This window comes from Gymnoscopelus braueri (assembly GCF_963280865.1).
Source record: "Gymnoscopelus braueri genome assembly, chromosome: 14".
In the NCBI taxonomy this organism is placed as follows: Eukaryota; Metazoa; Chordata; class Actinopteri; order Myctophiformes; family Myctophidae; genus Gymnoscopelus; species Gymnoscopelus braueri.
Window position 1 is genome coordinate 5,984,102 of NC_137619.1, and position 72,089 is coordinate 6,056,190.

Here is a 72,089-nt window from a genome sequence, read left to right on the forward strand (position 1 = left end):
CTATAATTGAATTATCATTAATTAATTATTCATCTGATTAGAGTATTACTGTATGACTGGATTCTTAATTATTGTAATCATTACTACACATTGTTATGATTATGTCTGAATGCAGTGTCCTAGCAGGGAATGTAAACAAGGAAGATAAGGAGCCATCTGCTTTAGTGTTTACTGGGAGAGGAGAATACTGCACCGGGGTTGTCTGGTTACATTTGTATCCTTGGGGTTAACTTTTCATCCTCCTGGAACTCTCTATTTAGTTTTCACCAACACTGGGTCAGACTCCTGTTGCCTTCCCATGCAACCGGACGCTGTCCGTTTTCTTTTAGCACCTCACCCAGGAAATATTAGAAATGTTATAATATAATATTTTATGTCCACAACACGTCCCTTATTTGGAATAAGACGCGTCCTTTATTGAACTGATAAGGAACACACTTTGTAAAATCTCAGTAAATTCCTGTTTTTTTTGTTTGTTTAAACGATATCTAAGACAAAATGTACTTAAAGGAGAATTTTGGACTAAAGTTTTCTTACCTTTTCTATGACGTTATGATATCTTAGGATGAATGGTACAGTAGAACATTTTCATAACTCCACCCCTGAGCCGCCACAGCTTAAAAGGTGCGCGGATAGGCCTTAGGTTAGATCACATATTTTAATAGCTTTTTTTTTTTTTTTTTTTTTTAGATCTGACGTTCATAATGACAGAACACTGTCCCAAAAAAAAAAACAGAAGTCTCGCTAGACGAGATTGAAATATCGAGATTTCAATCTCGTCTAGCGAGACGTTCACTATGAACGTCAGATCTCACCAAAAAAATTAAATGAAAAAGCTATTAAAATATGTGATCTAACCTAAGGCCTATCCGCGCACCTTTTAAGCTGTGGCGGCTCAGGGGTGGAGTTATGACATTTTTCTACTGTACCATTCATCCTAAGATATAACGTCATAGAAAAGGTAAGAAAACTTTAGTCCAAAATTCTCCTTTAATATCAATGTATTTTTAACGATTCAGGACAAAATGTAGACATTTAGAAAGCTGAGCTTGTAGATCAACTATTTTAGCTCCTTTTGAGATGTTTACATTATTGAATATGTTCTAGTAGTACATTAGTTATTTTAATTATCGCTACTGGTCTTTGTCAGTATTTTTTCTGTATAAGTTATGTCATATCTTTCCTGTTCAATGTTTGCTAACAATGCCTAAAATGATATGCTCCAATGCTCAATGGCAATTCATTGTCAACTAAAATGTCATGATCGTCATGGCCATAGGTGTAACACGTTCTGTAATGCTGTAACAACACTAATACAGCAATATTTTAATTGTTTCATTCCAGACCAGTCTAGACTGCAGGTGAAGATGAACTCTCCAGACCAGTCTATGGAGTCCAGACTGCAGGTGGAGATGAACTCTCCAGACCAGTCTATGGAGTCCAGACTGCAGGTGGAGATGAACTCTCCAGACCAGTCTATGGAGTCCAGACTGCAGGTGGAGATGAACTCTCCAGACCAGTCTATGGAGTCCAGACTGCAGGTGAAGATCAACTCTCCAGACCCAGCCAGTACTATTTCTGTTCAACAGAAGGAACCTGCAGACCACCAGGACCTCAGTGAGTTTCATGCTCTCTCTCTCTCTCAGATAATTCCAGTCAGTGGTCACCACAGCGGATCATCAGTTTCCATCTCTTCCTGCCCTTTGCATCTTCCTCTATGGCTGCTGCCACCTGCATGTCCTCTCTCACGCATCCATAAACCTCCTCTTTGGCCTCCTTCTTCTTCTCCTCTTCTCTGCTGGCAGCTCCATCTTCAGCATCCTTCTCACAATATACCCGTCCTAAACCATGTCAACCTGGCCTCTCTTACTATCCCTAAACCTTCCAACCTGGGCTGTCCCTCTAATGTAGTCATTCCTGATCCTGTCCCTCTAATGTAGTCATTCCTGATCCTGTCCCTCTAATGTAGTCATTCCTGATCCTGTCCATCCTCGTCACTCCTAAGGAGAATCGTAGCATCTTCAATTCTGCGCCACCATCCTGTCTTTTCATCAGAGCCACCGCTTCCAAGCCGTATAAGCATGGTTGATCTCACTGCCGTCTGGTACCCCTTCCTTTTCACTCTTACTGGTACCCTTAGGTCACTAACAACTTCCTTTTCACTCTTACTTGTACTCTTACTAATAACTGTGTTTCTCCACCCGTTCCACCCTGCCAGCACTCTCTTCTTCACCTCTCTTCTGCACTCTCCATTACTTTGGACAATTGAGCCCAAGCAAGGTTTCCATTAGCCGGTATATATCGGCCATTGACCAATAACATGTTTAAATCACCCTTCGCTAAATCCCACCCCAACATCCTCTCTCTCTTCCTCTGCTTGCACCCCAGCTTCATCCTACAGAGCACCACCTAGTGCTGCCGTGCTATCCTTTCCCATGCTATCACCTTGCACTCTCTGATCTCTTTCAGACTAGCTTTCCTACATAAAATATAGTCCACCTGGTTGCACCTACCTCCACTCTTATACGTTACCCTGTGTTGTCTATCTCATCAGATAACTGTCCTGCCCTGCCTTTAGTGAAACCAAGATGTTACTGCTGTGACCAGTGTGGAAAGAAATTCACTGAAGTGTCTAATCTCAAAACACACCAAATAATTCACATCGGAGAAAAACCTTACTGCTGTGACCAATGTGGGAAAAAGTTCACTCAATGTTCTCACCTTGTGAGACACAAGAGAATTCACACTGGAGAGAAGCCTTACTGCTGTGAACAGTGTGGGAAAGGCTTCAATCACATGTCTTCTCTTATAAGTCACAAGAGAATTCACACTGGAGAGAAGCCTTACTGCTGTGACCAATGTGGAAAAAGCTTCGCTCACACATCTGGTCTTAAACAACACAAGAGAAAACACACTGGAGAAAAACCTTACTGCTGTGACCAATGTGGGAAAAAGGTCACTAGTATGCCTAGCCTTGTGGACCACAAGAGAATTCACACTGGAGAGAAGCCTTACGTGTGTGGCCAGTGTGGGAAAAACTTCAGTAAAATGTCTTCTCTTATAAGTCACAAGAGAATTCACACTGGAGAGAAGCCTTACTGCTGTGACCAATGTGGAAAAAGCTTCGCTCACACATCTGGTCTTAAACAACACAAGAGAAAACACACTGGAGAAAAACCTTACTGCTGTGACCAATGTGGGAAAAAGGTCACTAGTATGCCTAGCCTTGTGAGACACAAGAGAATTCACACTGGAGAGAAGCCTTACTGCTGCGACCAATGCGGGAAAAAGGTCACTAGTATGCCTAGCCTTGTGGACCACAAGAGAATTCACACTGGAGAGAAGCCTTACGTGTGTGGCCAGTGTGGGAAAAACTTCAGTAAAATGTCTACTCTGAGTCAACACAATAAAATTCACACAGAAGCGAATAAATTTGGTTGTGACATTTGTGGGAAGGGTTTTACTTTTAATTTTAATTTGAAAAGACATCAGCGCATCCATGCTGGAGAGAGAAGCCTTCAGACAAACAAGGGTATATACACTGCAGAGAAGCTTTACTGCTGTGACCAATGTGGGTCAAGTTTCCCTGACATGTCTGGTCTTAAAATACACATGAGAATTCACACTGGAGAGAAGCCTTACTGCTGTGACCAGTGTGGGAGAAGCTTCACTCAAATTTCTACTTTTAAATCACACAAGAGAATTCACACAGGGGAGAAGCCTTACTGCTGTGACCAATGTGGGAAAAAGTTCACTCAAAGTTCTCACCTTGTGAGACACAAGAGAATTCACACTGGACAGAAAATTCACACTGGAGAGAATCCTTACTGCTGTGACCAATGTGGGAGAAGCTTCACTCAAAAGTCAACACTTGAGACACACAAGAGAATTCACACTGGAGAGAAGCCTTACTGGTGTGGCCAGTGTGGGGAAAAGTTCACTAGAATGGATACTCTCAAACTACACAATATAATTCACACTGGAGTGAAGCCTTGCTGCTGTGACCAGTGTGGAAAGAGTTTCACTAGCGTGTCTTCTCTAAAAAAACACAAGAGAATTCACACTGGAGAGAAGCCTTACTGCTGTGAACAGTGTGGGAAAAGCTTCACTCACATGTCTTCTCTTATAAGTCACAAGAGAATTCACACTGGAGAGAAGCCTTACTGCTGTGACCAGTGTGGAAAGAAATTCACTGACATGTCTACTCTTAAAAAACACGAGAGAATACATGCTGGAAAAAGTGGAGTGAAAAAAAAACACCAGAACGTCCATGCTGGAGAGGGAAGACATTCTGCTGTGACCCATCCAGGACCATCTGGAGAGAGAAGCCGTTCTGCTGTGACCCATCCAGGACCATCTGGAGAGAGAAGCCGTTCTGCTGTGACCCGTCCAGGACCATCAGGAGAGAAAAGCCTTTCTGCTGTGAACCATCCAGGACCATCTCTGTCAAACAGGGGGAACCTGAACACCACCAGGACCTCAGTAAGTTTAATTCCCTTTGTTTGTTTCTCTCAGGTCCAGGCTGCTAAAAGTTCCACTATTAGACTAGGGATGGGTATCAGTAATGGGAAAATACAATCCAAGGGAGAGTGTATTTCACACACCGGATCCTCAGCAATACACCTTCCAAGTGTGAAGTCCATCATATTTGTGGTTCCCAAATATGAGAAGTAAATACCAAATATACAGACTACATTCATACCAACATGCACACTGAGCGTTACAGACTCTCATTCATACCAACATGCACACTGAGCGTTACAGACTCTCATTCATACCAACATGCATACTGAGCGCTACAGACTCTCATTCATACCAACATGCACATTGAGCGTTACAGACTCTCATTCATACCAACATGCACACTGAGCGTTACAGACTCTCATTCATACCAACATGCACACTGAGCGTTACAGACTCTCATTCATACCAACATGCACACTGAGCGTTACAGACTCTCATTCATACCAACATGCACACTGAGCGTTACAGACTCTCATTCATACCAACATGCATACTGAGCGCTACAGACTCTCATTCATACCAACATGCACATTGAGCGTTACAGACTCTCATTCATACCAACATGCACACTGAGCGTTACAGACTCTCATTCATACCAACATGCACACTGAGCGTTACAGACTCTCATTCATACCAACATGCACACTGAGCGTTACAGACTCTCATTCATACCAACATGCATACTGAGCGCTACAGACTCTCATTCATACCAACATGCACATTGAGCGTTACAGACTCTCATTCATACCAACATGCACACTGAGCGTTACAGACTCTCATTCATACCAACATGCACACTGAGCGTTACAGACTCTCATTCATACCAACATGCACACTGAGCGTTACAGACTCTCATTCATACCAACATGCACACTGAGCGTTACAGACTCTCATTCATACCAACATGCATACTGAGCGTTACAGACTCTCATTTATACCAACATGCATACTGAGCGTTACAGACTCTCATTCATACCAACATGCATACTGAGCGTTACAGACTCTCATTTATACCAACATGCACACTGAGCGTTACAGACTCTCATTTATACCAACATGCACACTGAGCGTTACAGACTCTCATTCATACCAACATGCACACTGAGCGTTACAGACTCTCATTCATACCAACATGCACACTGAGCGTTACAGACTCTCATTTATACAAACATGCACACTGAGCGTTACAGACTCTCATTCATACCAACATGCATACTGAGTGCTACAGACTCTCATTCATACCAACAAGCACACTGAGTGCTACAGACTCTCATTCATACCAACATGCATACTGAGCGCTACAGACTCTCATTCATACCAACTGCCATCAGACTGTACAGTGCTTAAAGAACTCTCTTTTTGGTCCCGTGTCTGCCCTGGTCTAATGTGTTTATATGTTTGTTGTGTTTCTGTTTGTCTGTTGATTACTTTTATTGTAACACTGTGCTGCTGTAACACCACAATGTCCCTTTGGGATTAATAAAGTATATCTCATCATTTCCACTCTCACACAGGCTCTGTTAAGCAGCTCTGAGTCCTCTGATGAGTGATGTCCAACTAGCAGAGTCCTCTGGACCTCCAGGAGGATCAGCCTGTGTGATCTGATGTCTCAACTTGAATACAGAACCGTCCCTTGTTTGAAAATCACATAATGATTCCCCCCCCCCCAAAAAAATGGATGCTGGTGGTTAGTTTAATATACAAAATCAAATAAGGTATTAAACAGCAATTAGACTTTTCAAATAAGTGTTCAAGTGGTTAATATAATAAAACTGTACATATATAGCTACATGTTACCATAGTTACCATAGTTTGAGCTTTTATTTAGAGCTGCTGAGTTGTTGTAGAATTAACCTGCTTGAATTACCCGCTTCTATATTAGGCTTGGTGTGACTTTGTAACTAGTTCTGCATTAATCATCATTTTATATTTGGAAGATCTTATTAACTATGCATACACATTTTTACGTTTCATTGTGTGCCTTATTAATTCCTTTTGTGAAATATGTTTTAACAACGTTCTCCATGATTTAACGCACATTCTGCACATCAGACTTCATTGTACAAAGTAGAAAGGTTACACTCTGTGGAGCGCATATCTCCCAGTGGTGGAAAAAGTACTCACATTTCTTACTTAAGTAAAAGTATCAATACTGCATTGTAGAAATACTCTGTTACAAGTAAAAGTCCGGAATTCAAAATTGACTTGAGTAAAAGTACAAAAGTATTGGTATCAAAATGTAATTAAAGAACCAAAAGTAAAAGTACTAAAATGTTTGAAAATAGCAGATCTACAAGCTCACAAGGCGTCGCGATGCGACGCGTTGTGAGCTTGTAGATCGGCTATTTTCAAATAGCCTATGTATAAAATAGGGCTAAAGTGGTTAATGTATGTTTTATAATGTAATCATTTATATCTGCAAAGTAACTAGTCACTAAAGTTTTCAAATAATGGTAGTGGAGTAAAAGTACAATATTTGCCTCTGAGATGTAATGGAGTAGAAGTAAAAGTATAGACAATTGGAAATACTCCAGTAAGAGTGCCTCAAAATTGTACTTAAGTAGGCCTACAGTACTTGAGTACATGTACTTAGTTACTTTACACCACTGATATCTCTGCCAGGCTGGGTGGCCTAACCAGGGCTGTCATGACAGACTGTTGTAATACATAGGGTTCAACTTTTCTCATTTGTGGTGTCAGAAGTGAGCCGTGTCAACATGGGATTCACAAGTAGAGGTTGTCACAATATGGTGTTTGTTTTTGTTTTTTGTTTGTCTTTTTTGAGAAGATGCTAAATGTAGTTTTGCAGAAATGGCTGTTGATTATTTTCTGCCTTGTAATTTTACTCTCTCATTGTAATTTATTGTCTCCGCCAGGCCGAAAGGCATGGCGAGAGAGTATGTTTTCCACCCCGTCCGTCCGTCCGTGTGTCCGTGTGTGTGTGTGTCCGTCCGTCCGTCCGTCTGTGACCAGCTAATCTCTGCCACCGTTGGCTTGATCACAGCGCCACTGTGCACACACACTCCCTGGATGCCAATTCAGAACCTTTGCCCCAAATTGTTCTCATGGGCCTTTTATAGCGCCACCAGGAGGCCAATTTGTGCAAAACATATTTTTTGACAGTACTCCTACAGATTTTGTCCAAGAATCCTGCAAATCGGTACACAGTATCTCTATAGTCTGACTGTAATAGTCATTAAACAAAGCTGGTCTTTCAGATTTCTCATATTCCATCCTGATTGGCTAAAAATGTCTTCCAAAGTTTGCAGGAGTGCTCCGTTTTGAACAAAATGCCTCAAATCATAAACACAGCATGCAATTTCCGTGAAATTTTGCATGCACATTTCCATTAGGCCGAGGAAGAACTACCATTTTATTTTTTTTAAATCAGCCTCATGGTGGCGCTATAACAGGCCGATTCGTGTTTTTACCTATAATTGCACAGATCTGTGTAAAACTTTGTATGCACACTCCCTAGAGGTCAAGAAAAAACCTTTGCCCTGCATTTTTCACATCTGCCTTTTATAGCGCCACCAGGAGGCCGACTTATGTAAAACATATTTTTTTATAATACTACTCCTTCCAATTTTATCAAAATTTCACACAAATCGGTACACATGATCTCTATAGTCATGTGATCACGACGGATGTGTTTGATTTTTCATATTCCATACTGATTGGCTAAGATTGACATCTAAAGTTTGCATTATTGGCTTGTTTTGAACAAAATTCCACAAATCATGAACGCACCGTCCAATTGCGCTCAAACTTTGCACGCACATTCACACTATGTTGAGGAACAAATGCCACCCTTTTAACATTGGCCTGTTATAGCGCCACCAACAGGTCTAATTTAGCGAAACACATGTTTTTAACAAAATGCCTCAAATCATGAATGCAGTCAGTGTCTGATTGTCGTGCAAGGCCTAAGAAGAAATGGCACCCTTTTCACGTTGGCCTATTATAGCGCCACCAGGAGGCCACAATAGCCTACCTGACCTGGCGGAGACCTGTGCTCCGAGGAGCACTTTTTCTAGTTCTCTTTTATTTTTACTTAGTTTTATTACGTAGAATTAACCTGTAGTTGAATTGTTACAAATGTTTATTCATAAAAAAATCACACATGAAAGAACATGATAATTAATTATCTGATGTGATTATGGAGCAGATTGTTTTGTCTCTCTCTCTCTCTCTCTCTCTCTCTCTCTCTCTCTCTCTCTCTCTCTCTCTCTCTCTCTCTCTTATTCCTTGTTTTACTGTGTTTTTGAACAGCTTTCTGTAAACCAGTATTATAATAAACACCCTCAAAGAGAAGAAGGAGCCTCTCTGCATTCTTACCAGTGGTGGAAAAAGTACTCAAATGTTTTACTTAAAGATCTGGTCCCATGTTTTTGCACTTTTTCTATTTTTCATGTGTCTATGAGGTTGATATGACTTCATTAAGCCCCCTGGTGGTGTCTTTATGGTGTTTTATGTCTTCTCTGACTATTTTTTGTTTGAGTTTATTTTGAGTTTCTTCCTGGAAGCTGAAACCTTGAGGGTCAAACGTGCCAATAGAAAAACAGCCATTTAATGACGCAGTAGAAATATATCCTCCCCCTCATTATCATAACACAACAAGTATGGGCTTGGCTAAGAAAAAGCACATGTAGCAACATAGCAACAGAGGGGGGAGGGGGGGGCGTCGGGCAAAGTAAACAAACAGAGAGTCACAGAGGGACAAAGAGAGAGATAACAGAACAAAACTCTATTGCAGCAGATGATTGAAAGATCAGTACTTCCATATAGCATGGCGTTCACGTTGGTAAAAAGGTTAATATGAGCGATCCAAAAACGTAATCCATTCATTAATGTCCCAAACAGTAGCAACAAGTAGCCAGTGATTCACTATCAGACTTCCTGTAATGGCTTTTCAAAATAAGACTCACTGAATAGTAGAAAGCAAAAAAGAATCCATTCTGTTCTCAATAATAAATAAATAAATGCATTTGCGCAACTCAGAGCAAAATGATTGATAGTAAGGAACCAAATACTCTTACATTGCCTACATATCTGTAACTCAGACTGTGCAAATGAACTAAATGGACACATAGGGTCCATTTGGTTCCATTTATTTCCAACTAAAAATATAAAATTAATATAAATATAATTAATGTGATCGCCTTAGCGATCCCACAAATAGTGAGGATAACTTGATATAGCTTTAGCGAATATGCAGGTACATATATCTAGGAAATTGGATCAAAACTAAATAACAGTTCAACTTGAGCTTGAGTCTAACTCTTCAGTCCACGTGGCAACAATAGTGTGTTTAGTTTATGTCTCCAAAATGCTTCATGTTAGGTGGGGCCAGAACATAAATCGCATCGCTTGCTGTGTTCTAGAAAATGTGTTTGCTAAAGGAGCGATGTCTTGTATCCTAATAGTCTTTGTGTGTTCTGAAATTGTTGTGCTTCCCACATGTAGTAGACTTGGTGTCTGATGAAATGTCAGACGCCAAGACACGTTGTGAGCTTGTAGATCTGCTACTTAGCTATGAATACAAGTGTGTTGAGAAACACATTGTAGAAGTACATCTGTATACAAACTAGTTGAATGAATGAATGTTAGAACATTAAAACACAAAATACAAAAAATAATACACAATAGTAATACACTATAATAGGAATTAATAATAATTCCAATTCAATGACAGTAATTGTTCATAAAGGAGTATGAAGGAAGCCTCTGCTTATCTGATCCTACCCCTATTTATTACCATTTCAAAATCAACTTAAATCAGGTCTCTATCTAGATTTAAAATAACAAAAAAATAACTACTTCTGGTGTTCACCTTCAGAGCGTATTACAATATCCTTTCAATATGTTGTTTTTATATATGTTTTAAACTTGAGTAATGTACTGCAGTTTTTCAGTTCTTCACTACTGATGTTCCATAATTCACCTTTAACTGTAATTCATATTTACTTTCCCTCCATTCAAACAACTTCTGGATACTGTTTGGCAATTGACTGTTTTTTACTTTGTACATGAGTTGGATGGTTTTGAAATCAACCAGATCCTTATATTTCAGTGTGTTCAGTTTGATAAAGAGTGGGTTTGTTAGTTATCTATAATCAGCTTTGTTTACTATCCTTATTGCTTCTTTTTTTTTTAAGAATGACAAATGGTGTGTTTGTTTTGTATGTATTGCCTCACACTTCCACACAGTAAGTAATGTATGGGAGGATGAAGGAACAGTACAAGGTATATAATGATGACTGATTTATACAATCTCTGATATTTTTGATTTGATATACTTTATATGTGTCTTCCAGCATAATTCATTATCTATAATCACTCCAAGAAATTATCTTTCCATTTCTATATTATTGATCATTTACGCAAGTTAATAAGGATATGAGAATAGAACATAAGAACAATACAATAAAATAGATAATTTAATGACAATGCAGATTAGAATCAATAACCGCAGTAAAAGGCTGTGACAAACACAAAGGTATTCCGTTATTATTTCAAAAAAACATTAATACAGATGTGACAGGATTTAAGGTTAGGCAGGGTTACAGCCAGGTGTGTTAATGCGTCAATATTACCATGTATGTCCTCATGTGCATCTTTTGTTATTCTTTTTTTAATTTAGAGTAGCCAATAATTTGTACCCCCTTTTTCTCCCCAATGTAGTCATTAAGCCAATTGATTCGTCCTCACACACATTTCTGTGTTGTCACTGCTGTTGTATCCTGACTCACCTGCCAGTGAGGAGCCTCCACCGGGAGGATGTAGAGCCTTCGTCCTACTCCTCCCGCCCAACACTCCCCGCTGACAGGCTCCGCCCCCAACCCGGAGGAGTACATGCAATGACCAATATCAACCTCCCCGTCTGGCTTCCCTCCCCCGAACACGGGCCAATTGTGTTCGCATAGATGCCCGACAAAGCCGGTTGCACCACAATGGATTCGAACCCACAACCTCCGAGGTGGTGGGCAGGGACTTTAGCACTGCGCCACCCGAACGATCCTTATGCGCATCTTCAGCAAACATTTTTGATTGAAGGGTTTCTCACAATCTGGATAAGGGCCTTTACCCCATATGTGTGTTTTCAGATCTCCACATCGAGTAAAGCTTTTGCTACAAACTGAACAAGTAAAGGGTTTGTCCCCTGTATGAGTCCTCATGTGTCTTTTCAGATTTTGAGATTGGGCATAGCTTTTACTACAAACTGAACAAGCAAAGGGTTTGTCCCCTGTATGAGTCCTCATGTGTCTTTTCAGATTTTGAGATTGGGCATAGCTTTTACTACAAACTGAACAAGCAAAGGGTTTGTCCCCTGTATGAGTCCTCATGTGTCTTTGCAGATTTTGAGATTGGGCATAGCTTTTACTACAAACTGAACAAGCAAAGGGTTTGTCCCCTGTATGTATCCTCATGTGTAATTTAAAATTTTGATGATGACAAAAGCTTTTACTACAAACTGAACAAGCAAAGGGCTTGTCCCCTGTATGAGTCCTCATGTGGCTTTTCAAGTTGTAAGATCTGGCAAAGCTTTTGCGACAAACTGAACAAAGAAAGGGTTTGTCCCCTTTATGCATCTTCATGTGAGATTTCAGATTGAACAACTGAACACGCAAATGGCTTTTCCCCTGTATGAGTCCTCATGTGTATTTTCAGATATTCAGTACGACTAAAGCTTTTATTACAAACTGAGCAAGCAAAGGGTTTGTCCCCTGTATGTGTCCTCATGTGAGATTTCAGATATCGATTATGACTAAAGCTTTTGCTACAAACTGAACAAGCAAATGGCTTTTCCTCTGTATGACTTCTCATGTGTCCTTTGAGATTGTCAGTACGGCTAAAGCTTTTGCTACAAACTGAGCAAGCAAAGGGTTTTTCCCCATTATGTGTCATCATGTGTCTTTTCAGCTTTTTAGACTGAGTATAGCTTTTGCTACAAACTGAACAAGCAAAGGGCTTGTCCCCTGTATGAGTCCTCATGTGTCTTTTCAGATCAGCATTGGAAACAGAGTCTTTGCCACACTCTGTACAACAAAGGCTTTTCTTTCCTGTTTGACTCCTCATGGATGGTGTTTGTTTTGACGATTGCATTTTCTGAGACAACTTCTTGCTCAAAGACAACCTTTGTCCTTCCACACGTTGTGTCTTGTGTGGTTTCAGTGTGTTTAAAACAGACTGATCATCACTGGGCTTCCACTCATCACTGTCTTCAGTAATGTCAGATTCAGAACAGTGTGAAGGCCAGTCATCACTGTCCTCAGTAATGTCAGATTCAGAACTGTGTGAAGAGAGGAGCTGGTCATCACTAGTTGGTTGTGATGTTCCACAGTGCTCTACATCAGCTTGTGTTTTCATGTGTTCAGTTGAGGTGCTGGCTGGAGGCTCTGTCTCTCTGTTTTCATCATCTTCACTTTTCACTAATAGTAATGTCAACGATGACCCTGCAGCCTCCTCTGGTCTTTGAAGTAGCGTCTCCTCCTGTTCCTCTTTAATCTGTGGAGGTTCAAGTTTCACCTGGACCAGACTGGGACTCATCTCCTGGTGTTCCTCTTTAATCTGTGGAGGTTCTAGTTTCACCTGGACCAGACTGGGACTCATCTCCTGGTGTTCCTCTTTAATCTGTGGAGGTTCTAGTTTCACCTGGACCAGACTGGGACTCATCTCCTGGTGTTCCTCTTTAATCTGTGGAGGTTCTAGTTTCATCTGGACCAGACTGGGACTTGTCATCTCCTGCTGTTCAGGGGAAGCTTCCTCTTTACACATAGACAGGAATTGGAGATCTAGAACGAGGAGAGAGATGGTAACGTCAGTGGAGAGCAATTCAATTGTTTATCAATTGGATACGATTGATTCTCCTATAAGTATTGATTTGTTTTGTAATGATTTTGATAGTCTTTTCTTTTACAGCTTGGCAAAGCTGTAAATAAACAGACGCTGCAACCGGTCGTCACTTTCTCACTTTTCTCCCTATTGGCTAAAGGCCAGCCAATGAGGCGTCGTCAATGGCTTCCCATACTCTGAACCAAGTTGTTAAAGGTTTCATGACATTCAGTTTTACCACACATTAAAAGTCTTTGTCATGGTCCTTCAAACGTGTATAAAAGGTTTTCACTAAAAATTCCATTCCAGTGATCCATGGCAGGTGTTTTTCTCTCACATTTCTAAAGCCTTTTCAACTGCAATGAAAAAATAAATCTTTGCCTGCGGGTGTCGCTGTTGAGGGATTTTGCCTGTCAATCATCGCATCTGCACCAAATAAAAAAAAGTGAAAATTTATGTCATAGAACCTTTAAGGCCAGACGCATTTTAGTCTGCGATGTGTGTGTTATCTGCATATTTTGTATTTACATGTATTTGTACTGCTCCTATTTTATATGATTTGTTTTCCGTTCTTCTGCTAGGTGGAGAGGTGGTGTGCTTGTGCCGATTGCCCAAATGGACTGACACCTGTGGCTCTGCTAATGGCCTGACCGCTGATTGGCTCTGAGCACTAGCAGGGTTGCCAGATCTGCTTATTATAATTTCCCCCGCAAGATTTTATTTGAAAATAGCCGATCTACAAGCTCACAACGCGCCGCGATGCGACGTGTTGTGAGCTTGTAGATCTGCTATTTTCAAATAGCTGATGTACATGTTAAAGCGCTCATGTGGGCCCATAGTCGCTTCTTTTGGGCTGGTTTTCCTAGACCTGGTTGCTTGTTTCTCTCACAGAATCTGGCAACACTGTCCACTAGCCCTTCTCTATAAAGTCTCCAGTCTGCCTTGATAGCTCTGGGGAACGGCAGCTGTAAAGCAGCAGAGAATCAAGCACTCTTTTCCCCCACCAAACCATGTAGCTTTTGCATTTAGTTGTCTTGTGTTTGGTTAAGTTTAATCCCAAGTTATTTGCTATCTAGTTTGTCTTTTGCTTAATTCACCTTTGTAAAACCTTGTCACAGAGCTGTAGGGGTGAATGGTCATTTTGTTTGGTTAACTCATTCATGCTTTCCCCTCCTGTTTTCTCCTGTGTATATTTAGTTTAGGTAAGTAGGTTTAGCCATTGTCTTTTGGTTATTTCGGGGTGGCCATAGCTGAGTGGTTAGTGAGTCCGCCTAGGGAACCAGAGGCCCTGGTTGCCCCAGGTACGATTCCAGGCCACGCCAGCATATGTGTCGATGAAATGAAATTTGTCCCTGAGCAAGACTCTTAACACCTAATTGCTCACAGGCCCTCATTGGAAACAAGCCCGCAAGGACTTTCATGAACGTCCTGTTAAAAGGAATTATTTATTTTTGGTTAGGAGTTAAGTTATGGGTTTAATATAGTAGACCTTCACCCTGAAGTCATCTTGATGTGACACTTTCATGTAAAACTGCTGCTACTGAAGTAATAAAACATTTCAGTTTTTATTTCAGTTGTCGTTCTTCCATATTTACAACTTTTTACCCTAGACAAAAGGGTAACATAAATTGGGGGCTCGTTCTGAAGCTCATTTAAGTCCAGTTAGATTTAGTTTCTGCTCTGATCGGATTTGATTAAAGGATACATTGGTTTGGTTGGTTTGCTTTGGTTGGCAGGTATATATCAGTATGTTTTTAGCCATGGTTCACATGACGCTTGTACAAGCGTCATGGTGCCCTGTCCCCCTGGTCTAAAGTTTTGTTCGATTTTTTCAGATTGCCATCGCTCACATAAACATAAACGTTCAGATTTCAAATATAAAGTGCTTACCACCGAGCCACGGATGTTACAAGGCGATGTGGACCGCGATGAGTACCCGTATCTCCCGTATTGTTCAATAAAAAGCATTTTAATCCCATCGCCGTCCATTTTCTCCAAATTGTCTCCTATACTTTCAACCATGCGACACTAATGGTTGGGAGGTGTATTGCACTCTGATACATTACAAAACAAAAAAAAACAAAAAAAGAAAATGGCCGGCGATGGGATTAAAATACTTTTTATTGAACAATACGGGAGATACGGGTACTCATCGCGGTCCGCATCGCCTTGTAACATCCGTGGCTCGGTGGTAAGCACTTTATATTTGAAATCTGAACGTTTATGTTTATGTGAGAGATGGCAATGTGAAAAAATCGAACACAACTTTAGACCAGGGGGACTCGGCACCATGACTGTCATGGTATGACAGTCATGTTTCAGGGCTAAGTATGTTTTGTGTCATAAATTTGCGCAGATTTCCACCCTTAGAGAAATAGTTCATTGCACTTTTGTTGCTGGTCTCTAAATTCTTCAATATCTCCGTCGCAACATGCGCCATCATGGCGGAGGTCAAGGAATTGTGTCACAGCAGCTTGCTGATTAGGGTATCCCGGCTGACGGTAAAAACCTTGGCATGCCACGGTGAGTGCGTCTGGGAGGCAGCGACCACGGGACGGTAGGGGACACTCTCACGCCCCATGGTTCGAGCACGGATCCACTGGTGGCTCTAATTAAAGCTGAGGGGGACTTGAGTCTAAAGCTGGCCTTTAGACTCTGAGAGGTGGAGTTCCAAACTAAAACCAAGGAGGTTGAGCTGATGAGCTGAACGGACAGTAATGATGGCCTCTCAAATAGCTGAGGACAACACACACACACACCCTTCACACCCATTACAGACTAATGCCCTCAGGCCGTCGATACAGAGCCTGGACATTCACCAAAAGGGGCTCAGCTAGCTTCGTGCCTACCTCCATCAGACTGCCGAACGCCTAGGTCTGGTGGAGCCCGTACTACCCTACCGCTCCATATATAATTGCTCCATATGGATTTAAATCTATCATGCTTTTAAGTACTGTAGTTTTAACTGTAGTTAGTGTTTTTTACAGTGACCTGGGTATCTATGTATTGTGACTGTATGTTGTCTTTTAACCACTGCACAAACAAAGTTCCCATGATAAGCCACAAAACAGGAAGTGCTTTGTAACAGCCTGTTCATTGGTCAAATCTGCTTTGCTGAGTCGCAGCCTGAACAGGTCTAGGTGCTAATATTGAGTTATAGTCATAGCACCACCTACTGGCAACATGAATCATAATCAAGCACCACCTTATGTTATTGGTTACTGGAAGATACAGTATTGTCCCTAAACATGTACAAACTACTGCTACGTATGGAATGGTTTCTCTGTGGTAACAGAACTGTGGCTGAGCTGCACATACTGATGTCACTGTCAGCAGCTTTAATATCAGGAAGGTGATTGCCCTACAACAGAATGAAAAGCAAGCCAGCAAGACATATGAAAAAAAGAAGGAAAAAAAAGAAACAAAGAAACTTACTGGCGTCGAAGTGTTCTTCTTTAACTTCAACGTCATCTTCAGGTTCCTGTTTAATAGAAACGGTGCTGGTTGGTGCTGGAGAACTCATCTTCACCTGCAGGCTGGACTCCACACACTGGTCTGGAATGAAGGAATAGAATAAACACGTTGACGGTGGTCACACAGTGATACACACACAGTTTTCAACGTAGTGCAACAGTGATGATGGCATGTTTTCAACGTAGTGCACAGTGATGATGTCATGTTTTCAACATAGTGCACGGTGATGATGTCATGTTTTCAACATAGTGCACAATGATGATGTCATGTTTTCAACGTAGTGCACGGTGACCAGACATTCCGGTTTGGCTGGGATCGTCCCTGTTCCAAGCTGGGTGTCCCTAGTCCCCATAAATATCTCTAAAACACTAAAATGATCACCGGCTTCGGATGCTGTCAATGCACTGAATGGGACATTATCAGGTTTATTCAGACTATTGATTGGTATACGTAGGTGAGATACTGACCAACCCACGGGGCTCAGTAGGTGTTTTGTCGTTATTCTGTGGGATGATGAAAGTTGGGGCGTTCACCCCAAAACATGATTTACCATTCTAAAATGTGTGCCTATCGGTAAATAACTCGGACGGCACTGAGTCGACTCAAGTGGACTTTGCAACGTTCGGCACGGCAACTCGTTCGCTTTAGCTCACTCTGTGGTGCCTCTCGTGGCTCAAGTTCGCTTGAGACGGCGCGCCTCCGACGCGGTCCGAAAATATACTTTATACTACATCTACTGAGCCCCGTCGGTAGATCAGTATCTCACCTACTTAGACCATTGAGACCTGGAACGCATCTGTGTCACTTTAGATTTCTTTGGCTATTTTTGAAAAATCTTGATTTTTTTTTTCTCAAAAAACTGTTAGGATTTAGACTATTTTTAAGAATCGCCTCAGGTCATATTGGGTTAGACCAATCAATAGTCTGATTAAACGTGGTTAGGTCAGTATCTCACATACTTAGACCAATCAATAGTCTGATTAAACATGGTAATGTCCCATTCAGTGCATCGACAGCAGCCAAAATGGGTGAATGACCCAGTTTAACATTTACTACCAAACTGTCATGGTTATCATCACAGTTAAAGTAATAATACTTGTGTTGAGTGTTTATAGACCTTTTATCATGTTCTGTTTAGAGGTGTAGTCACTGACTCACTAGCTGTGATAAGTGCTAAAATAATTGTTCCTCATCCTAAGGAAATCACCAAGTGAAAATACATATTTAATGTAAAAGATGCAAAAGTAGCAATAACAGCACATCTACAAGGTCGATGCGATGAGCTTGTAGATCGGCTATTTTCTGATTTTTTTTTTGTACGTGCTTTAAGTGATTTAGGGCAGTGTATATCAACCCTGGCAAACGTCCCAATTTTGGGCCGGGGCTACTGCTGAGGTGTGCCGCGCCGTTTAAAGAAGGTTTGAAAAAATATCATTTTGGAAAAAAAACAATAACAATAATAATAATCAGGCATGCAAACAGCCCCGAGGTGAAAAGGGTGACAAAATGCTGTTTTTTTTCGGGTCAGGTGTCACACTATTGCTCTATTTGGATTCAAAACGGCTAGTGGAAGCTGAAAAGCTACAAGTTTGCATGTCTGAATAATGCAAAAACAGAAATATTTGTTTGCATTTGCTTTTTTTCTCCCCCATATATTTTCATGATAAAAAAGTGTGTATCGTATCGTATCGAAATCGTATTGAAGTTGTGTGCCCAATATCGTATCGTATCGTTTCGTGAAATCGGCACACCCCTAGTGTGTGTATATAGATATACCGTATATATATATATATATATATATATATATATATATATATATATATATATATATATATATATAATTATATATATATATATATATATATATATATATATATATATATACCGTATATCTAGGTGTGCCCTGGGATTTTTTGGCTATGCCAGGTGTGCCTTGGCACAAAAAAGGTTGATAGACACTGATTTAGGGTACCGGGTTTTTTTTTTATATGGCCACCCAGATGTAGTGAGAAAATGTATGGATCCTCATATAATCGATAGTTGCAACCCCAATTAATTAAAGATTGCAATGCAATAACATAAAAAGTAAACAAACAACTAATTTGCTCAGATACTAAACTATGCCTCATTCCTGTACATTGTAGAGTATGTAAAACACTGGGAAAGCATGGCATTATTGTTCCACTGTGACTTATACATTAACTACACGTCGAATGATGTGCTAAGCATGCTAAGCATTGTGTTAAAGGCCTACATTAGTTTATTTTACAGAAGCAGAATCTCAGCCATAATGAGAAGCAACAACAGCACAAAAACAACCATTAAAGTTCATTCACACTTAAAGAACATTGTACAATAGATGTAACATTAAGGTTCATTCACACTTAAAGAACATTGTACAATACATGTAACGTTAATGGTTTGATTTTCATCCTGAACCAACAAACCTAGCCAGCCATGCAGCTAGCACTTAGCAACACGCGCGCACGCACACACACACGCACGCACGCACGCACGCACGCACGCACGCACGCACGCACGCACGCACGCACGCACGCACGCACGCACGCACGCACGCACGCACGCACGCACGCACGCACACACACACACACACACACACACACACACACACACACACACACACACACACACACACACACACACACACACACACACACACACACACACAACTACCGCCCTATTTCTATTCTTAGCTCCATCTCGAAAGTCATGGAAAAAATAGTCTATGAACAGGTCGATAAGTATCTTGCCGAAAAAAATCTAATCTACAAATTCCAATCTGGTTTCAGAACAAACCACTCCACTGACACATGCCTTCTCTATTTGAACGACTCTATCAAACAAGATGTCGACAAGGGCAAATATTGCGGCATGGTCATGCTGGACCTCCAGAAGGCCTTTGACACCGTTAATCACCCAATTATGATCAATAAGCTCAAAGCAATAGGTTTTGATGATACGTCAGTGAACTGGATGAGATCCTACCTGGAAGGGAGGGAGCAAGTGGTGGAAGTAAACGGCACCCAGTCCCCCCCCTCCCTGTGACTTGTGGTGTCCCACAAGGAAGTATACTAGGACCTTTACTGTTCCTGATATATGTGAATTGTATTGTGAATTTGTACTTCCATGTACTGTTATGTACTGTCATGTACTATTCTCATGTCTTACTAAATAAACTACATCAATCAATCAATCCACACACACACACACACACACACACACACACACACACACACACACACACACACACACACACACACACACACACACACACACACACACACACACACACACACAGTGTGTAGTTCAAAGATAAAAGTATGTTATTCTTCGGACGGCGCTTAGTCGACTAGCAGACCATCGGCCGGTCGTCGCGGGCACTCGCGCCTGGAGGCGCTCGGGCGCGACTCCTCGGCCTCAAGGTCTGCTGAGTCGGCGCGCCTCCATCATGGTCCAAAACTATACTTTATCGGCGAAAAAAATTGTCTGCGGTTGTTTGAAAAAGTATTGTCCCAAGCGGGAGTCGAACACAGACTCCCAGAGCTGGTGGATCTGTAGTCCAATGATTAGCGAGGTGCGCCACTGAGGCCAGTGCTGAAAGTAGGTATTTGGGTTGTATTAGAATGTGACGTCCTAACTCTTCTATTGTAGAGGAAAGAAGTTCCCGCCCGCGTGCCCGCCCAATAGGCGAAGCCTCGCCCCGAAGGGGCCTTCAACTCGCCCTTTGTGCCTTCAACGGCATGGTAGAAGAGGGTTCGCATACCTTTTCGGGTCTGCTATGATCCGGTCAGGAGCGGAAGTAACCCTACGTCACCGGGCGCGTCATCTGTAGTCTCGCGTAGCCAGACAACTATTCTTCTTCTTGCTGCAAGAACTGTCTTTTTGTGTTCACTCTTTAATGTTTTCTGTTAGTAAATCCCCCTGGCTCTGATGTTATATAGATGTATTGATAACTTCTTTGTTTGTGTATGTTGTTTGTGTTTGTTCGTTTTGTATTGTATTGTATTTCATGAGAATATAAATAAAGATTTGTTAAAAAAAAATATATATATATACTTTATGGTGGGTCGCAACCGTTTGCTTTTAGGTGCATACCGCCACCTACTGTACCGGAGTATGTAGTCTGACTCCCTACACTTCTCTATTCCATTCATCCGTTATTCTAATTTATAGTGTGACTATCTTTTTTAGTGATAGCCCTGCACCCTGCCTAGACCCTGTGAAACACCCCCATCTCCTTCAAAAATTCCACTACTGCTTTTTGTGTGTCCTTCACCCCGTCTCCTGTTGTTCCTAGTACACCTTATAGGCTCCACTGTCTCCCTGCCTCAGCTACGCTATTCATTAATCTATTCCTCTCTTCCCTGTATTTCAGACAACTATTCCACAATCTCTGAATGCTATATAGAGTCTGGAACTACAACTCCCGAAATCCGAGAGAGGAAGCTGGCACTTCCGTTCTCGAAAATATATTTTAAAATATCTTTACATTTTATTATTTTATTTCCATTTCTGCTAAGCAGCAAGCTAAATATACTTAGATGATTTGTATTTATATTAGGATAAATTTGCGCGACTGTAAAGACGAAACGGAAGTAGGGAGGAGGCTTCATATCCGGTTTATATTCTAATCATGATCAGAGCTTCCGAGTCCCAGACTGTATGACCGGAAACATTTGAAAATTGTGGGAGGCAACAGTCTGGCCACGCGAGACTAGAGTGATCCTCTCTCACCAATGGGTGAGTCAGCCGCCCCGTGCAGGATCAGAACGAGGTCTTGGAGGTCTTGGAATCACAGGGTTTCACTTGTGTTTGCCCAGTGTCAGCGATTTCTTTTCGATTTCCTTACCTTTTCAAGTAGTCACAGAATATTTATCTCCAGTATGATCGATCCCCTGATGGTTGCTAATCGTTATATCGAATCGTTATCGTTCAACGACGTTATACGTCGTTGAAAATAGCATGTCTCGCCAAAAATACATGGTGAAACACAGGAGTCTGAGTGATCCTCTGGCCATATGGTTATGGCTGAGTCAGAGTCTGCCCACCCTCCGGCAGACCAGCCCACCTTTTCACTCTGAAATATATATTATATTTTAAAATATAGGACGTGGAGATCTCTGATCTGTCTGTCCATGTCCCTTTTATGCCCATATATGGAGATTCCTGTTGGTATTAGTATATGACCATATATGGGCATATTGACTGAAACCTTTATTTATTCTGGAAAAGAGCATTGAGGTTTACCCTCATTTGCAATGCTGAAGATTCAGAATGATATAAAACACAGAAACAACAAAATGAGACCATAACAGAAAACTAGTAAGTTAAAAACAATGACATAGTGAGGTAGGGAGATTTAAGAGTGGGTTATTAAATTGTCCATAGGATATTTAGGGAAATTAACGTTTAGCGTTAGTTGTAGAGTGTTCCATGAAACTGGAGCATCATAGCAGACAAAACGTATTCCAATCCTACATAGGGGGGACTCGTACTCGTACATGCGGCCAGGTTACGACCGATTGAATGAATCACTCTTGACGTTACTTTAACTGCAGAGGCTGTGGTATTTATTTAGCTCCTTAGCTTTAGCAGGGGGAAACTCTCCCCTGTCAGGTGATAAGAAGGTCAGTTGGCTCTCATGCATTGAAGGAGGCATGAGCTCGGCTCTGGGCTCCCTCGGCTGGCGGGGAGTGTAGCACCCAGGATCACTTAGATAATTGGCAACGGGTGAAAAAGGGTTACAAAATCGTGGGATAAAATTTTTAAAAAGAGATTGTGAAAAAAACATTAAGAGCATTAAGAGAGTGCAACAGAAACACATTATATAAGGACATCTGTATACAATTAAAACTAGTTGAATGAATGAATGTTTATTTAAAACATTAAAACACTAAATAAATGTAAAGACAATACACAATAATTATAATAATCATAATTCCAATACAATAACACTAATTGTTAGAAAAGGAGTATGAAGGAAGTCTCTGCTTATCTGATCCTACCCCTATTTTACCATTTCTAAATCAACTTAAATCAAGTCTCCGTCTAGATAAAAATTACAATATATTTGCCCCACACTTCCACACAGTAAGTAATGTATGGGAGTATGAAGGAAGGTAAGGTATACAAGGTAAATAAAGATGACTGATTTATACAATCTCTTACTTAATATAATACTGATAATGACTTTGATATTTTTGATTTCAAATACTTTGCATGTAATTTATTATCTATATCTCCAAGAAATTATCTTTCTAAATTATTTATCATTTACACAAGTTAATGGAAAGGACTTGAGAATAGAACATAATAAAATTAAATTGATAATTAAATCACAATGCAGATTAGAATCAATAACCACGGTAAAAGGCTGTGGCAAACAGAAAAGTCTTCCGTTTTTATTTCAAAGAACATTAATACAGATGTGACAGGATTTACGGTTAGGCAGGGTTACAGCCAGGTGTGTTAATGCGTTATTACGATGTGTCCTCATGTGCATCTTTTTTTTCTTTTAATTTAGAGTAGCCAAAAAAAAATGACACCCTTTTTCTCCCCAATTTAGTCTTTAAGCCAATCGATTCCTCCCCACACACATTTCTGTGTTGTCACTGCTGTTGTAACACTCCCCACTGAAAGGCTCCGCCCCCAACCCGGAGGAGTACATGCAATGACCAATATCAGCCTCCCCGTCCGGCTTCCCTCCCCCGAACACGGACCAATTGTGTTCACATAGATGCCCGACAAAGCCGGTTGGATTCGAACCAAAAACCTCCGTGGTGGTGGACAGTGACTTTACCACTGCGCCACCCGAGCGATCCTTATGTGCATCTTCAGGTAACATTTACGATTGAAGGGTCTCTCACAATCTGGATAAGGGATTTTCCCCCATATGTGTCTTTTCAGATCTTCAGAATGGGTAAAGCTTTTACTACAAACTGAACAAGCAAATGGTTTGTCCCCTGTATGAGTCCTCATGTGTATTTTCAGACAATCAGATCTGGTAAAGCTTTTGCTACAAACTGAACAAGCAAAGGGCTTGTCCCCTGTATGAATCCTCATGTGCACTTTCAGAGATTGAGACCTGATAAAGTTTTTACTACAAACTGAACAAGCAAAGGGCTTGTCCCCTGTATGAGTCCTCATGTGTATTTTCAGTTCATCAGATCTGGTAAAGCTTTTGCTACAAACTGAACAAGCAAAGGGCTTGTCCCCTGTATGAATCCTCATGTGCGTTCTCAGATTCCCTGTTCCATGAAAGGTGTTTCCACAAATTGAGCAAGAAAATGGTTTGTCCCGTGTATGAGTCCTCATGTGTATTTTCAGAGAATTAGATCTGGCAAAGCTTTTGCTACAAACTGAACAAGCAAAAGGCTTGTCCCCTGTATGAATCCTCATGTGCGCTTTCAGAGATTGAGACATAATAAAGCTTTTACTACAAACTGAACAAGCAAAGGGCTTGTCCCCTGTATGAATCCTCCTCATGTGTGTTTTCAGATATTCAGATCTGGCAAAGCTTTTGCTACAAACTGAACAAGCAAAGGGCTTGTCCCCTGTATGATTATGAATCATCATGTGATTTTTCAGATATATAGATTGGCTAAAGTTTTTGTTACAAACCGAACAAGAAAATGGCTTGTCCCCTGTATGATTCCTCATGTGTCTTTTCAAAATTTGAGTACGGCTAAAGCTTTTACTACAAACTGAACACGCATATGGTTTTTCCCCTGTATGAGTCAACAGGTGTCTTTTCAGATGTGTTTGTTGGTTAAAACTTTTGCTACAACCTGAACAAGCAAATGGCTTTTCCCCTGTATGAGTCAACATGTGTCTTTTCAGCTTTTGAGATTGGGTATAGCTTTTGCTACAAACTGAACAAGCAAATGGCTTTTCCCCTGTATGAATCATCATGTGTCTTTTCAGACTTTGAGGTTGGGTATAGCTTTTACTACAAACTGAACAAACAAAGGGCTTGTCCCCTTCATGAGTCATCATGTGTCTTTTCAGATCAGCATTGGAAACAGAGACTTGACCACACTCTGTACAACAAAGGCTTTTCTTTCCTGTTGGACTCCTCATGGATGGTGTTTGTTTTGCTGACAACTTCTTGTTCAAAGACAACCTTTGTCCTTCCACACATTGTGTCTTGTGTGGTTTCAGTGTATTTAAAACAGACTGATCATCACTGGGCTTCCACTCATCACTGTCTTCAGTAATGTCAGATTCAGAACAGTGTGAAGGCCAGTCATCACTGTCCTCAGTAATATCAGATTCAGAACAGTGTGAAGAGAGGAGCTGGTCATCACTAGTTGGTTGTGATGTTCCACAGTGCTCTACATCAGCTTGTGTTTTCATGTGTTCAGTTGAGGTGCTGGCTGGAGGCTCTGTCTCTCTGTTTTCCTCATCTTCACTTTTCACTAATAGTAATGTCAACGATGACCCTGCAGCCTCCTCTGGTCTTTGAAGTAGCGTCTCCTCCTGTTCCTCTTTAATCTGTGGAGGTTCTAGTTTCACCTGGACCAGACTGGGACTCATCTCCTGGTGTTCCTCTTTAATCTGTGGAGGTTCTAGTTTCACCTGGACCAGACTGGGACTCGTCATCTCCTGCTGTTCAGGGGAAGCTTCCTCTTTACACATAGAAAGGAATTGGAGATCTAGAACGAGGAGAGAGATGGTAACGTCAGCGGAGAGCAATTCAATTGTTTATCAATTGGATACGATTGATTCTCCTATAAGTATTGATTTGTTTTGTAATGATTTTGATAGTCTTTTCTTTTACAGCTTGGCAAAGCTGTAAATAAACAGACGCTGCAACCGGTCGTCACTTTCTCACTTTTCTCCCTATTGGCTAATGGCCAGCCAATGAGGCGTCGTCAATGGCTTCCCATACTCTGAACCAAGTTGTTAAAGGTTTCATGACATTCAGTTTTACCACACATTAAAAGTCTTTGTCATGGTCCTTCAAACGTGTATAAAAGGTTTTCACTAAAAATTCCATTCCAGTGATCCATGGCAGGTGTTTTTCTCTCACATTTCTAAAGCCTTTTCAACTGCAATGAAAAAAGAAATCTTTGCCTGCGGGTGTCGCTGTTGAGGGATTTTGCCTGTCAATCATCGCATCTGCACCAAATAAAAAAAAGTGAAAATGAATGTCATAGAACCTTTAAGGCCAGACGCATTTTAGTCTGCGATGTGTGTGTTATCTGCATATTTTGTATTTACATTTATTTGTACTGCTCCTATTTTATAAGATTTGTTTTCCGTTCTGCCAGGTGGAGAGGTGGTGTGCTTGTGCCGATTGCCCAAATGGACTGACACCTGTGGCTCTGCTAATGGCCTGACCGCTGATTGGCTCTGAGCACTAGCAGGGTTGCCAGATCTGCTTATTATAATTTCCCCCGCAAGATTTTATTTGAAAATAGCCGATCTACAAGCTCACAACGCGCCGCGATGCGACGTGTTGTGAGCTTGTAGATCTGCTATTTTCAAATAGCTGATGTACATGTTAAAGTGCTCATGTGGGCCCATAGTCGCTTCTTTTGGGCTGGTTTTCCTAGACCTGGTTGCTTGTTTCTCTCACAGAATCTGGCAACACTGTCCACTAGCCCTTCTCTATTAAGTCTCCAGTCTGCCTTGATAGCTCTGGGGAATGGCAGCTGTAAAGCAGTAGAGAATCAAGCACTCTTTTCCCCCACCAAACCATGTAGCTTTTGCATTTAGTTGTCTTGTGTTTGGTTAAGTTTAATCCCAAGTTATTTGCTATCTAGTTTGTCTTTTGCTTAATTCACCTTTGTAAAACCTTGTCGCAGAGCTGTAGGGGTGAATGGTCATTTTGTTTGGTTAACTCATTCATGCTTTCCCCTCCTGTTTTCTCCTGTGTATATTTAGTTTAGGTAAGTAGGTTTAGCCATTGTCTTTTGGTTATTTCGGGGTGGCCATAGCTGAGTGGTTAGTGAGTCCGCCTAGGGAACCAGAGGCCCTGGTTGCCCCAGGTACGATTCCAGGCCACGCCAGCATATGTGTCGATGAAATGAAATTTGTCCCTGAGCAAGACTCTTAACACCTAATTGCTCACAGGCCCTCATTGGAAACAAGCCCGCAAGGACTTTCATGAACGTCCTGTTAAAAGGAATTATTTATTTTTGGTTAGGAGTTAAGTTATGGGTTTAATATAGTAGACCTTCACCCTGAAGTCATCTTGATGTGACACTTTCATGTAAAACTGCTGCTACTGAAGTAATAAAACATTTCAGTTTTTATTTCAGTTGTCGTTCTTCCATATTTACAACTTTTTACCCTAGACAAAAGGGTAACATAAATTGGGGGCTCGTTCTGAAGCTCATTTAAGTCCAGTTAGATTTAGTTTCTGCTCTGATCGGATTTGATTAAAGGATACATTGGTTTGGTTGGTTTGCTTTGGTTGGCAGGTATATATCAGTATGTTTTGTGTCATAAATTTGCGCAGATTTCCACCCTTAGAGAAATAGTTCATTGCACTTTTGTTGCTGGTCTCTAAATTCTTCAATATCTCCGTCGCAACATGCGCCATCATGGCGGAGGTCAAGGAATTGTGTCACAGCAGCTTGCTGATTAGGGTATCCCGGCTGACGGTAAAAACCTTGGCATGCCACGGTGAGTGCGTCTGGGAGGCAGCGACCACGGGACGGTAGGGGACACTCTCACGCCCCATGGTTCGAGCACGGATCCACTGGTGGCTCTAATTAAAGCTGAGGGGGACTTGAGTCTAAAGCTGGCCTTTAGACTCTGAGAGGTGGAGTTCCAAACTAAAACCAAGGAGGTTGAGCTGATGAGCTGAACGGACAGTAATGATGGCCTCTCAAATAGCTGAGGACAACACACACACACACCCTTCACACCCATTACAGACTAATGCCCTCAGGCCGTCGATACAGAGCCTGGACATTCACCAAAAGGGGCTCAGCTAGCTTCGTGCCTACCTCCATCAGACTGCCGAACGCCTAGGTCTGGTGGAGCCCGTACTACCCTACCGCTCCATATATAATTGCTCCATATGGATTTAAATCTATCATGCTTTTAAGTACTGTAGTTTTAACTGTAGTTAGTGTTTTTTACAGTGACCTGGGTATCTATGTATTGTGACTGTATGTTGTCTTTTAACCACTGCACAAACAAAGTTCCCATGATAAGCCACAAAACAGGAAGTGCTTTGTAACAGCCTGTTCATTGGTCAAATCTGCTTTGCTGAGTCGCAGCCTGAACAGGTCTAGGTGCTAATATTGAGTTATAGTCATAGCACCACTTACTGGCAACATGAATCATAGTCAAGCACCACCTTATGTTATTGGTTACTGGAAGATACAGTATTGTCCCTAAACATGTACAAACTACTGCTACGTATGGAATGGTTTCTCTGTGGTAACAGAACTGTGGCTGAGCTGCACATACTGATGTCACTGTCAGCAGCTTTAATATCAGGAAGGTGATTGCCCTACAACAGAATGAAAAGCAAGCCAGCAAGACATATGAAAAAAAGAAGGAAAAAAAAGAAACAAAGAAACTTACTGGCGTCGAAGTGTTCTTCTTTAACTTCAACGTCATCTTCAGGTTCCTGTTTAATAGAAACGGTGCTGGTTGGTGCTGGAGAACTCATCTTCACCTGCAGGCTGGACTCCACACACTGGTCTGGAATGAAGGAATAGAATAAACACGTTGACGGTGGTCACACAGTGATACACACACAGTTTTCAACGTAGTGCAACAGTGATGATGGCATGTTTTCAACGTAGTGCACAGTGATGATGTCATGTTTTCAACATAGTGCACGGTGATGATGTCATGTTTTCAACATAGTGCACAATGATGATGTCATGTTTTCAACGTAGTGCACGGTGACCAGACATTCCGGTTTGGCTGGGATCGTCCCTGTTCCAAGCTGGGTGTCCCTAGTCCCCATAAATATCTCTAAAATAACTAAAATGATCACCGGCTTCGGATGCTGTCAATGCACTGAATGGGACATTATCAGGTTTATTCAGACTATTGATTGGTATACGTAGGTGAGATACTGACCAACCCACGGGGCTCAGTAGGTGTTTTGTCGTTATTCTGTGGGATGATGAAAGTTGGGGCGTTCACCCCAAAACATGATTTACCATTCTAAAATGTGTGCCTATCGGTAAATAACTCGGACGGCACTGAGTCGACTCAAGTGGACTTCGCAACGTTCGGCACGGCAACTCGTTCGCTTTAGCTCACTCTGTGGTGCCTCTCGTGGCTCAAGTTCGCTTGAGACGGCGCGCCTCCGACGCGGTCCGAAAATATACTTTATACTACATCTACTGAGCCCCGTCGGTAGATCAGTATCTCACCTACTTAGACCATTGAGACCTGGAACGCATCTGTGTCACTTTAGATTTCTTTGGCTATTTTTGAAAAATCTTGATTTGTTTTTTTCTCAAAAAACGGTTAGGATTTAGACTATTTTTAAGAATCGCCTCAGGTCATATTGGGTTAGACCAATCAATAGTCTGATTAAACGTGGTTAGGTCAGTATCTCACATACTTAGACCAATCAATAGTCTGATTAAACATGGTAATGTCCCATTCAGTGCATCGACAGCAGCCAAAATGGGTGAATGACCCAGTTTAACATTTACTACCAAACTGTCATGGTTATCATCACAGTTAAAGTAATAATACTTGTGTTGAGTGTTTATAGACCTTTTATCATGTTCTGTTTAGAGGTGTAGTCACTGACTCACTAGCTGTGATAAGTGCTAAAATAATTGTTCCTCATCCTAAGGAAATCACCAAGTGAAAATACATATTTAATGTAAAAGATGCAAAAGTAGCAATAACAGCACATCTACAAGGTCGATGCGATGAGCTTGTAGATCGGCTATTTTCTGATTTTTTTTTTGTACGTGCTTTAAGTGATTTAGGGTACCGGGTTTTTTTTTTATATGGCCACCCAGATGTAGTGAGAAAATGTATGGATCCTCATATAATCGATAGTTGCAACCCCAATTAATTAAAGATTGCAATGCAATAACATAAAAAGTAAACAAACAACTAATTTGCTCAGATACTAAACTATGCCTCATTCCTGTACATTGTAGAGTATGTAAAACACTGGGAAAGCATGGCATTATTGTTCCACTGTGACTTATACATTAACTACACGTCGAATGATGTGCTAAGCATGCTAAGCATTGTGTTAAAGGCCTACATTAGTTTATTTTACAGAAGCAGAATCTCAGCCATAATGAGAAGCAACAACAGCACAAAAACAACCATTAAAGTTCATTCACACTTAAAGAACATTGTACAATAGATGTAACATTAAGGTTCATTCACACTTAAAGAACATTGTACAATACATGTAACGTTAATGGTTTGATTTTCATCCTGAACCAACAAACCTAGCCAGCCATGCAGCTAGCACTTAGCAACACGCGCGCACGCACACACACGCGCGCACACACACACGCACACGCACGCACACACACGCGCACACACACACACACACACACACACACACACACACACACACACACACACACACACACACACACACACACACACACACACACACACACACACACACACACACAACTACCGCCCTATTTCTATTCTTAGCTCCATCTCGAAAGTCATGGAAAAAATAGTCTATGAACAGGTCGATAAGTATCTTGCCGAAAAAATCTAATCTACAAATTCCAATCTGGTTTCAGAACAAACCACTCCACTGACACATGCCTTCTCTATTTGAACGACTCTATCAAACAAGATGTCGACAAGGGCAAATATTGCGGCATGGTCATGCTGGACCTCCAGAAGGCCTTTGACACCGTTAATCACCCAATTATGATCAATAAGCTCAAAGCAATAGGTTTTGATGATACGTCAGTGAACTGGATGAGATCCTACCTGGAAGGGAGGGAGCAAGTGGTGGAAGTAAACGGCACCCAGTCCCCCCCCTCCCTGTGACTTGTGGTGTCCCACAAGGAAGTATACTAGGACCTTTACTGTTCCTGATATATGTGAATGACATCAGTCATCAGCCTGAGACTGCAAACTGTTCCTGTTCGCAGATGACTCGGCCCTGCTAGTCTCGGACAGGGACAGGCTGCAGGTTGAGAAAACTCTCAGCTCCGAACTCAACAAGATCTGCGTCTGGCTCTCTGACAACAAACTTTCATTACAACAGGGGAAAACTGAATCCATCCTCTTTGGGTCCAGTCCTAACCTTAGCAAGGCAGAGAGTTTCACGATCAAAGTGGGTGATGATGTCATCAAAAGAAAGGATGAAATTACCTACCTAGGCTCCATCTTGGAGGCAAACCTCTCTGGTAACAAAAACGCAGAAAAGGTGATCAAAAATGTCAACCAAACAACACGCTATTTGTGGAGGATTGATCGTCTAGTCAGTAAGAATACTCTGAAAATTCTTGCAGGGGCCCTCATTCAAGGTCATTATGATTATGCATGCACTTCATGGTATCACAACACCTCCAAGGCCTTAAAAACAAGGCTCCAAACATCCCAAAACAAACTTAAGAATACTTCTTGGCCTCAATCACAAAACCCATCTAACCCCTGCTCATTTTGCTAGGATTGGATGGCTTAGGGTTGAGGACAGAGTACAGCAACTTGCTATGGGCCTGGTCTTCAAGATACACCACAACATTGGGATCCCCCTGTATTTGTCAAAATACTTCCAAAATGTTAATGCAGTCCATGATCATAACACCGGAGGCAGCTCCACAAATCATGTTCAACCCAGATTTGGCTCAACTAAGGGAATGAACTCGTTCTCATGCTATTCATCAAAAATGTGGAATGCCCTACCAAAAGGAGTAAAGGTGTGTAAAACCCTACTCACTTTCAAAACTGCCCTAAAGATACACCTTCAGGAGGCTGCAATTCGAAAATGGCCCGTCTAAGTCTTAACCTACCCCCCCATCCTTCATTTTCCTCTTTTGTATATATATACATTTTTTTCTCTCTTCATACCAGTAACCTGAAAGCTGATTGTATGACATTCTGTATAGTAGTGTGTATATCTGCCTGCCTCTTATATTTCATCATGATTTGTGTGCATGGGGTTCTCATCTTAAACAAGCTTAGTGCTTAATGAGAGTTCCAGTTTAGTAGACCTTGTATTGTGAATTTGTACTTCCATGTACTGTTATGTACTGTCATGTACTATTCTCATGTCTTACTAAATAAACTACATCAATCAATCAATCCACACACACACACACACACACACACACACACACACACACACACACACACACAGTGTGTAGTTCAAAGATAAAAGTATGTTATTCTTCGGACGGCGCTTAGTCGACTAGCAGACCATCGGCCGGTCGTCGCGGGCACTCGCGCCTGGAGGCGCTCGGGCGCGACTCCTCGGCCTCAAGGTCTGCTGAGTCGGCGCGCCTCCATCATGGTCCAAAACTATACTTTATCGGCGAAAAAATTTGTCTGCGGTTGTTTGAAAAAGTATTGTCCCAAGCGGGAGTCGAACACAGACTCCCAGAGCTGGTGGATCAGTAGTCCAATGATTAGCGAGGTGCGCCACTATTGTAGAGGAAAGAAGTTCCCGCCCGCGTGCCCGCCCAATAGGCGAAGCCTCGCCCCGAAGGGGCCTTCAACTCGCCCTTTGTGCCTTCAACGGCATGGTAGAAGAGGGTTCGCATACCTTTTCGGGTCTGCTATGATCCGGTCAGGAGCGGAAGTAACCCTACGTCACCGGGCGCGTCATCTGTAGTCTCGCGTAGCCAGACAACTATTCTTCTTCTTGCTGCAAGAACTGTCTTTTTGTGTTCACTCTTTAATGTTTTCTGTTAGTAAATCCCCCTGGCTCTGATGTTATATAGATGTATTGATAACTTCTTTGTTTGTGTATGTTGTTTGTGTTTGTTCGTTTTGTATTGTATTGTATTTCATGAGAATATAAATAAAGATTTGTTAAAAAAAAATATATATATACTTTATGGTGGGTCGCAACCGTTTGCTTTTAGGTGCATACCGCCACCTACTGTACCGGAGTATGTAGTCTGACTCCCTACACTTCTCTATTCCATTCATCCGTTATTCTAATTTATAGTGTGACTATCTTTTTTAGTGATAGCCCTGCACCCTGCCTAGACCCTGTGAAACACCCCCATCTCCTTCAAAAATTCCACTACTGCTTTTTGTGTGTCCTTCACCCCGTCTCCTGTTGTTCCTAGTACACCTTATAGGCTCCACTGTCTCCCTGCCTCAGCTACGCTATTCATTAATCTATTCCTCTCTTCCCTGTATTTCAGACAACTATTCCACAATCTCTGAATGCTATATAGAGTCTGGAACTACAACTCCCGAAATCCGAGAGAGGAAGCTGGCACTTCCGTTCTCGAAAATATATTTTAAAATATCTTTACATTTTATTATTTTATTTCCATTTCTGCTAAGCAGCAAGCTAAATATACTTAGATGATTTGTATTTATATTAGGATAAATTTGCGCGACTGTAAAGACGAAACGGAAGTAGGGAGGAGGCTTCATATCCGGTTTATATTCTAATCATGATCAGAGCTTCCGAGTCCCAGACTGTATGACCGGAAACATTTGAAAATTGTGGGAGGCAACAGTCTGGCCACGCGAGACTAGAGTGATCCTCTCTCACCAATGGGTGAGTCAGCCGCCCCGTGCAGGATCAGAACGAGGTCTTGGAGGTCTTGGAATCACAGGGTTTCACTTGTGTTTGCCCAGTGTCAGCGATTTCTTTTCGATTTCCTTACCTTTTCAAGTAGTCACAGAATATTTATCTCCAGTATGATCGATCCCCTGATGGTTGCTAATCGTTATATCGAATCGTTATCGTTCAACGACGTTATACGTCGTTGAAAATAGCATGTCTCGCCAAAAATACATGGTGAAACACAGGAGTCTGAGTGATCCTCTGGCCATATGGTTATGGCTGAGTCAGAGTCTGCCCACCCTCCGGCAGACCAGCCCACCTTTTCACTCTGAAATATATATTATATTTTAAAATATAGGACGTGGAGATCTCTGATCTGTCTGTCCATGTCCCTTTTATGCCCATATATGGAGATTCCTGTTGGTATTAGTATATGACCATATATGGGCATATTGACTGAAACCTTTATTTATTCTGGAAAAGAGCATTGAGGTTTACCCTCATTTGCAATGCTGAAGATTCAGAATGATATAAAACACAGAAACAACAAAATGAGACCATAACAGAAAACTAGTAAGTTAAAAACAATGACATAGTGAGGTAGGGAGATTTAAGAGTGGGTTATTAAATTGTCCATAGGATATTTAGGGAAATTAACGTTTAGCGTTAGTTGTAGAGTGTTCCATGAAACTGGAGCATCATAGCAGACAAAACGTATTCCAATCCTACATAGGGGGGACTCGTACTCGTACATGCGGCCAGGTTACGACCGATTGAATGAATCACTCTTGACGTTACTTTAACTGCAGAGGCTGTGGTATTTATTTAGCTCCTTAGCTTTAGCAGGGGGAAACTCTCCCCTGTCAGGTGATAAGAAGGTCAGTTGGCTCTCATGCATTGAAGGAGGCATGAGCTCGGCTCTGGGCTCCCTCGGCTGGCGGGGAGTGTAGCACCCAGGATCACTTAGATAATTGGCAACGGGTGAAAAAGGGTTACAAAATCGTGGGATAAAATTTTTAAAAAGAGATTGTGAAAAAAACATTAAGAGCATTAAGAGAGTGCAACAGAAACACATTATATAAGGACATCTGTATACAATTAAAACTAGTTGAATGAATGAATGTTTATTTAAAACATTAAAACACTAAATAAATGTAAAGACAATACACAATAATTATAATAATCATAATTCCAATACAATAACACTAATTGTTAGAAAAGGAGTATGAAGGAAGTCTCTGCTTATCTGATCCTACCCCTATTTTACCATTTCTAAATCAACTTAAATCAAGTCTCCGTCTAGATAAAAATTACAATATATTTGCCCCACACTTCCACACAGTAAGTAATGTATGGGAGTATGAAGGAAGGTAAGGTATACAAGGTAAATAAAGATGACTGATTTATACAATCTCTTACTTAATATAATACTGATAATGACTTTGATATTTTTGATTTCAAATACTTTGCATGTAATTTATTATCTATATCTCCAAGAAATTATCTTTCTAAATTATTTATCATTTACACAAGTTAATGGAAAGGACTTGAGAATAGAACATAATAAAATTAAATTGATAATTAAATCACAATGCAGATTAGAATCAATAACCACGGTAAAAGGCTGTGGCAAACAGAAAAGTCTTCCGTTTTTATTTCAAAGAACATTAATACAGATGTGACAGGATTTACGGTTAGGCAGGGTTACAGCCAGGTGTGTTAATGCGTTATTACGATGTGTCCTCATGTGCATCTTTTTTTTCTTTTAATTTAGAGTAGCCAAAAAAAAATGACACCCTTTTTCTCCCCAATTTAGTCTTTAAGCCAATCGATTCCTCCCCACACACATTTCTGTGTTGTCACTGCTGTTGTAACACTCCCCACTGAAAGGCTCCGCCCCCAACCCGGAGGAGTACATGCAATGACCAATATCAGCCTCCCCGTCCGGCTTCCCTCCCCCGAACACGGACCAATTGTGTTCACATAGATGCCCGACAAAGCCGGTTGGATTCGAACCAAAAACCTCCGTGGTGGTGGACAGTGACTTTACCACTGCGCCACCCGAGCGATCCTTATGTGCATCTTCAGGTAACATTTACGATTGAAGGGTCTCTCACAATCTGGATAAGGGATTTTCCCCCATATGTGTCTTTTCAGATCTTCAGAATGGGTAAAGCTTTTACTACAAACTGAACAAGCAAATGGTTTGTCCCCTGTATGAGTCCTCATGTGTATTTTCAGACAATCAGATCTGGTAAAGCTTTTGCTACAAACTGAACAAGCAAAGGGCTTGTCCCCTGTATGAATCCTCATGTGCACTTTCAGAGATTGAGACCTGATAAAGTTTTTACTACAAACTGAACAAGCAAAGGGCTTGTCCCCTGTATGAGTCCTCATGTGTATTTTCAGTTCATCAGATCTGGTAAAGCTTTTGCTACAAACTGAACAAGCAAAGGGCTTGTCCCCTGTATGAATCCTCATGTGCGTTCTCAGATTCCCTGTTCCATGAAAGGTGTTTCCACAAATTGAGCAAGAAAATGGTTTGTCCCGTGTATGAGTCCTCATGTGTATTTTCAGAGAATTAGATCTGGCAAAGCTTTTGCTACAAACTGAACAAGCAAAAGGCTTGTCCCCTGTATGAATCCTCATGTGCGCTTTCAGAGATTGAGACATAATAAAGCTTTTACTACAAACTGAACAAGCAAAGGGCTTGTCCCCTGTATGAATCCTCCTCATGTGTGTTTTCAGATATTCAGATCTGGCAAAGCTTTTGCTACAAACTGAACAAGCAAAGGGCTTGTCCCCTGTATGATTATGAATCATCATGTGATTTTTCAGATATATAGATTGGCTAAAGTTTTTGTTACAAACCGAACAAGAAAATGGCTTGTCCCCTGTATGATTCCTCATGTGTCTTTTCAAAATTTGAGTACGGCTAAAGCTTTTACTACAAACTGAACACGCATATGGTTTTTCCCCTGTATGAGTCAACAGGTGTCTTTTCAGATGTGTTTGTTGGTTAAAACTTTTGCTACAACCTGAACAAGCAAATGGCTTTTCCCCTGTATGAGTCAACATGTGTCTTTTCAGCTTTTGAGATTGGGTATAGCTTTTGCTACAAACTGAACAAGCAAATGGCTTTTCCCCTGTATGAATCATCATGTGTCTTTTCAGACTTTGAGGTTGGGTATAGCTTTTACTACAAACTGAACAAACAAAGGGCTTGTCCCCTTCATGAGTCATCATGTGTCTTTTCAGATCAGCATTGGAAACAGAGACTTGACCACACTCTGTACAACAAAGGCTTTTCTTTCCTGTTGGACTCCTCATGGATGGTGTTTGTTTTGCTGACAACTTCTTGTTCAAAGACAACCTTTGTCCTTCCACACATTGTGTCTTGTGTGGTTTCAGTGTATTTAAAACAGACTGATCATCACTGGGCTTCCACTCATCACTGTCTTCAGTAATGTCAGATTCAGAACAGTGTGAAGGCCAGTCATCACTGTCCTCAGTAATATCAGATTCAGAACAGTGTGAAGAGAGGAGCTGGTCATCACTAGTTGGTTGTGATGTTCCACAGTGCTCTACATCAGCTTGTGTTTTCATGTGTTCAGTTGAGGTGCTGGCTGGAGGCTCTGTCTCTCTGTTTTCATCATCTTCACTTTTCACTAATAGTAATGTCAACGATGACCCTGCAGCCTCCTCTGGTCTTTGAAGTAGCGTCTCCTCCTGTTCCTCTTTAATCTGTGGAGGTTCTAGTTTCACCTGGACCAGACTGGGACTCATCTCCTGGTGTTCCTCTTTAATCTGTGGAGGTTCTAGTTTCACCTGGACCAGACTGGGACTCGTCATCTCCTGCTGTTCAGGGGAAGCTTCCTCTTTACACATAGAAAGGAATTGGAGATCTAGAACGAGGAGAGAGATGGTAACGTCAGCGGAGAGCAATTCAATTGTTTATCAATTGGATACGATTGATTCTCCTATAAGTATTGATTTGTTTTGTAATGATTTTGATAGTCTTTTCTTTTACAGCTTGGCAAAGCTGTAAATAAACAGACGCTGCAACCGGTCGTCACTTTCTCACTTTTCTCCCTATTGGCTAAAGGCCAGCCAATGAGGCGTCGTCAATGGCTTCCCATACTCTGAACCAAGTTGTTAAAGGTTTCATGACATTCAGTTTTACCACACATTAAAAGTCTTTGTCATGGTCCTTCAAACGTGTATAAAAGGTTTTCACTAAAAATTCCATTCCAGTGATCCATGGCAGGTGTTTTTCTCTCACATTTCTAAAGCCTTTTCAACTGCAATGAAAAAAGAAATCTTTGCCTGCGGGTGTCGCTGTTGAGGGATTTTGCCTGTCAATCATCGCATCTGCACCAAATAAAAAAAAGTGAAAATTTATGTCATAGAACCTTTAAGGCCAGACGCATTTTAGTCTGCGATGTGTGTTATCTGCATATTTTGTATTTACATGTATTTGTACTGCTCCTATTTTATAAGATTTGTTTTCCGTTCTGCCAGGTGGAGAGGTGGTGTGCTTGTGCCGATTGCCCAAATGGACTGACACCTGTGGCTCTGCTAATGGCCTGACCGCTGATTGGCTCTGAGCACTAGCAGGGTTGCCAGATCTGCTTATTATAATTTCCCCCGCAAGATTTTATTTGAAAATAGCCGATCTACAAGCTCACAACGCGCCGCGATGCGACGTGTTGTGAGCTTGTAGATCTGCTATTTTCAAATAGCTGACGTACATGTTAAAGTGCTCATGTGGGCCCATAGTCGCTTCTTTTGGGCTGGTTTTCCTAGACATGGTTGCTTGTTTCTCTCACAGAATCTGGCAACACTGTCCACTAGCCCTTCTCTATAAAGTCTCCAGTCTGCCTTGATAGCTCTGGGGAACGGCAGCTGTAAAGCAGTAGAGAATCAAGCACTCTTTTCCCCCACCAAACCATGTAGCTTTTGCATTTAGTTGTCTTGTGTTTGGTTAAGTTTAATCCCAAGTTATTTGCTATCTAGTTTGTCTTTTGCTTAATTCACCTTTGTAAAACCTTGTCACAGAGCTGTAGGGGTGAATGATCATTTTGTTTGGTTAACTCATTCATGCTTTCCCCTCCTGTTTTCTCCTGTGTATATTTAGTTTAGGTAAGTAGGTTTAGCCATTGTCTTTTGGTTATTTCGGGGTGGCCATAGCTGAGTGGTTAGTGAGTCCGCCTAGGGAACCAGAGGCCCTGGTTGCCCCAGGTACGATTCCAGGCCACGCCAGCATATGTGTCGATGAAATGAAATTTGTCCCTGAGCAAGACTCTTAACACCTAATTGCTCACAGGCCCTCATTGGAAACAAGCCCGCAAGGACTTTCATGAACGTCCTGTTAAAAGGAATTATTTATTTTTGGTTAGGAGTTAAGTTATGGGTTTAATATAGTAGACCTTCACCCTGAAGTCATCTTGATGTGACACTTTCATGTAAAACTGCTGCTACTGAAGTAATAAAACATTTCAGTTTTTATTTCAGTTGTCGTTCTTCCATATTTACAACTTTTTACCCTAGACAAAAGGGTAACATAAATTGGGGGCTCGTTCTGAAGCTCATTTAAGTCCAGTTAGATTTAGTTTCTGCTCTGATCGGATTTGATTAAAGGATACATTGGTTTGGTTGGTTTGCTTTGGTTGGCAGGTATATATCAGTATGTTTTGTGTCATAAATTTGCGCAGATTTCCACCCTTAGAGAAATAGTTCATTGCACTTTTGTTGCTGGTCTCTAAATTCTTCAATATCTCCGTCGCAACATGCGCGGAGGTCAAGGAATTGTGTCACAGCAGCTTGCTGATTAGGGTATCCCGGCTGACGGTAAAAACCTTGGCATGCCACGGTGAGTGCGTCTGGGAGGCAGCGACCACGGGACGGTAGGGGACACTCTCACGCCCCATGGTTCGAGCACGGATCCACTGGTGGCTCTAATTAAAGCTGAGGGGGGCTTGAGTCTAAAGCTGGCCTTTAGACTCTGAGAGGTGGAGTTCCAAACTAAAACCAAGGAGGTTGAGCTGATGAGCTGAACGGACAGTAATGATGGCCTCTCAAATAGCTGAGGACAACACACACACACACCCTTCACACCCATTACAGACTAATGCCCTCAGGCCGTCGATACAGAGCCTGGACATTCACCAAAAGGGGCTCAGCTAGCTTCGTGCCTACCTCCATCAGACTGCCGAACGCCTAGGTCTGGTGGAGCCCGTACTACCCTACCGCTCCATATATAATTGCTCCATATGGATTTAAATCTATCATGCTTTTAAGTACTGTAGTTTTAACTGTAGTTAGTGTTTTTTACAGTGACCTGGGTATCTATGTATTGTGACTGTATGTTGTCTTTTAACCACTGCACAAACAAAGTTCCCATGATAAGCCACAAAACAGGAAGTGCTTTGTAACAGCCTGTTCATTGGTCAAATCTGCTTTGCTGAGTCGCAGCCTGAACAGGTCTAGGTGCTAATATTGAGTTATAGTCATAGCACCACTTACTGGCAACATGAATCATAGTCAAGCACCACCTTATGTTATTGGTTACTGGAAGATACAGTATTGTCCCTAAACATGTACAAACTACTGCTACGTATGGAATGGTTTCTCTGTGGTAACAGAACTGTGGCTGAGCTGCACATACTGATGTCACTGTCAGCAGCTTTAATATCAGGAAGGTGATTGCCCTACAACAGAATGAAAAGCAAGCCAGCAAGACATATGAAAAAAAGAAGGAAAAAAAAGAAACAAAGAAACTTACTGGCGTCGAAGTGTTCTTCTTTAACTTCAACGTCATCTTCAGGTTCCTGTTTAATAGAAACGGTGCTGGTTGGTGCTGGAGAACTCATCTTCACCTGCAGGCTGGACTCCACACACTGGTCTGGAATGAAGGAATAGAATAAACACGTTGACGGTGGTCACACAGTGATACACACACAGTTTTCAACGTAGTGCAACAGTGATGATGGCATGTTTTCAACGTAGTGCACAGTGATGATGTCATGTTTTCAACATAGTGCACGGTGATGATGTCATGTTTTCAACATAGTGCACAATGATGATGTCATGTTTTCAACGTAGTGCACAGTGACCAGACATTCCGGTTTGGCTGGGATCGTCCCTGTTCCAAGCTGGGTGTCCCTAGTCCCCATAAATATCTCTAAAATAACTAAAATGATCACCGGCTTCGGATGCTGTCAATGCACTGAATGGGACATTATCAGGTTTATTCAGACTATTGATTGGTATACGTAGGTGAGATACTGACCAACCCACGGGGCTCAGTAGGTGTTTTGTCGTTATTCTGTGGGATGATGAAAGTTGGGGCGTTCACCCCAAAACATGATTTACCATTCTAAAATGTGTGCCTATCGGTAAATAACTCGGACGGCACTGAGTCGACTCAAGTGGACTTTGCAACGTTCGGCACGGCAACTCGTTCGCTTTAGCTCACTCTGTGGTGCCTCTCGTGGCTCAAGTTCGCTTGAGACGGCGCGCCTCCGACGCGGTCCGAAAATATACTTTATACTACATCTACTGAGCCCCGTCGGTAGATCAGTATCTCACCTACTTAGACCATTGAGACCTGGAACGCATCTGTGTCACTTTAGATTTCTTTGGCTATTTTTGAAAAATCTTGATTTGTTTTTTTCTCAAAAAACTGTTAGGATTTAGACTATTTTTAAGAATCGCCTCAGGTCATATTGGGTTAGACCAATCAATAGTCTGATTAAACGTGGTTAGGTCAGTATCTCACATACTTAGACCAATCAATAGTCTGATTAAACATGGTAATGTCCCATTCAGTGCATCGACAGCAGCCAAAATGGGTGAATGACCCAGTTTAACATTTACTACCAAACTGTCATGGTTATCATCACAGTTAAAGTAATAATACTTGTGTTGAGTGTTTATAGACCTTTTATCATGTTCTGTTTAGAGGTGTAGTCACTGACTCACTAGCTGTGATAAGTGCTAAAATAATTGTTCCTCATCCTAAGGAAATCACCAAGTGAAAATACATATTTAATGTAAAAGATGCAAAAGTAGCAATAACAGCACATCTACAAGGTCGATGCGATGAGCTTGTAGATCGGCTATTTTCTGATTTTTTTTTTGTACGTGCTTTAAGTGATTTAGGGTACCGGGTTTTTTGTTTATATGGCCACCCAGATGTAGTGAGAAAATGTATGGATCCTCATATAATCGATAGTTGCAACCCCAATTAATTAAAGATTGCAATGCAATAACATAAAAAGTAAACAAACAACTAATTTGCTCAGATACTAAACTATGCCTCATTCCTGTACATTGTAGAGTATGTAAAACACTGGGAAAGCATGGCATTATTGTTCCACTGTGACTTATACATTAACTACACGTCGAATGATGTGCTAAGCATGCTAAGCATTGTGTTAAAGGCCTACATTAGTTTATTTTACAGAAGCAGAATCTCAGCCATAATGAGAAGCAACAACAGCACAAAAACAACCATTAAAGTTCATTCACACTTAAAGAACATTGTACAATAGATGTAACATTAAGGTTCATTCACACTTAAAGAACATTGTACAATACATGTAACGTTAATGGTTTGATTTTCATCCTGAACCAACAAACCTAGCCAGCCATGCAGCTAGCACTTAGCAACACGCGCGCGCACGCACACACACGCGCGCACACACACGCACACGCACACGCACACACACACACACACACACACACACACACACACACACACACACACAACTACCGCCCTATTTCTATTCTTAGCTCCATCTCGAAAGTCATGGAAAAAATAGTCTATGAACAGGTCGATAAGTATCTTGCCGAAAAAAATCTAATCTACAAATTCCAATCTGGTTTCAGAACAAACCACTCCACTGACACATGCCTTCTCTATTTGAACGACTCTATCAAACAAGATGTCGACAAGGGCAAATATTGCGGCATGGTCATGCTGGACCTCCAGAAGGCCTTTGACACCGTTAATCACCCAATTATGATCAATAAGCTCAAAGCAATAGGTTTTGATGATACGTCAGTGAACTGGATGAGATCCTACCTGGAAGGGAGGGAGTAAGTGGTGGAAGTAAACGGCACCCAGTCCCCCCCCTCCCTGTGACTTGTGGTGTCCCACAAGGAAGTATACTAGGACCTTTACTGTTCCCGATATATGTGAATGACATGTCATCAGCCTGAGACTGCAAACTGTTCCTGTTCGCAGATGACTCGGCCCTGCTAGTCTCGGACAGGGACAGGCTGCAGGTTGAGAAAACTCTCAGCTCCGAACTCAACAAGATCTGCGTCTGGCTCTCTGACAACAAACTTTCATTACAACAGGGGAAAACTGAATCCATCCTCTTTGGGTCCAGTCCTAACCTTAGCAAGGCAGAGAGTTTCACGATCAAAGTGGGTGATGATGTCATCAAAAGAAAGGATGAAATTACCTACCTAGGCTCCATCTTGGAGGCAAACCTCTCTGGTAACAAAAACGCAGAAAAGGTGATCAAAAATGTCAACCAAACAACACGCTATTTGTGGAGGATTGATCGTCTAGTCAGTAAGAATACTCTGAAAATTCTTGCAGGGGCCCTCATTCAAGGTCATTATGATTATGCATGCACTTCATGGTATCACAACACCTCCAAGGCCTTAAAAACAAGGCTCCAAACATCCCAAAACAAACTTAAGAATACTTCTTGGCCTCAATCACAAAACCCATCTAACCCCTGCTCATTTTGCTAGGATTGGATGGCTTAGGGTTGAGGACAGAGTACAGCAACTTGCTATGGGCCTGGTCTTCAAGATACACCACAACATTGGGATCCCCCTGTATTTGTCAAAATACTTCCAAAATGTTAATGCAGTCCATGATCATAACACCGGAGGCAGCTCCACAAATCATGTTCAACCCAGATTTGGCTCAACTAAGGGAATGAACTCGTTCTCATGCTATTCATCAAAAATGTGGAATGCCCTACCAAAAGGAGTAAAGGTGTGTAAAACCCTACTCACTTTCAAAACTGCCCTAAAGATACACCTTCAGGAGGCTGCAATTCGAAAATGGTCTTAACCTACCCCCCCATCCTTCATTTTCCTCTTTTGTATATATATACATTTTTTTCTCTCTTCATACCAGTAACCTGAAAGCTGATTGTATGACATTCTGTATAGTAGTGTGTATATCTGCCTGCCTCTTATATTTCATCATGATTTGTGTGCATGGGGTTCTCATCTTAAACAAGCTTAGTGCTTAATGAGAGTTCCAGTTTAGTAGACCTTGTATTGTGAATTTGTACTTCCATGTACTGTTATGTACTGTCATGTACTATTCTCATGTCTTACTAAATAAACTACATCAATCAATCAATCCACACACACACACACACACACACACACACACACACACACACACAGTGTGTAGTTCAAAGATAAAAGTATGTTATTCTTCGGACGGCGCTTAGTCGACTAGCAGACCATCGGCCGGTCGTCGCGGGCACTCGCGCCTGGAGGCGCTCGGGCGCGACTCCTCGGCCTCAAGGTCTGCTGAGTCGGCGCGCCTCCATCATGGTCCAAAACTATACTTTATCGGCGAAAAAATTTGTCTGCGGTTGTTTGAAAAAGTATTGTCCCAAGCGGGAGTCGAACACAGACTCCCAGAGCTGGTGGATCTGTAGTCCAATGATTAGCGAGGTGCGCCACTGAGGCCAGTGCTGAAAGTAGGTATTCGGGTTGTATTAGAATGTGACGTCCTAACTCTTCTATTGTAGAGGAAAGAAGTTCCCGCCCGCGTGCCCGCCCAATAGGCGAAGCCTCGCCCCGAAGGGGCCTTCAACTCGCCCTTTGTGCCTTCAACGGCATGGTAGAAGAGGGTTCGCATACCTTTTCGGGTCTGCTATGATCCGGTCAGGAGCGGAAGTAACCCTACGTCACCGGGCGCGTCATCTGTAGTCTCGCGTAGCCAGACAACTATTCTTCTTCTTGCTGCAAGAACTGTCTTTTTGTGTTCACTCTTTAATGTTTTCTGTTAGTAAATCCCCCTGGCTCTGATGTTATATAGATGTATTGATAACTTCTTTGTTTGTGTATGTTGTTTGTGTTTGTTCGTTTTGTATTGTATTGTATTTCATGAGAATATAAATAAAGATTTGTTAAAAAAAAATATATATATATACTTTATGGTGGGTCGCAACCGTTTGCTTTTAGGTGCATACCGCCACCTACTGTACCGGAGTATGTAGTCTGACTCCCTACACTTCTCTATTCCATTCATCCGTTATTCTAATTTATAGTGTGACTATCTTTTTTAGTGATAGCCCTGCACCCTGCCTAGACCCTGTGAAACACCCCCATCTCCTTCAAAAATTCCACTACTGCTTTTTGTGTGTCCTTCACCCCGTCTCCTGTTGTTCCTAGTACACCTTATAGGCTCCACTGTCTCCCTGCCTCAGCTACGCTATTCATTAATCTATTCCTCTCTTCCCTGTATTTCAGACAACTATTCCACAATCTCTGAATGCTATATAGAGTCTGGAACTACAACTCCCGAAATCCGAGAGAGGAAGCTGGCACTTCCGTTCTCGAAAATATATTTTAAAATATCTTTACATTTTATTATTTTATTTCCATTTCTGCTAAGCAGCAAGCTAAATATACTTAGATGATTTGTATTTATATTAGGATAAATTTGCGCGACTGTAAAGACGAAACGGAAGTAGGGAGGAGGCTTCATATCCGGTTTATATTCTAATCATGATCAGAGCTTCCGAGTCCCAGACTGTATGACCGGAAACATTTGAAAATTGTGGGAGGCAACAGTCTGGCCACGCGAGACTAGAGTGATCCTCTCTCACCAATGGGTGAGTCAGCCGCCCCGTGCAGGATCAGAACGAGGTCTTGGAGGAGAATCACAGGGTTTCACTTCAGTGTTTGCCCAGTGTCAGCGATTTCTTTTCGATTTCCTTACCTTTTCAAGTAGTCACAGAATATTTATCTCCAGTATGATCGATCCCCTGATGGTTGCTAATCGTTATATCGAATCGTTATCGTTCAACGACGTTATACGTCGTTGAAAATAGCATGTCTCGCCAAAAATACATGGTGAAACACAGGAGTCTGAGTGATCCTCTGGCCATATGGTTATGGCTGAGTCAGAGTCTGCCCACCCTCCGGCAGACCAGCCCACCTTTTCACTCTGAAATATATATTATATTTTAAAATATAGGACGTGGAGATCTCTGATCTGTCTGTCCATGTCCCTTTTATGCCCATATATGGAGATTCCTGTTGGTATTAGTATATGACCATATATGGGCATATTGACTGAAACCTTTATTTATTCTGGAAAAGAGCATTGAGGTTTACCCTCATTTGCAATGCTGAAGATTCAGAATGATATAAAACACAGAAACAACAAAATGAGACCATAACAGAAAACTAGTAAGTTAAAAACAATGACACAGTGAGGTAGGGAGATTTAAGAGTGGGTTATTAAATTGTCCATAGGATATTTAGGGAAATTAACGTTTAGCGTTAGTTGTAGAGTGTTCCATGAAACTGGAGCATCATAGCAGACAAAACGTATTCCAATCCTACATAGGGGGGACTCGTACTCGTACATGCGGCCAGGTTACGACCGATTGAATGAATCACTCTTGACGTTACTTTAACTGCAGAGGCTGTGGTATTTATTTAGCTCCTTAGCTTTAGCAGGGGGAAACTCTCCCCTGTCAGGTGATAAGAAGGTCAGTTGGCTCTCATGCATTGAAGGAGGCATGAGCTCGGCTCTGGGCTCCCTCGGCTGGCGGGGAGTGTAGCACCCAGGATCACTTAGATAATTGGCAACGGGTGAAAAAGGGTTACAAAATCGTGGGATAATTTTTTTTTAAAAGAGATTGTGAAAAAAACATTAAGAGCATTAAGAGAGTGCAACAGAAACACATTATATAAGGACATCTGTATACAATTAAAACTAGTTGAATGAATGAATGTTTATTTAAAACATTAAAACACTAAATAAATGTAAAGACAATACACAATAATTATAATAATCATAATTCCAATACAATAACACTAATTGTTAGAAAAGGAGTATGAAGGAAGTCTCTGCTTATCTGATCCTACCCCTATTTTACCATTTCTAAATCAACTTAAATCAAGTCTCCGTCTAGATAAAAATTACAATATATTTGCCCCACACTTCCACACAGTAAGTAATGTATGGGAGTATGAAGGAAGGTAAGGTATACAAGGTAAATAAAGATGACTGATTTATACAATCTCTTACTTAATATAATACTGATAATGACTTTGATATTTTTGATTTCAAATACTTTGCATGTAATTTATTATCTATATCTCCAAGAAATTATCTTTCTAAATTATTTATCATTTACACAAGTTAATGGAAAGGACTTGAGAATAGAACATAATAAAATTAAATTGATAATTAAATCACAATGCAGATTAGAATCAATAACCACGGTAAAAGGCTGTGGCAAACAGAAAAGTCTTCCGTTTTTATTTCAAAGAACATTAATACAGATGTGACAGGATTTACGGTTAGGCAGGGTTACAGCCAGGTGTGTTAATGCGTTATTACGATGTGTCCTCATGTGCATCTTTTTTTTCTTTTAATTTAGAGTAGCCAAAAAAAAATGACACCCTTTTTCTCCCCAATTTAGTCTTTAAGCCAATCGATTCCTCCCCACACACATTTCTGTGTTGTCACTGCTGTTGTAACACTCCCCACTGAAAGGCTCCGCCCCCAACCCGGAGGAGTACATGCAATGACCAATATCAGCCTCCCCGTCCGGCTTCCCTCCCCCGAACACGGACCAATTGTGTTCACATAGATGCCCGACAAAGCCGGTTGGATTCGAACCAAAAACCTCCGTGGTGGTGGACAGTGACTTTACCACTGCGCCACCCGAGCGATCCTTATGTGCATCTTCAGGTAACATTTACGATTGAAGGGTCTCTCACAATCTGGATAAGGGATTTTCCCCCATATGTGTCTTTTCAGATCTTCAGAATGGGTAAAGCTTTTACTACAAACTGAACAAGCAAATGGTTTGTCCCCTGTATGAGTCCTCATGTGTATTTTCAGACAATCAGATCTGGTAAAGCTTTTGCTACAAACTGAACAAGCAAAGGGCTTGTCCCCTGTATGAATCCTCATGTGCACTTTCAGAGATTGAGACCTGATAAAGTTTTTACTACAAACTGAACAAGCAAAGGGCTTGTCCCCTGTATGAGTCCTCATGTGTATTTTCAGTTCATCAGATCTGGTAAAGCTTTTGCTACAAACTGAACAAGCAAAGGGCTTGTCCCCTGTATGAATCCTCATGTGCGTTCTCAGATTCCCTGTTCCATGAAAGGTGTTTCCACAAATTGAGCAAGAAAATGGTTTGTCCCGTGTATGAGTCCTCATGTGTATTTTCAGAGAATTAGATCTGGCAAAGCTTTTGCTACAAACTGAACAAGCAAAAGGCTTGTCCCCTGTATGAATCCTCATGTGCGCTTTCAGAGATTGAGACATAATAAAGCTTTTACTACAAACTGAACAAGCAAAGGGCTTGTCCCCTGTATGAATCCTCCTCATGTGTGTTTTCAGATATTCAGATCTGGCAAAGCTTTTGCTACAAACTGAACAAGCAAAGGGCTTGTCCCCTGTATGATTATGAATCATCATGTGATTTTTCAGATATATAGATTGGCTAAAGTTTTTGTTACAAACCGAACAAGAAAATGGCTTGTCCCCTGTATGATTCCTCATGTGTCTTTTCAAAATTTGAGTACGGCTAAAGCTTTTACTACAAACTGAACACGCATATGGTTTTTCCCCTGTATGAGTCAACAGGTGTCTTTTCAGATGTGTTTGTTGGTTAAAACTTTTGCTACAACCTGAACAAGCAAATGGCTTTTCCCCTGTATGAGTCAACATGTGTCTTTTCAGCTTTTGAGATTGGGTATAGCTTTTGCTACAAACTGAACAAGCAAATGGCTTTTCCCCTGTATGAATCATCATGTGTCTTTTCAGACTTTGAGGTTGGGTATAGCTTTTACTACAAACTGAACAAACAAAGGGCTTGTCCCCTTCATGAGTCATCATGTGTCTTTTCAGATCAGCATTGGAAACAGAGACTTGACCACACTCTGTACAACAAAGGCTTTTCTTTCCTGTTGGACTCCTCATGGATGGTGTTTGTTTTGCTGACAACTTCTTGTTCAAAGACAACCTTTGTCCTTCCACACATTGTGTCTTGTGTGGTTTCAGTGTATTTAAAACAGACTGATCATCACTGGGCTTCCACTCATCACTGTCTTCAGTAATGTCAGATTCAGAACAGTGTGAAGGCCAGTCATCACTGTCCTCAGTAATATCAGATTCAGAACAGTGTGAAGAGAGGAGCTGGTCATCACTAGTTGGTTGTGATGTTCCACAGTGCTCTACATCAGCTTGTGTTTTCATGTGTTCAGTTGAGGTGCTGGCTGGAGGCTCTGTCTCTCTGTTTTCATCATCTTCACTTTTCACTAATAGTAATGTCAACGATGACCCTGCAGCCTCCTCTGGTCTTTGAAGTAGCGTCTCCTCCTGTTCCTCTTTAATCTGTGGAGGTTCTAGTTTCACCTGGACCAGACTGGGACTCATCTCCTGGTGTTCCTCTTTAATCTGTGGAGGTTCTAGTTTCACCTGGACCAGACTGGGACTCGTCATCTCCTGCTGTTCAGGGGAAGCTTCCTCTTTACACATAGAAAGGAATTGGAGATCTAGAACGAGGAGAGAGATGGTAACGTCAGCGGAGAGCAATTCAATTGTTTATCAATTGGATACGATTGATTCTCCTATAAGTATTGATTTGTTTTGTAATGATTTTGATAGTCTTTTCTTTTACAGCTTGGCAAAGCTGTAAATAAACAGACGCTGCAACCGGTCGTCACTTTCTCACTTTTCTCCCTATTGGCTAAAGGCCAGCCAATGAGGCGTCGTCAATGGCTTCCCATACTCTGAACCAAGTTGTTAAAGGTTTCATGACATTCAGTTTTACCACACATTAAAAGTCTTTGTCATGGTCCTTCAAACGTGTATAAAAGGTTTTCACTAAAAATTCCATTCCAGTGATCCATGGCAGGTGTTTTTCTCTCACATTTCTAAAGCCTTTTCAACTGCAATGAAAAAAGAAATCTTTGCCTGCGGGTGTCGCTGTTGAGGGATTTTGCCTGTCAATCATCGCATCTGCACCAAATAAAAAAAAGTGAAAATTTATGTCATAGAACCTTTAAGGCCAGACGCATTTTAGTCTGCGATGTGTGTTATCTGCATATTTTGTATTTACATGTATTTGTACTGCTCCTATTTTATAAGATTTGTTTTCCGTTCTGCCAGGTGGAGAGGTGGTGTGCTTGTGCCGATTGCCCAAATGGACTGACACCTGTGGCTCTGCTAATGGCCTGACCGCTGATTGGCTCTGAGCACTAGCAGGGTTGCCAGATCTGCTTATTATAATTTCCCCCGCAAGATTTTATTTGAAAATAGCCGATCTACAAGCTCACAACGCGCCGCGATGCGACGTGTTGTGAGCTTGTAGATCTGCTATTTTCAAATAGCTGATGTACATGTTAAAGTGCTCATGTGGGCCCATAGTCGCTTCTTTTGGGCTGGTTTTCCTAGACCTGGTTGCTTGTTTCTCTCACAGAATCTGGCAACACTGTCCACTAGCCCTTCTCTATAAAGTCTCCAGTCTGCCTTGATAGCTCTGGGGAATGGCAGCTGTAAAGCAGTAGAGAATCAAGCACTCTTTTCCCCCACCAAACCATGTAGCTTTTGCATTTAGTTGTCTTGTGTTTGGTTAAGTTTAATCCCACGTTATTTGCTATCTAGTTTGTCTTTTGCTTAATTCACCTTTGTAAAACCTTGTCGCAGAGCTGTAGGGGTGAATGGTCATTTTGTTTGGTTAACTCATTCATGCTTTCCCCTCCTGTTTTCTCCTGTGTATATTTAGTTTAGGTAAGTAGGTTTAGCCATTGTCTTTTGGTTATTTATTTATGGGTTTAATACAGTAGACCTTCACCCTGAAGTCATCTTGATGTGACACTTTCATGTAAAACTGCTGCTACTGAAGAAATAAAACATTTCAGTTTTTAATTCAGTTGTCGTTCTTCCATATTTACAACTTTTTACCCTAGACAAAAGGGTAACATAAATTGGGGGCTCGTTCTGAAGCTCATTTAAGTCCAGTTAGATTTAGTTTCTGCTCTGATCGGTTTTGATTAAAGGTTACATTGGTTTGGTTGGTTTGCAGGTATATATCAGTATGTTTTGTGTCATAAATTTGCGCAGATTTCCACCCGTAGAGAAATAGTTCATTGCACTTTTGTTGCTGGTCTCTAAATTCTTCAATATCTCCGTCCCAACAGGCGCCATCATGGGGGAGGTCAAGGAATTGTGTCACAGCAGCTTGCTGATTAGGGTATCCTGACTGACGGTAGAAACCTTGGCATGCCACGGTGAGTGCGTCTGGGAGTTAGGTGAGGATGTGGAGGCGATGGCTGACACGTCCTCCCTAACCGACAGCGACCACGGGAAGGTAGGGGACACTCTCACGCCCCATGGTTCGAGCACGGATCCACTGGTGGCTCTAATTAAAACTGGCCTTTAGACTGGCCTTTAGTGAGAGGTGGAGTCCCAAACTAAAACCAAGGAGGTTGAGCTGATGAGCTGAACGGACAGTAATGATGGCCTCTCAAATAGCTGAGGACAACACACACACACCCTTCACACCCATTACAGACTAATGCCCTCAGGCCGTCGATACAGAGCCTCGACATTCACCAAAAGGGGCTCAGCTAGCTTTGTGCCTACCTCCATCAGACTGCCGAACGCCTAGGTCTGGTGGAGCCTGTACTACCCCCCCATATATAATTGCTCCATATGGATTTAAATCCAACATGCTTTTTAGTACTGTAGTTTCAACTGTAGTGTTTTTTTTATAGTGACCTGGGTATCTATGTATTGTGACTGTATGTTGTCTTTTAACTAGGGCTGTAGTCGAGACCACCTAAAGCGAGTCCAAGTCAGTACCAAGTCCGAGGGGGGGCGAGTCCGAGTCAAGACCGAGTCCGGGAGGCCAGGGAGGGGGTCGAGTCCGAGTCAAGACCGAGACCGACGGGGGGCGAGACCAAGTCAAGACCGAGACCGACGGGGGGCGAGACCAAGTCAAGACCGAGACCGACGGGGGGCGAGACCGAGTCAAGACCGAGACCAGATTTTTTTTTTTTTTTTTTCAACAAACTGCAATTATATGTTTCTGACTTTGGAAAAGCTCAAAATTAGGTATGCCTGGCCTACTACAATGAGCTCTATTCAATAAGTATGCATAATGTGTGAAAATGTGTATTTACATGGCACTTTTATGTAAAAATATTACAAAATGTTTGATTCATTCAAATATTTATTTGAAATAACAAGTAAGTAACATAGCCAGAACACAATGCTTTTTGCTAAACACAACTGTGCTGTACAAGCTCATTTTAACCACAAAAAAGAAACAAAAACAAATCACCTTTAACACGACTGCCTGACTGGAATGTGTAGCCATAAAATTAAATCAAAGTGTGGTTGCATTTCAAAAACACAAGAGAATGCAGCATGGTGTGACCTAAACTAGCACGATGGGGTCTCATAATAAGTCCTCCTGCACTAAAAATCCTCTCCACCGGTGCTGAGGAGGCAGGGACTGACAGAACCTTCATCGCTAAAATGCCAAGTTGTGGGAATCTGTCTTGGTTTTCAACCCAGAAGACAAGTGCATCAGCATCATTGTTCTCAATTGCATCAAAGTACTTGGTGACTTGTGATGCAATACTTGCATCCTGGGTTGTTGAGCTACGTTTCTTGTGCGCTTTGTAGCGGGACAGGAGACGAGGACATTTCGCTGCTGGTGGTGAGTCACCGTCCACTTCCTCAGCAGTATAATAATAAAGTAATTAAGTACATTTACTCAAGTACTGTACAACTTAAGTACAATGTTGAGGTATTTTTTTTTACTACTGGATTATTTCCAATTTTCAATACTTTTACTTCTACTCATATCAGAGGCAAATATTGTACTTTTACTCGACTACAATTATTTGAAAACGTAGTTTGCAGCAGATATAAATTATTACATAATAAAAATATATTAACCACTTTAGCCATATTTTATACCATAGAGTAGACTATTTGAAAATAGCAGATCTACAAGCTCACAATTGTGAGCTTGTAGATCGGCTATTTTCAAATATTTTAGTACTTTCACTTTTGGTACTTTAAGTATATTTTGAAGCCAATACTTTTACTCAAGTAACAGTTTGAACACAGCTCAATTACTTTTACAGAGTATTTGCCTCATGCATACAGGTTGATGCTTTTATATTCATGGTGAAAATGTTTCTGGATGTAGGCCTACTTATTGTTTTGTTTTATTGTATGAAATAAATAATAGGATTGATAGAATTATAGAAATAGAATTGATCTTAATATGAAAAGCAGAAAGAGGTCAGTCTCCCTGTGCGCAATTACGCACAATGTGGTACAACTTACAAGAGAATAGATAATTTAAGTGATTTGTACATTACATGTAGGTATATCTCCAGACAAGCCGACGACAGCATCGGTCAGGATCTAATGTTAATTCATGTTTTTAGTTTTGCTGCTTGGACTGATATATTTACTGCAGTGAGTGACACAGTATAATGTGCGCAAGGAAACCTTACTGAAAGCAGTCTCTATTCATCTTTAGATGATTAGAGACTGATGATTAAAACAACCACAGGCTACACAGTGAACACACAATAAATAAATAAACACCTGTTCGTGGATATAATTTTAAAAGAATATAAACTAGAGGGACAGGACTGCTGGTGTTCTGCTGCTGCTGCGCTGTCAACTGCTGCAAGATGATGTGCTCCAAGAAAGCTGTCCATAAGCGCCAGACAGCTCTCTTATAATGTTAATGTGAATGGGCTCCTCATAATATGGGTATAATAAAATTATTTCATTGCATTGTAGTGACTTGGTCTTGGACTCGAGTGGACTCGGTGGGGGTAGAGTCCCGAGTCCCTTAGTCCGAGTCCGAGTCAAGACCGAGTCAAATTATGGGCGAGACCGAGACAAGACCGAGTCAAACTATGGGTGAGACCGAGACAAGACCGAGTAAATCAAAAAGCGGTCTCGAGACCGGTCTCGAGACCGAGACCGGTCTCGAGTACTACAGCCCTACTTTTAACCACTGCACAAACAAAGTTCCGAAAGGAAAATAAAGTAGTTTGATAAAGCGTTGAACGCCCATGATAAGCCACAAAACAGGAAGTGCTTTGTAACAGCCTGTTCATTGGTCAAATCTGCTTTGCTGAGTCGCAGCCTGAACAGGTCTAGGTGCTAATATTGAGTTATAGTCATAGCACCACCTACTGGCAACATGAATCATAGTCAAGCACCACCCTATGTTATTGGATACTGGAAGATACAGTATTGTCCCTAAACATGTACAAACTACTGCTACGTATGGAATGGTTTCTCTGTGGTAACAGAACTGTGGCTGTAGCTGCACATACTGATGTCACTGTCAGCAGCTTTAATATCAGGATGTTTTTGCCATGATGAATGTATACTGAAACTTGATAAAGGTGATTGCCCTACAACAGAATGAAAAGCAAGCCAGCAAGACATAAAATGAGAAAAAAAAGAAAGAAAAAAAAACGTACTGGCGTCCAGGTGTTCTTCTTTAACTTTAACGTCATCGTCAGGTTCCTGTTTAATAGAAACGGTGCTGGTTGGTGCTGGAGAACTCATCTTCACCTGCAGGCTGGACTCCACACACTGGTCTGGAATGAAGGAATAGAATAAACACGTTGACGGTGGTCACACAGTGATGATGTCATGTTTTCAACGCAGTGCACAGTGATGATGTCATGTTTTCAACATAGTGCACAGTGATGATGTCATGTTTTCAACATAGTGCACAGTGATGATGTCATGTTTTCAACGTAGTGCACGGTGATGATGTCATGTTTTCAACGTAGTGCACGGTGACCAGACATTCCGGTTTGGCTGGATCGTCCCTGTTCCAAGCCGGGTGTCCCTAGTCCCCATAAATATCTCTAAAACACTAAAATGACCACCGGCTTCGGATGCTGTCATTGCACTGAATGGGACATTATCAGGTTTAATCAGACTATTGATTGGTATACGTAGGTGAGATACTGACCTACCCACGAGGCTCAGGGTAAGTGTTTTGTCGTTATTCTGTGGGATGATGAAAGTTGGGGCGTTCACCCCAAAACATGATTTACCATTCTGTGCCTATCGGTAAATAACTCGGACGGCACTGAGTCGGCTCAAGTGAACTTTGCAACGTTCGGCACGGCAACTCGCTTGCTTTAGCTCACTCTGTGGTGCCTCTCATGGCTCAAGTTCGCTTGAGACGGCGCGCCTCCGACGCGGTCCGAAAATATACTTTATACAAAACCCCTACTGAGCCCCGTCGGTAGGTCAGTATCTCACCTACTTAGACCAGTGGTTCTCAACCTCTTCAGGCCGCGACCCCCAAAATAATCATATTTGAACTGGGGACCCCCCACCCTGATTCCACAGATAAATGTTGTGAGAATAGCCAATCTACAAGATCACAAAGCCTTTTTTTCATATTTTTTGTCTCTTTCTTATATTATTTGACAATTTGGCCAATGTTTGACCAGTTTTTATAGTATAGTTTGTTGATTACTTTTGATGCAGAAACGATATTCTTTGTATTGTATTTGTTTTTTCTTAGGTATTAACCTGTGGGTCCCGACCCACAGGTTGAGAACCACTGACTTAGACCAATCAAGTCTGATTAAACGTGATAATGTCCAATTCAGTGCATTGACAGCATCAAAAATGGGTTAATGACCCAGTTTTCAACATTCACTACCAAACTGTCACGGTTATCACCACAGTTAAAGTAATAATACTATGGTTGAGTGTTTATAGACGTTTTATCATGTTCTGTTTAGAGGTGCAGTCACTGACTCACTAGCTGTGATAAGTGCTAAAATAATTGTTCCTCATCCTAATGAAAACACCAAGTGAAAAAAAAATATTATGTAAAAGATGTAAAAGTAGCTAAAACAACACATCTACAAGGTCGATGCGATGAGCTTGTAGATCGGCTATTTTCTGTTTTTTTTTTTGTACCTGCTTGAAGTGATTTAGGATACCGGGTTGAGAAAATGAATGGATCACCATATAATCGATAGTTGCAACCCCAATTAATAGATTGCAATGCAATAACATACAACTGTAAACAAACACAACTCATTTGCTTAGATACTAAACTATGCCTCATTCCTGTACATTGTAGAGTATGTAAAACACTGGGAAAGCATGGCATTATTGTTCCACTGTGACTTATACATTAACTACACGTCGAATGATGTGCTAAGCATGCTAAGCATAGTGTTAAAGGCCTACATTATTAGTTTGTTTTACAAAAGCAGAATCTCAGCCATAATGAGAAGCAACAACAGCACAAAAACAACCATTAAAGTTCATTCATACTTAAAGAACATTGATACATGTAACATTAAGGTTCATTCACACTTATAGAACATTGTACAATAGATGTAACATTAACTGTTTGATTTTCATCCTGAACCAACAAACATAGCTAGCCATGCAGCTAGCACTTAGCAACGTTAGCAACGTTAGCTAGCCACACACACACACACACACACACACACACACACACACACACACACACACACACACACACACACACACACACACACACACACACACACACACACACACACACACACACACACACACACACACACACACACACACACACACACACACACACACAATGTAGTTCAAAGATAAAAGTATGTTATTCTTACGCTCTGATTGACTTCAATGTATTCGGTGTTTTATTTTTATCAAACTGTTGTTTCTCCGCCGAGATGTGAATTCCGCCTAGCCTGGGAAGCATACATTTATCCGGTCGGGAGCGGAAGTAACCCTACCTCACCAGGCACGTCATCCGCGTCATCAGGTGGCCGGAACCACAAATCCGGAAAGACTTCACCCCAAAATAGCTCCGTCCGTCCGCGGGCCTACCTAATTAGTAGTTTGACTTATTTTTTAAATATAAATGTGAGTGTACTTTCCGGAGACTATTTAGCGTCTGTCTACCTTTATTATCCCCTGGGGAAATTATATTCCATTTAAATAGGGATTGGGGAAACAAACAGGGTGAACCAAAACAAAGCGGCTCTGCCAAACCGGAACAGCAAATTCCGGAAAGAGGAATTGCTTCTTCTTTTTTTTTTCAGTAGGCGTGGCCTAGACCGACTGGTGACGCGAGGTTAATCCTCTGTTGCCAGATTTTGTGAGAGAAATGAGAAATTAATCAGCCAGGTCTATGAAAACAAGGCCAGAAGAAGAGACTTGATTGATTGAATACTTTATTAGCAGTTCGTAAAAAAAAAAAAAAAAAAGAGCACAGGAAAGTACAGTTCAATACAAGGTCTGCTAAGAGGATTTTAAACCCAAGAAAGCCTATGGCTTGTTTGTTTCCATTGGGGTCCTTTGTACTCAATTCATTGAAAATGAATGTAGCCCCTAGACTACTAGGCTACATGACATTTAAACCTATATGCATTGGCTACTTGAAAATAGCCGATGTAGATATGCTATTTTCAGATAGATGTTGGGGAAAAAAATGCTAATATTTTGAATTATAATTTGAAACATTTTCTTTCAGACGGGGGTCTGCGGAGAAATACATTAATTTGGTCGTCCTTGACATGCAAATGCTTGAGAACCACTGGTTTAAACAGTCATTTACAAATACAAAAATGGAAGCAAGCCTAAACAAATATACCTTAGAAACAAGCCCAAAAAAAAAACGCAACCACCAATATTTACAGGCAACTTTACAGAAAAACAAGCCTAAAGTCGCTTATAATAAGCAGCCATGGCAACACTATCCTAGTCCAGCCCATAGAGTTATAATATATCTAGAGAACGGACGGCCCCGCCCCTACCTATTCATTTCAATGGAAGTTACTCACCCGGAAGTACACTCTACTTCTGCATGACGCCAACGTCGTTGTCAAAAGAGCATGCGCACTAGAGTAACAGACGATACACGCACGCGCAGTAGCGTTTAAAGGTGGAAGTCTTCGCAATACCAGTACCACCACCAGGACACGGCAGCTTCAATAATCTGCTCGGTCCTACATGGGGGCGGAACAAACAGTGGTGTAAAGTAACTAAGTACATTTACTCAAGTACTGTTCTTAAGTACAATTTTTTAGGTATTGTTTTACTTTACTGGAGTATCCAATTTACCCCAGTACTTTTACTTTTACTCCACTACATCTCGGAGGCACATGTTGTACTTTTACTCCACTACAATTATTTTACAACTTTAGTTACTAGTTACTTTGTATATTTTAATTATTATTACAAAACATACATTAACCACTTCAGCGCCATCTAGTGGTGAATGTGAAAACAATACAACGCTGTCGTCTTTGGTCGGAACCAGTGTTGCCATGTCCGCTTATTATAAGCGACCTTGAGCTCGAGTGGTTCTCAAACATTGTTGGAAACAAGCCCTTGGGACTTTTTGGGTTATCCTTTTAGCATTATTGTATAATTGTACCTCTGTACTATTTAGCAAACTGTTAATAGAGTAGCCTATTCAAGCAATCAACCAAAACAATAATAATAATAATAATAATAATATGTATTTGTCCCTAACACCCTCATCTGCACATGTTTTGAGCCAGGGAGCCCTGTACCATTGATTGATGATTGATTGGTTGATTGATTGATTGATTGATTGATTGATTGATTGATTGATTGATTGATTGATGTACTTCATTTAGTAAGACATGAACAACAGTGCATGGAAGTACAAATTAACAATACAAGGTCTACTAAACTGGAAGACTCATTAAGCACTGATCTAGTTTAAAATGAGATCCCCATGCACACAAATCATGATGACATATAAGAGACAGACAGATATACACACTACTATACAGAACGTCATACAATCAGCTTACAGGTTACTGGTATGAAGAGTGAAAAATATGTACTTTAGAGAAGGAAAAAATGGGGAGGGGGGGGAGGGGTAGGTTAAGACTTAGACAGGGGCCATTTTCGAATTGCAGCCTCCTGAAGGTGTATCTTTAGGGCAGATTTGTGTTGTTCAAATATTCTACCTTTTATTTCAAGATTGTTTGAAAATATCAGATGTATAGGCTACAGTATATCTCTCTCTCTAGGTCGTCCTCAGACGAGCCCTCCATCGTTGCTTCCAGTCATCCCGACTCTCCATACATCTGGCCAGCTCATTGTATATAATACAGGTTTAAAGTGCTCATGTTGACTATAGTTACTTCTTTTGGGCTTGTTTTCATAGACCCGGTTGCTTGTTTCTCTCACAACATCTGGCAACGCTGGTCGGAACACAAACGTGGTGACGTGACCAGAAACGGAAGTGGATACGGTTGGTTAACGACAGCTCCGTTCCGTGAGCAATGATAGGACATCCGATTTTTGAGCTAGCAACAATAAGGTTTCCGGTTGCCTTCAAAGTAAGATCATCGCATTTAATGTTTTTTGAAAGACATACATTTATTTTAAAAATACATTTATGATGTACGTCTTTTTAAATGGCTTATACTAGAGCACTTATAAGTGCCTTTTTTTTTTTAAAGACGCACATTTATTGAAAAAATACATTTATGATGTATGTCTTTTAAATGGCTTATACTAGAGCAGTGGTTCTCAAACTTTTTCATGTCAAGGACGCCCAAATTGATATATATTTGTCCGCGTACCCCCATCTGAAAACATTTTATGCCAGGGACCCCCAGAAGAGAAGATTTGTGTTGCAAATGCAAAATGTTCAAAAGAATTTCAAGATTTTTCAAAAATGTAAAAAAAATAGCAGATCTACAAGCTCGCAGTACGGCACGAAGTGACGCGCTGTGAGCTTGTATATCTGCTATTTTTGAATAGCCAACTTATAAATGGATAAAGTGGTTAACTACTTTTGCTGGGGACCCCTTGGAACCACCCCAAGGACCCCTGGTGGTCCCCGGACCCCACTTTGAGAACCAATGTACTCTAGCACTTCTAAGTGAGGTTGTTCCAGATTTTAATTGGTGTGTTAGATATATGTTTGTTTGTTTTTTTGGAAAATTATTATGATACAATATTGTCTATTTGCAGGAGGTAAAGAACAATGATAAAAGCAACAACAAAATATGCTACAAATAATAATAGTAGATAGTGCAGGTAAGATACAAAAAAATGTATAAGGTTTATAAAGTTGATCTCACCTATTTAAAAACTAAAATACAATACAAATAAGAATGTAATCAGAAAAATAAATTTAAAATGTATATTATTTAATGACATACATACAGCATGGACACACAGTATTAAAAAAAAGATTAAGGACATATTGGTAGATTTGTAATACTCTCTATGTGCTTTTGTGTGTGTGTGTGTGTGTGTGTGTGTGTGTGTGTGTGTGTGTGTGTGTGTGTGTGTGTGTGTGTGTGTGTGTGTGTGTGTGTGTGTGTGTGTGTGTGTGTGTGTGTGTGTATTAACTGTTCCATAACTGAGCGCCCCTGAACTTCATAGGAAATTGATACAGACCAGTACAGAACTTTGGTGAACATTGAGAGATCATTTGTAATTAAAAAAAAGTGTCTGGCTGTCCAGTGCGGCCAGTGAGGTCAGAAAAGTGTCACTTTCAAACAATAGTGGACATTGGACAGGGGACGGCTCATCGAGGCAGCACTTTTGACATACGCACGCGTTCAGGGAGACCTCCTCTACAACACCACGCTCTCCACTAAACTGGACGGGTGTGAAATAAAAAGTGGCGGGCCGTCCAGTGAGGTCAGAGGTCAGAAAAGTGCCAATTTCAGACAATAGTGGACGCTGGACAGGAGACGGCTCAGCGAGGCAACACTTTGGACATACGCACGTGTTCAGGGAGACCTCCTCTGGAGAGTGTGGTCAATTGTAAGCCACAACAGATTGTTGTAATTGTAAGTAAGTAATGTAATGAAAATAATGTAATGTAAGTAAGTAATGTGATGTATGAAAGCAGCACTTTTCTGACCTCACTGACCTCACTGGACGGCCCGCCACTTTGTATTTCACACCCGTCCGGCTTAGCGGAGAGTGTGGTGTTGTAGAGGAGGTCTCCCTGAACGCGTGCGTATGTCCAAAGTGTTGCCTCGCTGAGCCGTCTCCTGTGCAGCGCCCACTATTGTCTGAAAGCGGCACTTTTCTGACCTCTGACCTCACTGGACGGCCCGCCACTTTTTATTTCACACCTCTCCGGTTTAGCGGAGAGGTGTGGTGTTGTAGAGGAGGTCTCCCTGAACGCGTGCGTATGTCCAAAGTCTCCTGTCTCCTGTGCAGCGCCCAATTTGTATAGGCTATGCACTCCATTGAACCGCATTTATCCATTTAGATAAATTATTAATATTATGAAACCCGTTTTTGTTACACATAAACATAATTTGTGTTGTATAGCTTCGTTTAAATGCCTAATGCATAGTTTTATGTGGAAATGAACCGTTTTTCAATGGTTTTCAAGAGCTTCTTTTTACTCTAGAGGATACTCTTATTCTGAAGAGATCGTCCACCGGAAGTCTGACCCTGACCTCACTGGACGGCCCGCCACTTTTCAAAATACACCTCTCCCGCTTAGCGGAGAGTGTGGCGGTGTAGAGGGGGTCTCCCCGAACGCGTGCGTACCTCAGAAGTGCTGGCACTAAGAACCGTCTCCTGTCCAGTGTCCAATTTGTATACACTATTGTCTGAAACGGCCCTTTTCTGACCCCTGAGCTCACTGGACAGCCCGCCACTTTTCAAAATACACCTCTCCCGCTTAGCGGAGAGTGTGGCGGTGTAGAGGGGGTCTCCCCAAACGCGTGCGTACCTCAGAAGTGCTGGCACTCAGAACCGTCTCCTGTCCAGTGTCCAATTTGTATAGGCTATGCACTCCTTTGTACAGCATTTATCCATTTAGATAAATTATTAATGTTTTAAATCCCTTTTTGTTACACAGAAACATAATGTGTTGTATAGAAACATAATATGTCGTTTAAATGCTTAGTTTATAGTTTTAACGTGCAAATTAACCGTTTTTCAATGGCTCCTTTTTGCTCTAGAGGGTACTCTTATTCTGAAGAGATCGTTGACCGGAAGTCTTATTTTTGCTCCGTTATTTCTGCTCATGGAACACAGCTAAGCTAAGCTAATCACACAATGCAAGCACACTCACAGTAGCACACAGCAACAATAACAACGACGACGGCTCCCTCGCAGCTGTTTCTCTGCTAAAGTAAGTTTACTATTTTATAGAAGCTTAAACGTTACGTATTGATACTAACTATATAACTATAACTAACACACTGAGCATTGTTCGGTCTAAAATACGTCTAACAGCAGCTAGGCTAAAACCGGGTTATAACCAATACCTCTATGGTTATAACTGGTCTAAAAGTGACGTTTTTTTCAACGTCTAATCTTAGCCTAGACGTTGAATAACTGTTTTTTAAGCGTCTATATATAGACGTCTGTATTATAGACGTTGAAATTACGTTTATTATATAGATATAGACGCTTAAAAAACTGCTGATCAACGTCTAGGCTAAGATTAGACGTTGAAAAAACGTTCGCTTATAGACCATCATGATTTGCATCATGATTTGTGTGCATGGGGATCTCATCTTAATCAAGCTCAGTGCTTTATGACAGTGGTTCTCAAACTTTTTCATGTCAAGGACCCCCAAATTGACACTTATTAGCCCGCGGACCCCCATTTGAAAAGATAAGCCAGGGACCCCAATAAGAGAGGGTTTATACGGCATATATTCTAGCATTGATTCTCAACCATTTGAATGTCAAGGACCCCCAGTTTGACATGTATCTACGGACCCCCATTTAATGGCATTTATATCTCTGGGACCTGAATTTATATTATAAAATCAATGTTAATTTAACTCTGAGAGTGTACAAATGGAACCAAATGGACCCGTTAGGGTCCATTTGGTTCCATTTGTACACTCTCAGAGTTACAGAACCATAAGGGTCCATTTGGTTCCTATCCATCATTTAGCTGGGGACCCCCTGGAACCGCCTCAAGTACCCCTGGGGGTCCCCGTACCCCACTTTGAGAACCAATGCTTTATGAGTCTTCCAGTTTAGTAGACCTTGTATTGTGAATTCGTACTTCCATGTACTGTTGTTCTCATGTCTTACTAAATAAAGTACATCAATCAATCGATCAAACCAGTTATATAACCCTGGTTTAGATGGAGGTATAATAGCCGACTATGGCTCACTGGGAACGTAACGTATGCCAGAATATTCCTATCGGCCACCGTCGGCCCCAAAGAAATTGCCGATTGACGATATATTGGCGCTAGAAAGGCAATAATGTGAGAACAGCTCCCCAGTCCTTTAAGCTCCAATTATGCTTCGCTGTACAGCGGGTCGCGTGTCATGAATAGCTGACCTACAAGCTCACAACGCGTCGCGGACGCGAGGCATTGTGTGCTTGTAGGTCTGCTATTTTCGGCGCAAACGGAGCAACGGAGTATACATTGGGCTGTAACCTGTAACACGTGCCCCCCCCCCCCCCCCGGACTCTTGGCCCTGATTGTGACATTCGGTAGGTGGTATGAGGACACCACTTTTGGTGTAACACCTACAATGGCTGCTTTTCCACGCTTTCCTGGCGCTAAGCTAAAGAGGAGTGAGCCGTCTCTCTTCCCTTACAATCTGCTGTGAGTTGCACATGTACAATAGCCACATTAAAGCATACATAATAGCACATAATGGTGGCGCCTATGCAGCATCACATCACATCCAAAAATCAGATTTCCAATGGTGATGGACACAGCATATCCCATCAGGATGCTGTTATCATCCAGGTTGCTGAATGATAACTAAACATGTTGTTTCTATGTGGTTGATTTCCACAGAGCACCGCAGGAGGAGATCTACTCCATCAAGAGAGATGGCCTCCAAAAGATCTTTAGCATGGTCAGAGGAACAGCGAGAGATGGACCAGGGACATGGACTGTTTGATGCAACACTGCAACCCGTTGTAAAGTTGTACAGGATAGGTATGTACCTACTGTTTAATTTACATGGACTATTTGAAAATAGCCCACAACGTGTCACACTGCGAAACGTTGTGAGCTTGTAGATCAGCTATTATATTTGTGTTTTCTTTTAAATCTTGAAATAAATGTAACCCAAAAACAAAATATGGGGGTCAGTTGGCAGTTTCAGATGGGGGTCCGTGGCAAAATACATATTCATTTGGGGGTCCATAACATGTAAAAGTTTGAGAACCACTGATATGATTTGGCAGGCAAAGAGTTAAGGACCCCCAAATGAATATGTATTTGGCCACGGACCCGCATCAGAAAATATTTAGTGCCAACTGACCCCCATAAAAGATTTGTTTTGTATTACATTTATTTCAAGATTTAAAAATAAAAAGATGATCTACAATAAAATAGCTGATCTACAAGCTCACAATGTTTTGCAGTGTGATGCGTTGTGAGCTTGTAGATCTGCAATACCGATGTACAGGGTTAAAGTAGTTAAACTGGTTTTGATGCCAAACGCAATGTTGAATAAATGTGAATAACGATGGTATAAGAAAGTTGTGTTTTCCATCATCACACCAACTCGTTAATATTTTGAGGGAAAAAATAAGAATTCATTCTTAACTCTCCCCCTGACCTCCCCCCAGGCTACCTTTTTTCCTGTGCGCGGGGTAGTGTCTATCTACACTGTAGGAAAAAAAATCTATATTTCAATATTAACTTTAAAGCCCCAGTGCATGCATCAGGCTCTCCTGTGAGGGTGCACTGGACGTGTGTGATGAAAACGCCTTTTTGCATGTAGTTGAAGGCAAGGGTGGTGGGTGGGGAGAGAGCCTGGCGACGCGAGCTATGTTAGTGCACTGAGTGGCAGTTGGGGCAAACGCAGTCCCCACAACATCATTTACGATTCTGTGCCTATCGGTACATAACTCGGACGGCGCTTAGTCGACTAGCAGACCATCGGCCGGTCATCACGGGCACTCGCGCCTGGAGGCGCTCGGGCGTGACTCCTCGGCCTCAAGGTCTGCTGAGTCGGCGCGCCTCCATCATGGTTCAAAACTATACTTTATCGACGAAAAAAAGTAGTCTGCGGTTGTTTGAAAAAGTATTGTCCCAAGCGGGAGTCGAACCCAGACTCCCAGTGGTAGTGAATTTAGAGTCTAATTATTAGCGAGGTGCTAGTTGGGGGAAGCCTCACCCTTTCGGGGCAAGGCTTCCCCCAACTACATGCAAAAAGGCTGTTCGCGATGAACACAACCAGCTATATGCGGTGGTGACGTCTAGCCCTTTGGTCCAGGTCTAATGCCTGCTTGCTCTGTGGAGAAATAGAATTTTGACCTTCAGGCAGAATCACTTGTCGACCAGTCATGTCAAACCAGACCTAATCTAGATCTAAATAGAAGAACAGGGGAGACCAAACACAACCACTCCAATTGTGTAAGTTACTAGAAGTTCTGCCCGCTACGCGGGCAGAATTCTAGTACCCCCCCCCCCCTAACCCCGCCAAAGAAAATGTTGTTTGGGGGTACAAAATCATGGGATAAAAAAAAAAAAACAGAGGGTGCCCCCCCCCCCCTCCTTGGGGGTCCCTGGAGACAGGCCATGACCTACAGACACGGCGAAGGAAAACTGTGAAGCCACCCACAGCCAGCATGCAAGATGTTGCACATGAACTCAGCAGCCGCACTGAGGCGCTCCAACACAAACACTCTGACATTAAGCTTCACACAACAAACATCAGCGGCAAACATTCACCACAATGACAAAGAAATTACGTCCGCGGGAAAATAAGCGAGGGCTTGCTTATTTTTTCTTTCCCTCCCTCCCTCTCTTCCTCTTTCTCTCTCTCCCTCTCTGTCTCTCTGTCTCTGCGTCAGCGAAAATTATGTCGCGCTGTTTAGCTGACTATTCTCTCTCTTCCACCCTCCCTCTCTCTCCCTGTGTGTGTGTGTGTGTGTGTGTGTGTGTGTGTGTGTGTGTGTGTGTGTGTGTGTGTGTGTGTGTGTGTGTGTGTGTGTGTGTGTGTGTGTGTGTGTGTGTGTGTGTGTGTGTGTGTGTGTGTGTGTGTGTGTGTGTGTGTGTGTGTGGTGGGGGTGGGGCGGGGGGTACAGCCATGACGCAACGGGACTTTTGAGATGGCTATTGGCAAAATAGGTTGACTTATTCGGATACATGCGTGTGACTGTTCGCCCCTGACGGTTCTCTGAATTTTTATTTTTAAATAGGCTCTGTCATGATTAATTGACCACACATATGAAGTGAAACAACTAAATTCTATCCAAACGATATGTTATAAGTGAATTCCGTGCCTCAAAGCAGTAGTTTGAGAGCGTTTAATAAGCGAAAATAAGAAGTGAAGGCACTCGGACAACCAACAATGGCTGCCGTTCGTATTTTTTCAGGCTTTCGAACTCGCCACCTGATTGGCCAACTTTTGCTGTCAATCACAGAACGATGAGCGACGTTGCCATGTCCAGGTTTTGTAAGCGTGAAGTGGGTGTAAATTGGTTAGAGAAAGTGCGCAGCTTTGTGTTTTTTCATGAAGCTGGTTGCTTGTTGCTCGCGCACGATCTGGCAACAGCGGGGCATACGCATGCGCAGTTTAACACCGGTGACTGATTTTCCCCAATTTTCCCCTTTCAGCCAGTTTGCGAATTGTAAGGTAGATATCGTATTAACATAGTCTACCATACAGATTGGACAAAATAACATTTTAATCACAAAAAAAAAAAAGTTAGATAGTGCAACTTCAACTGTCTCACCACAGAGATTTTCCTCAGTCGCAAATGTCTTTAGCTTTAAAACTGTCATACACTGTGCTATGTCATATACTGTCCTAGTAGTCCAGGGGCCAACACTGATATTTTCACAAATTGGTAACACCTAAGGTGACCGTAAATGTTTTGTATTTTTGTCTTCCTACATGTCTCTAGTTTATATTTTTATATGATAACCCTGCCAATCTAGCAGCTTAATGGCAGTTATCACTCTCTACACAAACCTACCCCCATATGAAACTGTGTGTGTGAATCATGTATATGACTTCTAGACAATACTTTTTTGGAAAGCAATGGTCTTATAAACAAGTTGACCCTAATGTAATTTTACCAGTAGAATCCATGAACACATTTGTGGAAATAATTACACAATAAATACAATTACAGTTAGATATTTCAAAAGTTTTACACTTTTTGCGAGATTAGCTATTAGACAAACTGCTACAAGCTGTTGTTGTAATAGCTGGGAGGGAATATGTCAACTTAGTGACAACAAAAAAGGAGTCATCCTCTGATCCTTCTTTTTATTTGGAATTGAGACACACCTCAAGATTTTGTTTACAGGCAGATGTTGGTACCTGCAGGGCATCTCTGCCTGACGCACCTCCGAGGGTGCCTATTCACCAGCTGCAGGGTCTTCAGCTGGGAGCCATCCTGGCCTGGTGTTTTTCCCCTTGCTCACCAGGGAGTGCCCCTGGACTCTGCATGGCAGGGGCGTCCTCCTCCCTGAGCCAGGCTTGCACCTGGCCGCATACCTGATGGTTGAATATTTGGTGTCGGAACCTGTGAAAAGGTTCGAACGGCCAAGGCTCCAAAAAGTTGACGAGTCCACCAATGCAGGTTTTTGCATTTTAATTACCTCAGAATGTGCATAATTATTCACAGTGCAGGCCCGGGCAAAAATAATTTCAAAATAAATACGACTGGCCAAAACAAAGCTCCAAATAACAGAATTTAGCAATACACACTTGATAGCTAAATAAATGAAACAAACCAGGAACTTAAGAAACTATAACAAGGAAACCCTTCAACAAAGGCCCTGGTAGCTCTCCCCTGGATGTTGTCATGGCTAGCTTCAAGCCAAACTGAACTTGTACCCTCACCTGTAGCATGCCTTTTAAGCACTTGTACCCTCACCTGTAGCATGCCTTTTAAGCAGGTGAGGCAAACCATCACATGATTACTAATTGGTAACTATATACTCAAACAAGGCTAACTAAGGCCCATGAGATATTTTACACAATTATGTCATAATGAAGTAAGTCAAATGTTCATTACAATGTTTCCCATGTGCCAATTCATTCACCAATTCTTTACTAAAGACAAAATATAATACCAACATAAACACACACCCCTCCTCTAGAGGTGCTGCGATCATGATTTTTGCGATCCGATCCGATTCCGATTAATTCCGATCCGATATGGCACAGCAATTAATATTAATATTTATTTTACTAAATGTTAAAAAAGGATTGATCAAGTGATATTACTCAAACAGAGAACATAACCTCCACAGAATAATAGTCAACAAGTTCCACAACAGTAGTTTAGAAAAACTGCCCCATTTATTATTAACCAGTGCCAATCGGTTCGCTTTAACCTAAACAGCCGCATTAAATAAAATACTAAATAAAATAAAAGATCCTGTGTAACACAAACTTGGCTTCCGTTTGACATGGTAATTTCAGGTAAAAAAAATAAGTCGCATATATAAAAATAATTAAAATCCCTTTATACGATAACAATACACACACAATATTGTCCAACTGTTCAACGCTGAGTCCAGGGCTCCAATTCTGCCCCAAAGCAATGCTACCATTGGTCTACTAAAACAACAGGGTGAACAAATAACAAAACGTATTATTAATAGTCCACAAGTTCCAAAACAGTAGGTTATGAGAATTTCTTTTTAATTTTTTTATATATGTGACTTTTATTTTTTACCTGAAATGACCGTGTCAAACGGAAGCCAAGTTTGTGTTACACAGGATCTTTTCATTTATTTTGTATTTTATTTAATGCTGCTGTTTAGGCTAAAGCGAACCCATTGGCACTGGTGATGGGGTCCACCCAGTGCGCAGTCAGACTCAGTAAGGACATGTCGTGAAACTAATTGCTTATGCACTCTCCACATATGCCGCGGCGTCAGGAAACCTCGCACTTCTTTATGAATCTGCGGGATGGCTGTGTCAGTAATATAACTGCGGCTGGGCATATCGTAGCAAGGCTCTAGGTGCTCTATTAAGCATTGAAATCCATCATTATTTACCACGGACCGTGGCTGGTCATCCAGCACTATAAACTGGGCAATGTGCTCTGTTATTTCTTTTGCCTTCTTGCTCTCTCTTGGGAGTTTTTCACGCTTTTCAAATGTATCTTCCAACGTTGGTTGTTGGGGGCCAGCGTGTGGTCGCTTTTTCTTTTCTGTAGCTTTATGGTGTTTTATAAGATGATTAATTAGGTTGGTCGTGTCGTACCGTGTATTGACGTTGCCACCGCGTGGGAAGTCTTTTAGACACGACTTGCACTGGGCTGTTGGGTCCTTTTTAACACGAAATACTCCCATACGGCTGACATCGCTGCTTTCTGCTCATACTGTAGCTCTGCTTTGTGTCGGAGACACGGAGCTAGCCTCCAGCCGTGCTAATAACAAACACTGGTGTGATCACATGGCCGCTACATGCTGGAGCCAGTGTTGCCATATTTTGTGAGAGAAATAAGCAACCAGGTCTAGGAAAACAAGCCCAAAAGAAGCAACTAGGCCACAGGCCCACGGCACATGAATGACCAGTCTTTGCCTGGAGCCAGGACCGATGTTTTGTCCACTCTTGGGCAGTTTTCCTGGCTTGTCCTGCTGTTACGAACTGAACCAGCTGCCTCTGATGGAATCCTGACTTCTCATCGGCCAGGACTCTCATGCTTTCTGTGTGTTCTGCTAGCTTCCTTAGTACCTGGTCATGCCGCCACCTGTAACGACCCTGGGCCAAGGCCGTCCGGCAGCCACACAGGATGTGGCGGAGATTTATTTTGGCTGTTTCGCAAAGACCACAGATGTCCTCGGAGCCATACCATCGTGCCAGGTTTGTTAGACTTGGAAGGGTGTCATAAGTAGCCTTGTCTGAGGCATCTTCCACAGGTCACTCCATTTCACTGACCGTGGAAGGAGGCCCTCCCACTTTGTCCACTGGCCTTGCTCGCATTGGCCAATAGACTTGGCAAAGAACCTGTCTTCTTCCATCCTTGTCACTTCTGTGACCACCAGATTCTTCCTTTCTTTCAAGGATGCTTTTGACCACAGCTTCTGTGGCTCTCCCCAGCCCAGGCTACGCCTTCCTTGCTGTGTTCTTCCGACAAGCTCTTGGTGCTTCAATCTGGAGATGGCGTCGTCCACACAGTCCTCTGCCTTCCATGCTCTGCCAGTCCGGATCTTGGCATCAGTATTCCTGACCAAATGGTCACTTGACTGTCTGATTTCCAGCACCAACCTGGACTTCTCCAGCCTGTACCCAGTTGAGATGTTCTTCAGTGGTAGCTGCAGTGCGTTTCTTCCAAACAGGGCGGCATCAGAGAGGCATCATGGAAGTCCAAGCCACGGACTGTAGTTGTTTGCCTTTGCATCCAGTTTTGTGACAGTTGTTAATGTTATTTCACACATCTTTAGTGGCCAAATCACCAAATTCACCAGGGAGTTGGTGTCAGGGGGTTCTGGTGTATTTTGACCATCTGCAACAGTGGTCTCAATAGCGCTGTGGTGCTCAACCTGGCTCTGTTCCCTTCTTGTCTCATCTGCCTGGGCAGTGCAAGGTTGCATTTGGTCATCCCTGGAACACATGTTGATCCCTTGGTGTATTCTCAAACCTCTGAAGGTTGTTTCCCTTGTCCATCCACAAGTGCATGTCCTGATAATCTTTTCCTTTGTCTTGTCCGTCTTGCCCAACTTGTATGCAGTGTTTTTGAAAACCTTACACCAACACCAAACCCCACAATCTTTATGATTTTTTACATATTCCTTCCCAGCTATTACAACTACAGCTTGTAGCAGTTTGTCCGAGCTAATCTCGCAAACAGTTGGGCCGATCAACACCAAATTGCTTGTGCACATTGCCTGTAGGTCACAGACGTATCTCCATAATATTTCCCACATATGTTTTACACTTTTTTGAAATATCTAACTGTAATTGTATTTGTCATGTTATCATTTCCACAAATGTGTTCAAATATACAAATGATCTAATTAAATATGCACAATATTGGTAAAATCACAATTTCAACTGTTTGAAAGACCATTAGTTTCCAAAAAGTATTGTCTAGAAGTCGTATAAATGCATAAATTCATACACATCAGTTTCATATGTGGGTAGATTTGTTTAGAGAGTGATAACTGCCATTAAGCTACTAGATTGGCAGGGTTATCAAACCAAAATAAAAACTAGAGACGTGTAGGAAGGCAAAAAAAAAAAGATACGGTCACCTTAGGTGGTACCAAAATCTGGCTTGGACCCTGGACTAGTAGGCTAATGTTAAATAATCTGCCTCCTTGAGCTTGTAGATCTGCTATTTATGGAAAACATTCCCCCCAGAAGGTTTAAGTGGTTAAGTGGCTCCAGTAGTACATTGTTCAAATGTGCCATGGCAATAGAACAATTATTAATGGCAATAACATAACAGATAGTCACTCAACACTTCCATAAATAGTAAGAGAATCAATCTTATCCAATCAGAAAGCACGATGAGTTGCTCTCCGCTGATGTTACCTCCCTCTCCTCCTTCTAGATTTCCTGCACCTCCCTGTGTGTAAGGAGGAGGTTTCCCCTGAACAGCAAGAGAGGAGCCCGAGTCTGGTCCAGTTGAAACTAGAACCTCCACAGATTAAAGAGGAACAAGAGGAGAAGAGCCTCCGTCTGGTCCAGTTGAAACTAGAACCTCCACAGATTAAAGAGGAAAAAGAGGAGAAGAGCCTCAGTCTGGTCCAGGTAAAACTAGAACCTCCACAGATTAAAGAGGAACAGCAGGAGAAGAGCCTCAGTCTGGTCCAGGTAAAACTAGAACCTCCACAGATTAAAGAGGAACAGCAGGAGAAGAGCCCCAATGTGGTCCAAGAGGAACCAGAATCTCCACAGATTAAAGCAGAACAGGAGAAACTACTTCAAAGACCAGAGGAGGGTGATGGATCAATGTTGACATTAGTAGCAGTGAAAATTGAAGATGCTGAAAACAGAAAGACGCCTCTAGCCTGCACCTCAACTGAACACATAAAGACACAATCTGATGTAGAGGACAGTGGAACATCACAGCCTACTAGTGCTGACCAGCTCCTCTCTTCACACGGTTCTGAATCTGACACTGATGACAGTGATGACTGGGTGGAGATGAGGGAATATCATCAGTCAGGTTTAAACACACTGAAATCACACAAGACACAACATGTGGAAGGACAAAGATTGTCTTTGAGTAACAATTTGCCCCTGGACCTGAAATCATCAAAACAAACTCCATCCATGAAGAGTCACACAGGGAACAACAGCTGTAGTTGTAGAGAGTGTGGTAAAGTCTGTGCTAGCATGAGT

The 72,089-nt window shown here is 41.7% G+C and overlaps 1 protein-coding gene across 1 annotated transcript; it reads right to left on the reverse strand.

The window, feature by feature from the left end:
* Nucleotides 1-2,704: 2,704 nt before the first annotated feature.
* On the reverse strand, nucleotides 2,705-54,637 carry LOC308100062 (uncharacterized protein; the record flags this gene model as incomplete). Its single annotated transcript, XM_080448962.1, has 9 exons — nucleotides 2,705-2,721; nucleotides 2,848-2,889; nucleotides 3,100-3,141; nucleotides 3,769-3,793; nucleotides 4,026-4,038; nucleotides 4,302-4,461; nucleotides 48,719-49,327; nucleotides 54,302-54,421; nucleotides 54,631-54,637. 9 exons carry the CDS (start codon nucleotides 54,635-54,637, stop codon nucleotides 2,705-2,707), a joined length of 1,035 nt encoding a protein of 344 aa, XP_080305088.1.
* Nucleotides 54,638-72,089: the final 17,452 nt, after the last annotated feature.